Source organism: Malurus melanocephalus, unplaced genomic scaffold (genome assembly GCF_030028575.1).
Source record: "Malurus melanocephalus ecotype Western Australia unplaced genomic scaffold, MMel_1.1 scaffold_30, whole genome shotgun sequence".
NCBI classification, from domain to species: domain Eukaryota; kingdom Metazoa; phylum Chordata; class Aves; order Passeriformes; family Maluridae; genus Malurus; species Malurus melanocephalus.
The window spans coordinates 1,332,046-1,404,134 of record NW_026623262.1 but is presented as its reverse complement, the minus strand read 5'-3'; the positions used below and the strand labels follow the sequence as shown (position 1 = coordinate 1,404,134).

The window sequence follows — 72,089 nt, the reverse complement described above, 5'->3', positions numbered from 1 at the left end:
CAGTCACTCCAAGGACCTTAAAACAAACACCTTCCACCAGACCAGGTTGGTCAGGGCCCCACCCAACCTGGCGTTGAGCACTGCCAGGGATGTGGAGATACAGCTTCTCTGGGCAGCCTGTTCCAGTGCCTCACCACTCTCAGTGGTGAGAGAATTCTCAGAGAATTTTGTCCTAAAGTCTAATCCAAATCTCTCCTCTTTTAGTTTAAAGCCATTCCTCCTTGGCCTATCACTTACCTGCCTCTGTAAAAAGTCACTCTACATCTGGTTTTGTAAATCTGCTTTAGGTACTGGAAGGACACGATAAGGTGTTCTTGTTTATGTTTTTAAATGCATTATTTTTTTGCATTATATTCTGATTACACTAACRCTCTTCTGAAGCTCCCTAAACATTAAATAATTTCAGAGAAATAARCAGAAATGGCAGTTAAAAAAACCCCACATTATCTTCCTTTTGTACAATTCTTCAGTCAGTGAAACAAAACTAATTCTAGAATTTAGAATTTCTTGTAGTAATGGTTGAAAACAGGCAAGTTGTCTTATTGTTAACTGAAAAATGGAAAAACAGTGAAATGCTCTGAGTGACTAGCAAAGACAGAGACTTCACAGCAAAACCAGAAACAGCTTTGAATCCCAAGGGGGCTGTACTTTCTTCCATTAAACRTCTTAGACCTTTTTCTGCCAAATAATCATAGCAGGAAAAAAAAGTAGGAGACAAGGTGTATGTACTGCTATGGAAACACTCAACATTTTTGTAATGTTGGAATGTTTTGTGAAGTACAACATTTGTGAAATCTTGTTGGAGGTTTCATTTGTTTATGACATGATCTGTTTCCCTCAACTACTCAGGGCACAAAAAAGTGTAGCGAGTCAAAACTCTGATTGAACATAAATATTTGTTAATCTTATTTCTCTCCCTAGAACTGAGCATTAGTTTTTACTAATTTATTTCTCTTGTGTGTGAGCGCTTTCCCTCTCCCATGTAGGTTTTCTCCAGCCYCTCTGGGAGCCCTGTGGTCTCCTGCCAGTAGAAGTCATGAGGGAAATGGCACCTCTTGCTGAGRGCCTGAGCTGTAGCCTGATGAAGTCAATAGGAATCTCAGTTACATCTCCTCCTTTGCAGAATGCTTGCTCAAGGGTAAAGCACAACTCAAAGCAACGAAATAAAGCTTTAACAGGTATAAGCAAGGCACAGTCCTAGGCGAGTCCTTCACTAAAGGAGGAAATTTCACTCCAAGGAGAATCCTCCTATACTATAATTTTTTCTGTATCAGGGAAAAAGCCAAACCTGTTCGTGATTCCTAAAAATTTGAATTCATACACTGGTAAAAATACAATGAATTTGGAACGAGCTATCTGAAATGATTTTCAAGCCCACTCGGCAAGCAGAGTGTGCTTTTTTCCCCAAGGCATTTTATTGAAGGAAACATTCACTGGCCTTTTATCCTTTAAAGTCTGGTATTTACAAGTGAAGCTGCTGGCTGTCTAATTGCAGCTCACAAAAACATCACACAGTCTCATCTAGCTCTCTTGGTTGTTGTTATATTTAGTTTTCTGTGGGTTAATTTACATACACCTGAACTGAATGCTAACTCAGGTTAGAGGAAAAAAAGAAATGAAAAGACTGAAAAGAACCTCTCATATGATTTGCATGCTTTTTTTCCTTTTTTTTTTCTAAATAAAAAGGAAAATGAATCAGTTCCCTGTGGAAATAAAAGGATACCCACCCCTACACTACAGAGTCAAAAAATTAGAGCCAGTGCCAGTGACATCTGAAACAAGTGATAACTTTCCTTCAGAATGACACTTTACACTTTGAGTGGGAGCAACTCCAAGAGGCACTAAAACTATCCTACACATGTTAAAGGGCTGTTATTCAGGATAGATGCATTTTGCAGACCTGCACGATGTTCTGATCTRTGTGAGAGCATCACTCCGCTGACTCTCCCCACAAGCTTTCACTGGTTTCTGCATTGAATTTTAGTAGCACCACAAGCTGGTTTCTGTTTGGCTTTAGTCAGTAGTGTTGTGGGTTAAGGTTTCTCCTTTTGTTTCCTTTCTTGGGGATTTTTTATTTCCCATTTTGTTGCTGGGATACACTGATTGCCAGATCATCCTTTTGATGGCTGGGAGATTGGTGAAGACAAAAGAACCTATGCCCCACCCAAACGGTCTCCCTGGGCACTTATCCTGCCTGGGCACTTATCCTGCCTGGCAGTTTCGGGTTTTTTTTCTCTCTTTGGAGAGAGGGAAGTTCTCGGGGGAGTTTTTGGGCTCGGGGAGGGTGTGTGTGTGTGGGGCAGGAGGTATCTTCACTTCCTGCCCTGCTCGGCTCGGGGCAGGATGGTGGACCTGCTGCTGCAGAACCCAGCATCTCCAGTTGTCGGTTCCTGTTTGCTGCACTGTGATCTTCTGCCTTCCCGTGCCTTGCCGGGGACCCCTGGGATTCCAGCTGCAGTGGTTGAGTTCTACTGCATCCCATCTACAGCTGTGGGATTCTGCTCATCTTTTTGCCCATCTGGCCGTTCTGAGGTTTCTTGCTATCCAGAGGAGCACCGAGATTGGTATTTCCCCTGTGAGTTTGTAGAGTAACTCCTCTCCATCCATCTCTGCCGTTCTGTGCCCACCATTGGCCACTGGGAGATCTGAACCAGCCGGGACCCGCCCCACAGCGCCCCCTGCAGCCCCCGGGGAATCATCGCACCCGCCCTGCCCGGCCGGGAGCCAACAGCGCCCCTGCCGGCTGGGACTGGAACTGCACCAACGGGGAGGGTGTGTCTGTGTGAGGCTGTCATTGGGTTTGTGGCTGGGTTGGTTGTTGCTGTTGCTATCGTTGTTACTTGTTTCACCTTGTTACACATATTAGTAAAAACTGTTATTCCCTTTTACCCATATTCTTGCCTGAAAGCCCGTGATTTTCAAAGCTGTAATAATTCAGAGGGAAGGTGGGGGGGTCATATCCACCACTCCAATGGGGGTCCCTGCCTTCMTTGGCAAGCACCTGTCTCTCAAACCAAGACAAGTAGGAAACCCAAACTTGGGTTATCCAGGGCTGAGAACCAACGTTGTAAAAGAAAACTCACYGCTGGTAACAAATGTATAAAAAGCAAGAAACTCTCTGCAGTGGGTAAATGCACGGATCAGTTTACCCCTTCACTGGCAGTAGGGAATTACTTTTATTCACCAAGGACACATTTTCAGCTCCATAAATGAAGAAAAGCCTTCTGGACTTGAATCTTTCTCTGTATAGATGGAAGAAGTTTGCTATCACTGATTAAAACCTTTCTCCATCCTTATAGTTCTTCTCGATGTGGGGAAATACACATGGTGGGAGAAGAGGGAGATATCATGGCATGGAAGGGAAGGAATTATTATATGTGGTGGTATGCACAGGGAGTATGAACCCTATGGTGTTATGCTGTGGGCCAAATACTTCACCCCATAAGAACATGTATGTGGGTGGCAAAACTGGTGGGAAAGAGAATTTCAATTTTAAGTCCCCCATAGCAATCAAAAGACTGATGAACAGAAATAGTATGTGGAAATCAAGAACCTGGCTTTTGCTCAGTTTTGCAATAAAAGATTTTATAGTGGAATCAACCAAGATGTAGATCAGAAGTAAGATTCTAACTGAATGCTTTTTGCTTTCCCGTATTCAAATGCTGCTCATGAGTATTAATAACCTTTTGAAAGGAGTTGATTTTCACTGGGTGTCTCTTTCACAATAGACAGTTTCATTCATAGCATCAATACATGTCAGTGATACATGAGGAACGCATGTTAGAAAAAGTGTTTTACGAAGCACAATATGTGCTAGCTTGTCCTTTCTGAATGTACATTATCAGTTTGGTTCCTGGATGTCTGTGATATTTTTAGATTTCCCAATTATGCATTAACAATCTAGAAAAGACCTGTGTCCTTTTGTCTTTCAGGTGCTGATTTTCCCTTGGTAATCTTCATCCCGTCATTATTTACTCACTTGCATTGTTTTAACAGTGAATTCTGAATTATTTGCTAACTGAAATTAGGTAATGTATGGTTATAAAGTACATTAAATTGGGAGATTATATGTATTACATGAAGAATTATTGTATCAACTCTCTTTCTTGTAATTTCATCTTTGACTATTATTGTTACCGTAATTAATACTTTAAAAGATTCTAGTTTCTTTGCACTTACTACTGCCATGGGACAGCATTTAAAAGCAAGCTTTTAATCATTCTTTCCAACACAGTTGTGATGCATTGATGCCTTCCTGTGATAGCTATGAAAGTTACTGTTCAGCATTTTGCCAGTRTTCTATTTCACAATTCTTCAGCATCTACTTATCCTTGTTTTATTGGCCTTCAATTCTTTCCCCAGTAACATACCTCCTAATTCTTTCATCCGAAGTTCTTGACCCACCAGCTACTTTAAACTTTTTTTTATAAAGACTAACCCTGAACTCTTAGGATGGTCTCTAGTGCCAYATGTTGTTCAAGACCTTTTCTCTGACAGTACTTGAAATGGAAGTACAAATGCTAAGTAGGTAGACTCTTCCTGAAGTRCTTCCCTGAGATAATAGTTGCCTTATAGAAAACTATTTCATAAGTGCAGTTTGAAAYGATTTGGTAAACATTTTCAGGAAATGCAGAAGGCCTAGTGCAGCTTTATTGCATAGGAGCTCGGTCTGTTGTCTGTAATAGGAGTTTCGATTTATGGGCAAAAATGCTCTTAATGACACATATGATTTCAGCATACACATTTGCTTTTGATTAAACTCTGTAACACATTGGTACACCCATGTAGAACTGACATTTGTCTTTATGAATCTCTGTAAAATGACACTTTGAGTCATGCATAAGGAATTTACAAGAAGAACATGACAAAACAATGTCCTTTTTGTGAATAGAGCCCATATTGTAAGCTTTTATTGCTTTACCAGTAATACATAATTAAATATGTCTACAAAGTCTGGCTTTGATCCTGGGGCTTTCTTCCCTGGGTTTAAGTTAGATACAGTTCCTGTATCCATGATACGACTACATAGTAGGTAAGGTTTATGCCCAGCCTGTACTTTTAAAATCAACTCTCTTGTGAATTCATTGTTCTCTAAACATAATCCCAAAGAACAGTTTAAAGCTACAGTGACATTAAGATTTCAAGTCAAAAGGTCTAAAAAGGGCTTAAGAGTGGAACATGATCACAGATGGACAGCACAGACAGGACACAGCAGTTCCCAGCTGCTAAAAGACACTGTGTCCCAGGGAGCGTGTTCCTGCACAGCCAGCCTGAGATCCCTGCTCAGAACCACCCAGCCAGATTTGCTCCAAGGGCTCCTCCATTTACACCATAGCTAAAACTCATCCCCAGGATAGCTGTGGAAAAGCTAACTGGAGTAAAACAGTTTGGAATTCTGTAGAAATAGAGTGGAGGATTTATTAAAAAWTAATTTTGAATCTTCATCCTTTGCATATCACTGCTTTGCCATATACTTTTTAGACAAAAAAAATATTAATAGCTGATACTTAYGTTTGTTTTAGCTTGTACTGATCAATCTTCACTGAAAAATTATACAGGGCAAATGAGAACAATTTTGGTAGAAGGCAACTAACTGTATTTTTCCACGGTGAAATATAGTTTGATATTCAGAGCTATTCAGCATCTGGAATTTCCTTCATAAAACTTCTCAAGGAAATAAATATCTACTTATTTGGTTGACAAAATTTAGTCTCCAGTGCCTCAATTATATTTTGCTTCATAATATTTACTTTCTAAAGCTAACTGATTATTGCTATGTGTTTCAGACTTCTTGAGCAATTAATATCATTCAGAAAATATTGAGGTATCTGCATATGAAACCTGATCCTCACACATACACTGACTGCAGGTATTTTTCAATATTTGGTCCCAATTCACTGTTTTGCAAATATTTATAGTAGGACAGGCAAGAGGGCAAAGAGAAGAAAGGATTCAAATGCTGCCAAGGAGAATTTGTCCAAATACTAAAGYATCCAAAAAATCCCATCCTATACTTTCAAGGCTGCACTGTCTCATTTCTGTCCTTAGAGACAGCCAGACTGTGCATGGCAAGGTGGGGAATAGGAAAGGTGATGGCAGCAAAACTGAATAAGAAGACATTTGCATGTCACAATTAAGACATCTGCAGCAAATTGAGACATTTCTGTAGTGTTGTAGAGTTGTTTTTCTCAATTGGTCGGTTGGATGGGAAGAATCAGAGGCTGGGAAATTCAGAAGTACCATCAGAGGCAAATTGATGAGTGTTCAAAATCTGCTTTGTCTTCCGGGGAGAGYGTGATAGCTCTTAAGTAGGATCTCAGACTCCTGAGAGCAGAAGCCTTCTCACAGAAAACCATTGCCAGCATAGCCTCTTTACTGCAGAAATTCAAGAGTTTTGATGATGTTTGTAAAACTTCCATTTGTTTTTATGTTCAGGGTTCAATGTTCAGCTTATATTCCATGTTTGGGGCTGTTTTCTAATTTCCTCTGGGGAGACAACCAGTGGCACCAGCCCTATTTGTCTATGGCAAAATCCAGAGCCTAAAATGTTGCTGAAGGCTAAGCCTGATGCCAGAAGAGGAAACACAAACAAACAAGTGAAAATTAATTCATTACTCAGGAATTCATGACTCAAGAATTTTCTGTTTCAGGGAAACAGCTGAATTTGGGCAATTACAGCCATCAAACTCTCTGCATATGAATTTCAATATTCATTTTGGGTAGTGCAAATAGTACTTTGTAGAGCTAATGTTTTCCACATCTCCTAGATCTCACTGTCCGTTGTCCCTGATACGCAGACTTACTCTGTGCATGCGCAATCATCCTGTATCTGTCTTTGACCAATATTTGAAAATTTTAACATCAGAAATTAGGCTCTCATATTAATGAAAAATATGTTGTTCTCCCCAAAGTAGAAAATAAACCCCAATCTTAAAGCCTTCTGTGAGACAAACAACTTTAGACTAGCAGAGCTGTCCTTAAGTTAGGGATGTGCTCTTTTCCAATTTGGCTGCACCAGTATGTTTTTAGAGATGCTTTGAATAAACTTTCCCCTTTCATAGCAATTGCTTGTAGCCATAACTGTGAATCACAGATCGAGGCCATGGGACTGAGACCTGGGACACTTCAATTTCCAAGCTCCCGGTCTCTGTACTAATAACATGGGACAGGAATGAAGAGGGCATAGGAATGCCTATGGAGGACTTTTTATTTGAGAAGAAATGATTGAATGTGATGCCAAGAAGATTGCCTTAAAAAATCAGAAATCTTCATGGTTTCTCCAAAATGGTGTCCTGGTAACACATTCAGCCCAAAATGCTCAGTTTTTGCCCTTTACTGTTTTCTTTGCCTTCTATATCAGATCTTCCAGATACAGTCAGAGTAACACACTATTGCACATAGTGCTCCCTCCTGACTGCATTTCTATGCTTATTCTGTTTTCAAATTCTTTTTATTTTTGCTTTATTTTATTGGATTTGCAGCGCTTTTAACTTTTTWAAATCCTCACAATAGGTATTTCTTGTTTATCGTTCTTTCACTTGATGAACAAAATCACTTGTATTGCTGGTATAATAGAGAAATATCAACTTAAAATCTTTTGATGTTATAAGAACAGTAAAAGCCATGTGACCATTCTGTTTTTAATAAATCCCCTTTACASAGTTTCTTAATCATTTAGGAAGCCGCACTTGGGGTTTTTCCCTCTAATTCCCCAAGCAAGTAGATTGCATGTTGCAATACCACCTTTTCTTTTCAGTGTGCAGCTTTCTTTTCCAGTATTTTACTTCAGTTTTATTTGGCCCAGATTAMAAAAATATTCTGATTTTAGCTTCTTTCTTTTAATAATAACAGTTCCTACTGTGTTGATAAACTGCTCAGCTCCTATGAAAACTGCAACAATCTTCAGATCAGGCATTTCTTTTGCTATGTGAGTATTTTCTGGAGTCAAAGGGGTGCTGAGCTATTTACACCCCTCCTTCATTTCATCTGGGGAATTATCAGTTTCTCTCATCACATTTTCCCCTTGGAGTGTAGGCACCATTGACACAAGTATTTTTTCTTTACCTTTTCCTGCATCAAATCTATGACAGGACTTTCTTCATTTCATGGAGTTTGTAGTTTCTCATAACTGTTACTTCTCAGGAAAAGGAGGAAGGATGCTTAAAGTTGACAATGAATTTAGGGCTGACTTCTGATGTCTTTATATGTAGATCATTTATTACTATTATTTTTAATTGAAGATACATTTCCTCTTCTTAACATCTTACTAACATAGGRTGGCTATGGAAAAAAAATGTAATAAACTAAAATTTGCCTGGGAACAAAAAGAGTAATAGACTATTCAACTGAGAGATGTATTATGTAGTGAAAAGTACAAGATTTAATACTAGTAGTMTAGAAGAGGCTGCACATAAAGTTGTCTCCTTCCTTATAGAAATATGAGGCTACAAGAAGCGTGTATGACATCTTAACAGTAGCAATTCAATCACATGTACAAAGCATGAAGGATAAAATCACTTCCAGAAAGACCATGGTTTTCCCAGAGGACAGAGGACAATTTTGTTGCACTAATAGCTGGTGCTTAAAATTAAGAACAGTTCAAAAATATGGATAAAAAGCTGAATTAGTTATTTCATTATGAATATTTGTTTTGTAAAGATTGCAAACATACCTGTGATTTAATTTAGRTAACTCACACTGAAACTAACAGCTAAGCCTTGATCTGGTATTTTGTGATAGAAAGAGAAAAAAGAACTTTTCAGCTTAATTTGAGTGTGGGTATTTCAAAGCAGGTATTTGCAAACTCAGAAAAAAGACCTTTTCATTAATCCATCATTTTGAAAACAGTCACACTAGCCCACAACCACATACAAATACAAAAATCCTAATGGGACTATTTTCTTACTAAGCCTGTAATAGTTTACATTCACCTAATGGCCTGGGGTTATAAGCAAACTACTCAATTAGAGAATTTAGGCTGGTTGCCCACATATTTTAGAGCAAATTATCCCTTCTGAAATGCAGAGCCCCCTATATAAAACRCCTAAACAGTATTTCCTGTTAAAAGACCAAAAATACTATTCCCTAAATTCCCACCTTGAGTCCACTAAGTATTTCTTTTTACRCTAGTGTAGCCATTTTATGGAGAAATACTTGTTTTTGCCTCACATACCTCAATCTACACCCTTTTGTTGCAATGTTTTTAAGCTATTATCAGCTAAAAAAATGCTAATACAACTTTTTTGTTTYTGTTTTTGTTTTCTTCTCAGAGCAGGATTTTAAAGAGTAGTTTCCCACCCTCCTTATTGGGGATGCTGGAATACAGAGGTCTTCTGAAGGCCTAGCATTTTGAAGCTTTCAGTGTAACAGATCCTCCTCTTCTAAGGGCATTTTGAATTTGATTTTTCTTTTAGCAATTATTTCTTCTACTTAGTTTTTAATTTAAAAGAGAGGTTGATGCTTTCAGCCTATAAACACCCATTAAAAGTTCCTCACCCTATTATGCTGACCTGCTGCTCTTAATTGTATGCAGCTGGGTGCATCATTGAATTCTCATTTCAAAGACAAATACTTAAAAAATACAATTAATTAGATATCAGCTCCTCATACCATACCTATTTCTGACATGTAGAAAAATGGTTTTCCCCAAGTGCTGGGAATTTAAGTCTCCCTTGTAGTGTTTAACCACAGCAGGGCAAGTACAGCTCAGGCCCAAAGTGGGTGACTAGTGTCATGGGTCTGATGGGACCAGTCTGTTTTTGAGGCTGTGGATGAAGGGGTTCCAGCCTCTGTTAATCCAGTGTGTTCTCATAGTTATGCAAAACAGCTTTCTGGAGGATGCAATATGAGCTGAAGGAACTGCTGGTTAGTGGATGTGTAAGTAGATGAGACACAGACCCTTTTGGAAATGAAAATATTTTATATACGTGCCATGAGTGCTGTCACAATTATGACCAGCAGTGAAGTGCCCTTTCTCTTGTTTGAGATCCAGGGTGAAGAATGAAGGTTGCATCTCTTTAGGATCTTTCTGAAACTTAAAAAGGATTGTTCCATGATTCCACTCCAGATGGAAGCCTTGTCCTCTATCACAGAGATTGTTGATGTCCTTGCATGAAATTCTTCTAAGTCAAGGAGCTCTCTTCAGCTCATCTGATGACAAAATTTRGCCCAAAATGTGAAAATGTGTGTCATGTGATGTAAGTTAATAAMTAAAAACCTTTCAAAAAAGCAGTGAGATAATGAGGGAAGTTCTGAATGTCCAAAKGTGACTTTAGAGCAGAGGAGTCTTCCACTTTTGACACATTTAACATTTTTCAGTTCAAAGTGCCTCCATTTAATGCTTCAAGTTGCCTACCCTYAAAAGTCAGAATCTGGAATTTCTTCACTATGGCACACAACACAAGCTGTTGCTATGGAAGGTGTGGGAATTACAAAATTAGATGGACAGGACAATCTCCCAGACCAATGCACAGTTCAGATAATGCAGCAGCAGAGATGAATAGAAAACATGTGCCATCTTTCAACTCTGCTTGTCCCCAAACAGTCTGTAGGGTAAGAGTTGAAAGAACAGATTAAAATTGTCAAATAATAAGGTGTGTGTCATGGAATTACCAGGCTTCAGTCCTGCATTAGGTGTGGATCTCTACCACTGTGTAGAACCCTAACAAGTTCTGGGGAAGTATGCAGATAAAATATCCCACTAAAACTAATGAAAGATTAGGGTATCATTTCATGGAACACTCAAAGAATAGAGAAAGTATAATTTCTAAATTGAGGAAAGAATGTGTTAGAGAACAAAAGATGATGCCAAGTGTGACAAAAACAGCTAAGGACAGTGTGAAAAAGTAATGTGCTATTACAGATAGACCAAAATTATTATGTAACCCCAATATTATAGATATACACAAATTAACTAATTAATTAATTAATGCACATACTTTTTATGTTAAAACAGTGTCTTCAGGAGGGTTTTAAAATCTGTTGGCTGCACATGGTTATTCCATGAGCAGGCTTCTTTCCTTCTCTTAGGGAAATCAACAACTGCTATACCGGTAGGGAAGCACATATCAAGAAAATTCTTATTATCACCAGAAAAACAAAAGGTAACTATACTTAATTTTCTCTAAYAGGCTCATAAGGCAGGATTTCTTTTATTAGATAGAATTTTCTTACTAGAATATGATAAATTATTTACAAAGTTAAGAATAATATCAAAGGAWTAAGTATTTCAGGACTCAGGATCAGACCAGAAATTCTGGAGCAAATTGGGTAAAAACAAAATGCCCAATCTATCYGTGTGATTGAATTTGATTAAGTTTTACTGGATTTTTACTACAATTTCCAATTTGAGGGGCCCTACTAAAGCTAAAATTGAACTTCATATACAAAGCYTATGTGGTTATGTTTGTTATTAGCATTGTCTTCCCCGGAGATATCTGGATTTTGTTTAACTGAAAAATAAACAAGTTAAATGCTGAATTGCCTGGGTAAGACAGTTATATGATGTGGTCTTTTCCTTTCATTATAAAGATTGTGAGTTTTGGGATTCATGTTTAGGAGTTTGTGGTTACTTTACTTTAAATCTAATACCATGGACATATAACGTTTTTGTTCAATGTTCTGCTTTTTTCATATAAAGTTCTGTGTCCTGGCCAATTTATGGCCAGACTTATCCAATAAACAAGTTTGTAGGAATGCATTTATAGATTGTTAGAAATATGTGTGGTGCCTGCACTTTTCTTAGCAATAATGTAATGATTTATTCTCACTCTTAATTTTAAGCTATATTGTAACAAAAGGGGAAAATAATTTACATACCTCAGAAGTTATTTTCCTAAAAACTAGAAAAAAAAAGGAAGATGCATAGTCAAGATTAAAAAAATACATAGCAACAATGAATGGACTCCTCTGCTCTTGACATTTAAAACCCTTTGATTTTCAAAGATTAGACAACTAGCACTTGCTAAAAATCAGATCTCTTGCAGTATCTCACCTGAAGCCTTTCTGAAAGTTTTCTTGGTAAATCAAAGAGTAAGCAAACAAATCAAATACAAAAGCCTATTATTTGTCAATRCACATATCCAAGAGGTATAATTTAGTACATTATAAAAAGGAGAGGGATAACTGTGCTGTGGAAGCTCCCAGGAATCCTAGGATCTAATTTGCTAGCCATAGGTCATTGAAGCATAAAACGGAGACAGCATCAAACTGTTTATATCTTATATACAGGGAAAGTAACAAAAAGCATCCATCAAGAAGACATCAATAAGACAATAATATTTAATTAGCAATGTGCCAAATACTGTTATTTTTCACAGGTCTTCTCAGTGCACTATGGTGTTAGAACTTCTGCRAAAATGAAGGGACGTTGTGATGTTTTGAAGAACAAGTTGCTAAGAYAGGCAGCTAACAATGAGAGCAACTAAGTTTTCATTGTACTTTGGGTTAATAGGTTTGACATTGGCACCTATCTACCTTAAAGTGAAGATAATTAAATAAATGTGTAAAATTACTATTCTTCATAAAGAATTTAAGTCACTGACAAACATAAAATGTTTTACAGTATTTTCTTCTGATTTACTGGCATGAAAGAACTGATCTAGCATTGATAAATGTATATCATTACCAAAGAAATGTATTTCACCATAAAACAAAAGTCCTAGACTTCACAATATGCTATTTGTATTTTCTAGTAACTTCCTTTATTCTCAACAGGAGTCAATTTGATGCACTGCTTCTGCTGGAAAAGGAGCCTTTTCTAATTCAGATTTACTTTGCCTGAACCCCTTACGTTTTACTTCAAGTTTTTCTCTTTTCCCACATCTAATCTGCATTTTACCTTTCACTCATTAGATTTTTATCATTGGCTTTGCTTTTCACTGGTTGATTATGGGCCTATTGGTTGACTATGGGTCAGTTTACAACTGGAATGTGGAGAGTACCCCAAGAATGTGCAATAAAACCCAAACAGATTGCTTTGAAATGCCAGTTCCCAAGTGTGTTTTTAAAATTCAAGACATATTAATTTTATCTAAGTATCTCTATGTAGCCAAAGAGGGCGTGGAATGATTTGAAATACTATCATTTGAAGTTATTGGAGCGATTACAGTACAAGTTCTGCTTTTTGTCCAAGCTCTACATGCATTTAATGAAATAAATTTATTTTGAGAAAGGGAGTATTTTTGACGTCCTTCTAATATAATTCATTCAAGCTCTGTTTCAGGCATTTATTAGTATGACATACCAAGAGAAAATCATCTTGCCCGGAAGCTTTGCACGTGACTGATTAGTAATTTCAGATCTTAAATTTTCTAAACTTGAAGTGGTAATAGTTGTAGTAAAGAACACTCAGTAGCTGCAATATGTTCAAAAATTCAGAACACTTTCAAATTTCACATTATTTGAAAGGTTATTTGAAAATCCCATGTGAAAGAACTAGCAGAGTTGTACCATTAAACATGAACACAAAGCAACTGTTCATTGTCCTTCAGCTTGCAAGATATGTATTTGCTGTCAAGGGGAGCYCTAATATTTGTCATCATTAACTGAATGAAATCACAGATACTTTTGCATGTGGATTTTATTATAAGAATTGGTTTATAAGCCRGCTATTTAACATGATTATATGAATTACGAACTGTGATTTTATTTCTTTTATAATCTCTGTAGAGCTTGCCATTACTTTTACATGTCTGTGTCTGGCATTATACACCTTTGAAATTGTGCCAGAAATATTTATTGTCCTATTGCTGGCATTCTGTGACTCTTGGTTCYGTTTGGTTTCCAACCAGAACAAGGCTTATTAGCAGATCCAGTTCTTCATACTTTACTGAAAATAATTTTATATGTAAATTTAATACTTCATTAAAGTGAGCTCTTGTAACTATCAGGAGTATGTATGAAATGCATTTAATGTTCTATCTACCATTTGAGCAGTTATCAAAAGCAAAATATATGTACTAATTAGAACTTTCCTTCTCATTGCCTGTCTCCTCCAGCTTGACTAATAAGAAAGCATTAAAATGCAGTCAGGTTGAGCAGAAATGGGACACTCGTCCTGCATTTGCCTGTGCTCTGCACACACATGCAATGCTCTGTAAGGAAGGCTTGCTGCAGAAACAACAGCACATTCTCATTCATCCCTTGAATCACATTTACTTGGTTCCAAATTCCATTATCGTTAATCCGGTAAAAATCCTCTTAAGATCAACAGAAGTTTCATTCAAATTTCTTCATAATTTGGCCCTCGTTTTGTTGGGGTAGTTTCAACTTTGCCCAGTAGGCACAACAATGTTAAAATGGCTTTTGGAAAGTATTTTCTATTTTATTTAGCTTCAAGGAAATAGATGTTAATAAAATTTAAGGATGTACTTATGTATTTATTAAATAGGAGGAATCCTGTTGGATCAGAACTCTAATTTGTTTAAAGAGCAAACTGCTCCAGGAAGCAAAAATTAGGTATTAGTACAGCTCAAATACTTTTAGTGAGAATAATCATGCTTTCATTTGGAGACTAGGGAAAATTGATTTAGTATGTTTTTTATTACAGAACATTGAGTTATTGTTTATATAGTAATTTTTATAACCATAAACATATATTACTCATTATAACCATTAAAGGGTCTGAAGCTTGAAGTCATGCTGATCTTAGAAGGGGATGTACTTATATGGACATAACTGCTTATAAAATTTTATACGTGATTTGAAGTATGACATCTCAAACGGAGGCAAAACCATCTTTCTGCTTCTCATGTGACAATTTCACACTAGGCTTCTTCTGTTTGTTCATGAGATCTTAATGACAACACAATCATTCCAGCATTTTCTAAGAAATCACTTTCCTGATTTGTTGCATCACAGAGAAACAGAAGCTGACACTTCAAATACTACAGTTGGATCAGAACATCAAAAGAAGCCTATACTATTGCATATGAAAACTTAAAACTATGATATCTTTCTCAGTGCTCTTTTTGCAGAACACATTTTAAAGCATATCTTGTCAAAATGCGTCACTTGAAATTACTCCACCTTGGGAGTCTCACCTCTTTTGTATGCTCTGAAATTATTTGAATGTTAAAAATTAAATACAATCTATTTTGTTCATCCAATCTCAAGCTTTCTTGGGGCTACCAATTTATATCTGCCTTCAAGGCTCAACTCTCTCTAGCTCAGCAGTTCCTTCTACTAGGGCTCTAGCTGTCCTTTGTAACACAAACAAATTTCGTTTGCTCTTTTCACAGTCCCAGTGTTAACTGGAACCTGCAACAAAACAAGAGAAGAAAATAGTCTGGAGTCATCTCAATCAGTCATATCAGTTAAGAAATAAGCACAGGATTTGATGTCAYTTTTACTGCAGATATGCCCACACAAAAATTATTAATTACATATGTCTTTTCTTGCATTGGTAAAAAATAATTTATTCTTATATTAATTTACCAAATGTATTATAAAAATACAAATATAAAATATGAATAAACATAATTATATTTTTTACAAAGCTGAATTACACAGAACATTAAAAAATGTGTTAGTTACTAGGTGTGCATCRTTTATGATATACCAGCAAGCACTCATTCTGTTCAAGATGCAGAGCAAACAGATTCCAGGCCTCGAGACACATGGTCSATTGTTAACCAAATTAAATTTTGGTGTCCACTTACACCACTGGCTGTGCTACCTTCAGCTGAGCATGGCATGTCAGGACCCTGCAGCCACCCAAACCTGACACCACCTTTATTCCACCAGTGGTGGCAGAGTAGCTTTGTAGAGGGAGAGCAGAGGGAGGAGAGCCTGGCTTGTGTCCCTAACAGCTTGGAATTGCTTTAATCACTGAGGTGCCCACACGGCATGAGGAAGTGGCTGGGAGTGAAGCTGTGCTCTCGAGAAGTCCTCTGAGGTGTACAGCAATGAGCACAGAATGGCCAAGGCAGACCATGTAACTGGGGCACCCCAATTTCAGCCTGAGCAATGCAATGTACAGCAGCACCTAATCCCCAGTAACTGGGATGTGAAAAAATGGTGAGATGGCACACAGCATAGTCATAGAGGTATGGGTAGTGAAGTTAATGATCTTTAGGCTATATACATACCTTCTTTTGCTGCAATCACATCTCCATTTGCAATGTAAAAAGCAGTTTTTAGATGCTTTTTTTTGATTTTTTTTTGATTTTTTGCATTTAGATGCTTCAGCATCTAAAATTCCCCAGCACTTACATGGCCTCACCAGTCAGAGAAGTCCAAAGGGGTCTGTTTTAAATAAAAAAAAACCCAAGTAAACACAATTTGGCAATCTCAAGTAAACACAATTTGGCAACTATACAAAAATAGTATTTTCCAAATGATATACAGACACATACACTTATTTAGAGAAATAAATAGTACTTCTAGGCTACATATGTTGCTAAAGTACAGGAATGYTACAAATCTTACCATGGAAAAACTCTTCTCAACAGCAGTCTTAGGGTGTGAGACCAAAAMATTTTAGAAGAAGCTTATTTTTTGATTTTTAAAATAAGTTGAATGTTCAGGGTTCTGCACAGAAAGGGATTGAAAGTGCTWAATGCTGCCTATGATGCTGGGGAAAATTCTGAAGACATAGTCTGCTGCTAGAGTGGTTATGCAAAGTCAGGTGAAACACTAATCCCACTGATAATGATGGATTTTGAAGGGAATCTATTTAAGAGTTTTAAATACTCTGTAGGGGGCAGTTTTGAACCAGATTAATAAAATTTTAAGCTGTCTGATTCAAAGTTATGTTTTTATACTCAGTTTTATTATCCTCAGCAGCAACATGGGCATAATTTCTTTTTTTTAGGTAGATTTTGGTTCTTAAGCAAACAGGGAGCTACATGCTATTGTATAACATCACCCAGCTGAGGGGCTTATCTGCATGTAAAGTTCAGTAATGGCAGCTAACAATACTTTTTAAAATCTACCAGTTAGATAGAGTCATAACTGAAAACAATGATTAGAACTTCATGGTGGAGGCCTGCGTAAAAACCAGCTCTGCAAAAGGCCAAAGAACACAAGTARAGTTTGGGATATCCTTCACAGTTCTGGTTCAGCCCTGAATCAGGGCTCAATTTTGTTGTGACTTGGAAGTATTTATGACAATTTTGGGGGGGGGGAGGGCTGGAAAGAAAGCAAAAAAAGCAGCAGCTTCTTGGAGATGCTAGTATTGCCTGCAGCATTTTTTGAAATGCCTTTAGACATGGTATCATCATTATTTGCATTTATTTTAAGTGGACATGATTGTAGACCACAGAAAAAGATGTCAGCACACTTAAATGTGTTAGCTTAAAGATGAAGATTTAAATCAGCCTCTCTCCAGCAACACTCCACTTTGAATTGTCAAAGTCAGAAGTGGACTATAGCTGTATTTGATCTGAAATAAAAGAGAGCTATCCTCTCAGCAGAGTGATGGTTATTGTCACAAGGATTTAAGTAGAAGTGGCTCAGGAATGCAAACTGAAGAGTGGGAGAGGCTCGGTCACAGTCTTTTTTCCACTTGGAAAGGAAGAAACAGTCTAGGCCTCAATGAGAAAAATTAAGCTGTTGATGTAGGTGACCTCTGTAATCAATAGCAGAATGCTTCCAGTACAACCCGGGGCTCTCCATTGACGCCATTATTTTCATTTGAATGAAATTTCTYGTAGCGGATTCTAAACCATGATTCACAGCTAAASTTGTTACTTAGCCGATACTGTGACTAGCTGATCAAGTAGAGCAATGAGAGAGATTCACAATGATAGAGATTCACAATGAACACTGGCAGGAATTGAAAGGATCAACTCACCAATGTCCAAAGTAAGAATGAATGCTTGGCAGACGATCAGACTCGGCTCCTTAAAGCTTGAAGCTGATTCTGTTGCCTGAACAGGTGGTGGGATATCTTTTTTGTCCTCTCTTCGCCTAAAAGCTTTGACTATTCTGTTTGAGTTTGAATTACTTTTTAAATGGATGYACAGGGCTGGGCTGGGCTGGGCTGAAGTTAATTTTCTTCACCAGCAGCCCATACGCTTCTGTGTTTTGTATTCTGTGACTAAAACAGCATTGATGGCACAGAAATGTTTTGGCTCTTTCCGAACAGGACTTGCACAGTGTTGAGGCTTTACCTTTCTCATACTCTGCTCCCTTAGACAGTAGGCTGGGGGTAAGCAAGAATTTTGGAAGGGGAAACAGCCAGGTTAGCAGACCCAAACTGGCCAAAGGGATATTCCATGCCATGTAATGYCATCTTCAACAATAAAACTAGAATTGCAGAATAAGATGGTGAGGGGTTTTGTCTTCCAGGATCGGCAATTGCTTTAAGACTTGCTGGGCATTAGTCTGCTTACAGGAGGTGGTTAATTATTTTCCTTGCATCGCTTCTTTTTTTCTTTCATTCACTTATTAAACTTTCCTATAACCCAACCCATGAGTTCTCTGACTTTTCCTCATATCTCCCCATCTTCCTGAGGGGGAAGGAGCASGAGGTTGTGTGGGTGTTTACCTGCTGACCAGGGTCAACCTACCACAACTGGAAAAAACCCAACAAATATRGGCTGTATTATGATGCACTGTTGCATACGAGTTCAACAATGCAGGGTCAGCTGAAGGTGTGCAGCTTTTGCGTRGGAATTTCTACTACAAGGCACTCTGAAGCACTTTCTTCCACATCTAGTGCACATGCACATGCACCCAGTTGTGTCACTGTAGTGGCAAAACTTCCAAACAGGGCATGTCAAAAAGATGCAAACAGAACAAGTATTTATCCTCTGTTCCTCTGTCCTCTCAGCATGGACAAAGGATGGGTGCCAACGACGTAAGAAAACTTACGAAAWTAGAGCACGAAGGCAGAGGACATTGTTATTACAGTAACGTGATTTAATACGGAGTTCTTCTGTCCAAAGATATCTAACACTTGCCGACTGGAAAGAAGGGGACAGTGCGAGCAGCCCCCGCTGTGACCCTGAGGGGACTCCAGCGCCCGCCAGAACTCACATCCAGCACGGCGGCTCTTTGTCAGCACCGGCTGACCACCAGTGTCAGGCGGCCTGCAAACCAGCACATGACAGTTTGACCCCCACGCTCCTCGGCTTTTGCGTTAAAACACCTTTGTTTTCTGYAAAGAGGGACCAGCGAGAGCCGCAGGACGACGGGCTCGGTGCCCCCGGCCCCGCCGGCGCTCACCGCCTGCCCACACCCACTGAAGACTGGGCAGAGCCGCCCGGGACACCGCGACACCGCCGAGGCRCGGCGGGAGCGGCGCATGGGCAGGGCCGGGTCCGGCCGGTAAGATACGGTGCAGTAAGGAGCGGTACGGTTGAGCCGGGCACGGAGCACRGCACARTCCCACACACCCCAATGCCCCCACAGGCACCGCCCGGCCCAGAGCGCGGAACAGCAACGCCCCGCTCCTGCGCGCCCCGGGCAGCGAGGCGCTGATTGGCTGCCGGCCCGCGCGGGGCCTGGTGGGAGCAGCGCTCGGGCGCCGCGCTCCTCCTGAGGCGGCGGCGGCGTTGGCGGCGGGCGGGAGGGATGCGGGGCCCGGCCCGCGGCAGGTACGTGATGGCGGGGGATGCGCATACCGGCCGGACCCGGCCCCGGCCCCGGCCCCGAGCGGCTGCGCGCTGGGAGAGGGGCGCGGGGTGGCGGGAGAGGGGCGCCCGGCACTCCCCATATCCGCACTCAGGCACCGGCCCCGCGTCCCCGGGGCACGAAGCGCAGCAGGGCGGTACGTGCCCCTTCCCCCTCCTTCCTCGCCGCGGGCAGCRGGCTGATGGCGGGTCGGGGTGCAGCCTCGGAGGAGGAAGCCCCCGGCTGTGGGGAAGGGCGGTGGGTGTCCCCCCCGGAAGCGGGAGTGYGGCGGCGCCGTGCGGCTGTCCCGGCGGGCGGGCCGAGGAGCCGGGGGCTGCCGCTGACCTTTGCCAACGCCCTCCCTGCCCGCCCGGCCCCGGCCGCTGGCGGCCCCTCGCACAGCCTTCAGGAGGTTGRGTTTCAAAAAAGAGGGCCTGACCTACCTACTTCTCGCTCCATCGCCGTGCAGTCCGTATGGCAGCTAATTTGCCTTTTTGATTAAGGCTGTGCAAGCCTCTCAGGCGTAGGACTTCTGTAGGATGCTTCCAGACAGAAACGGCTGAAAATGAAGTTTAAATGGAAAGAAGTAAAGTGTCTTGATGTAACTGAGGCGTCCTAGGACAGGCCAGCAGTAGGTGGTGGGTGATGCTCCTAGTTTGGTTTTGCTTGTTTCCTTGTCCACGGCATTCAGCTGGAGAAAGTTTTTATGGTCCCAGTGGAAGTTTCTGAGGTCRGTAAATTGGGAGAGAACTGTAAGCAGAACTGGAGATTCAATTTGAAAGGTAGAACTTGTGTTCTTTGTAATGGTAAATATCTAAAAATATTTACATAAAGTGAAGTCACTAAGTTTGTAAAAAAGAATTATTTAAAAAGCCTTGCCCATTCCTTTAGGGGAAAGGACTGTGTCTGTATGCAAGGCCTTGATTAGAAGTTTCTAACTTCCTCTTTTTTTTCTTTTTATACGTCTACTCCTGATATTATTCAGTCATGAATTTCAGCATGTCAGTTTTTAAAATTTACTTGGGAAATTGAGTTCTTGGAGAACTTTTAATCTTTAAAACGTTAACAAGCCTGAAGAAATTTGAAACTSACTTGATAAGAGTGTAATGAGATCATGAAGCTATTTTCTCCTCCTGGGTGGATGGGCGTGGATGATTTCATGGATTCATGCCTCTTTCAAAAGAGAAGCCTTTTCTRTTCTGGTCTCTTACTCTGGCATATCTCCTTTTTAATAAATAACTTATATGTTTTGGGAGTAAAGGAGCTGTTATCAATATTATTTTGGGAGAATGAGCTAACAAAATTGGTAGTAGTGTTTTCTTAAGGTTCTCTATTCAGTGTCTTTAATGCTTCTGTTGCCTGCTCTAAGACACGTTGCAGCTATCTTACTTGTGTATTGAGTTAGTGATAATGTGTGTGGAAATGAGTCCAGTTGCAGTGCTGCTTAGTCAGTGGAATGCACAGCTCTAYACTAGAGTGCATTCTTCAGAAGGGAAAAGTGCTGTGCAAGAATTTATTGGTTAGAGCATGAGAAGAAGCAACTTGTGGAAGATCTCTTGCCATGAATAGTAGGATATTAATAGTAGGTATGTGGAGTAGCAGGTAAGGAGGAGGGAGGAGAGTTTGAAGCAGTTGAAGACAGTTTGTGTTGTCATGTCAGAAAGAAGAGAGGGGAAGAAGGAAAACATCTGAGGCAGTCCTTAGTAATCAAAGAAAATTCTCTATCTCCTCACTGAGGATTCAGTGACTAAACTGTAAATGTGAATCTGGGGCCCTAATCCCTTAATACCTCTTCGCTGAAGGGTTTTGGTAGTATTACTGACTTGCAGAGCAGCATTTGTAAAGCTTGTCATTATCATAGCTCTGTAAAATCACATGTATAGGACACTTGTCAAACCTGTTTCTCTTCCAAGCATTTGCCACATATTAAAAACACGGTGAATGTTTTATTGATATAGGTCAGTGTCACCAGTAGCTCATAGATAACCTACTCCCAAAAGATCCTCTAACACTTCTAGTGCAGAGGTTCTCAAACTATGGCTTGAAGGAAAATATCAAACGCAAAGGCCATTTGCGTGAGCATCTGTGTATCTCTCTGCATCCACAACTGAGAGCTACCATTGCTCCTAAACAGCAATGGCAGTGCTAAGGAAGCAAGCTAGATTTGGGAGTCTTGTGCTAGCTTTACAGACTTCTCAGTTGGCTATGTGAYGTAGTATCTTTTTTTGCAAAATAATTTGAAAGCTATCTATTTCTGTAGAAATATCTGTGAAGAAAGTGTCTGCTCAGACCTGCTGCAATACCCATGATGCAAAAATTCACCTGTATCTGCAAGGTTACTGTTGTGTAAGATTCTTGGTGTTAGACTCTATGTTTGAAAAAAAAAAAAAAAAAAAGAAAGATTGCTGTTTTACTGAGGTGAGTTGCTGCAGTAGTGATTATTTTGAAGATTTGTTCGAGTCCGAGAGGAAATAATGCTTTTTCTGTATCTCACCCCTTTGTGCTCCTAATTTGGCAGCAGCAGAGCTAATTTGCCCATCTGTTCTAGCTTCATTTTTGTGGYATTTCTGGCATGGATTTCCTTATCTTTAAGGAAAAGGATTGGTTTCTGGAATCCTAAGGCCTGTAGTTCTGAAGTCCTGGACTTTCCTAAAAGGTGGTGAGGTTACCATACCACAGTAGTGTTTGTGATAGTGAGCACTGCATATCTTATGCATATTAATTTGTTCTAACAGCCTCAAACAATTTGAAAACAAATTTGGATTGGCCAAAACTGGAAAGATGTATTCAAAGGTATCTTAATGAACAAGATAATGATCGCTTAGCACTGATCTAGCTAGACATAAATATTTTTTTTTTTAGTAAGTATTACTGTTTCATTTCAGAATGAAAAAGGTTTGAGCCCTAGTTGGGGCTGARCATTGGTTTACTGTCAGGGTTGTTTTGAACTGATTACTTTTTWGTTCAGTAGATAAAAAACTTGTAAATTAAATGACTGGAGAGAAATTTTGCTGTCCTARGGTTCAGAGTCAATTGATTCCATTTTCTTCTGATAGAAAGTTGCTACAACTTTGGTTTAGGAACTTAGATCCAGATCATCAAATTAGTGTTGTTCATGGGTTCCAGGTTTGTGTAGGGTGAGATGAGCTGCTTTTGCCCCTTTGGAACTGTTTTGGTGTAATTTGTTGTGACTGGATTGTTCATTGTGGGTTGTGCAGGGGAGACCTGCCAATGTCGTGCTTCTTGTATAGCAAAGTAAGTCTTTGATTATTTGAACTTAAAACTGATCATGCAAAAGAACAGTAGTGCTATGCAGCACATTCTTGTTGATGAGAGCATACAAAGGAAGTAGATTTACTTGAGAAATTTTCTCATGAACAGAAGGATATTAATGCTGAATGCCTACAGTGGCAACTGAAAAGGAACACTGAATTATGCTTATGAGCAGCAGAGGAAATAACTGGAAATCAGTATCTTAAATAATGCTGCCCAACAGTAAGTTTTAAARATAGTTTTTCTGCTGGAGTGTTTTGGTGGCTCTTTTTGGAGTTATTTTGTGCCTGTGTTTTTGAGGATTCCCCTGCTGGTTAAGTATTTTCAAAATAAAAAMAACTATGGTCACATCTGAGCTGATCAGCTGACTAACAAGATGGCCTATGAATCAGAAAACTGGATTTAAAAATGACACATAGGTAAATAATTAGACAATGGCTTTATGCAATGTTTTGATTTCTTAAGATACTGCAATGAATTTATGAATCTTYGATTATGTTGTTTGATTGCTCCTAAGTGCTTAATGCTTTATTTCTAGCAGTGAATTCTTGTAGAAGATTGATAGCTCTGCCAACATTTGTCCACAATAGAAGATGGGTGGATTAATTTCAAGATGGAGGGTAAGTAAAATTGTGTAATGATGTAATAATATTTAGATTTAGAAGATGGGAGTACCTAGGGCATATTGGCTATTAGTGCTGGCTTAACGTTAGTGCTAAACATTTCACAAGTATGTCACTTAAAAGTCCARTAGTGAGATATCATGACCAAAAGTATTCTTTGCTAAATCACTAAGCTGTGGTTTAGCTGAGTAAGGTGTGAAACTGTGTTGTTGTCCTGTATTTCCTTTGCAGTACCAGTCTGGCACTGGCTTTGTTAACTTAGAAAATACAGTTTTAATTCTTTCTGTAAATCTAAATACTTARGTGGTGCTTCATTGAGATAGAAACTGCAGCATCTATGTCTTGGAAGGTTGGTGACTTAGRTGAAAATGGATACATGCAGAATACATTTCTGTCTTTTAGCAAATGGTTTGGTAGCTACTTACTCCTATACAAATCTGTCTTCCTATCTGCTTTTATTGGTTTGTATGTTATTGAGTGGTGTACTGGGTTTGAGGAAGAAGAGGCATAAGGTTTTTGATGACACTCCTGGCAGGTGTGAGTTGAGTCTAGGTTTGCCTTTGCTTATTAATTGACTTGAGAGTCTTCCATACAAACACCTTTAAAGGTGAAAGTTTAGGTAGAATGYCAGTTTTGTATAACAGAAACTCAGGGTGATGCAGTTTAAGCTATGGTTTTTGAATTTATGGTGTGAAGGGTGGGGAAAGATTGTGGCTTGATAATTCTCAGAAATTAGGAAAGATTCCTAGAAGGTGGATTTCCAGTTGCTCCTATGGGGAATTTTACTGAAGATGACAACACTTACTTGCAGTTGCTTATGATTTATTTATACCATGTGTCCTTGTATGGAATGAATAGTAATAAAAAGCTGGAGTACTCAGGTTAGGGCTTCCTGTATRTATCCTCTGTGTTTTGCCTATTTCCTCCACCATCAATTCTGTTCTTCTTTTACTTTCCACGCACACATTCATTATCACTGTACGTGCATTATAGGTTTTCATCTTTTGTGATGTAGGAGAGGAACCAGTTAATAGTCATGCCAACTATAAAACAGTGATTCATTACAGTCCCGTCTATTTGTCACTATACAAGCAGGAAAACTTCTTACCTTTATGTAAAATAGATAATTTATTAATCTATTAYGAATATGTCTTTTTGTTGGGAAACTGTTAATGTACAGTAATCATCAATACAGACTTTTGAAAAGTGAGATTAATATCTTTATTCTTTCCCTTTTAAGCAGGCAAAGCCTTCCACTGTAGAAGTATTAGAAAAAATAGATAAGGTATGTGTTTGCTTTTTGGTGTTTTGATTTTTTGTTTTTTTAGAAATATGCCTCCTCTTCTCTGGCCATGTATTTCTTTCACATTAGGTAAAATACTGCTATGAAATTTTAAACTATTTTGGTAATTATTCCAATAGTGGAGATTCTGCATTTCAGARGAATTGTTATCTTTTTTCCCCTTACTGTTTAGTCATTTAAAAAATACCAATACTGTAAAATAGATAGTGAGAAACTACAGGGCAAGTATTTATTTAGAGTGCCTGAAATCGGAATGAATATGAAGCTCCTTTGATTACACAATTCAGTTATAACTAATGGTTRAAGTCCCACGTAATGGAAAATGTCACTAATGCAAAGTTCCTTTCATCAGGTTGATTAGTAAAGCTTCAATGTATGGTTTTATGTGTAAAAGTTGTAGTAGTAGTAGTAAGAAAGGCCAGGGGCAGAATAATTGGATAGATGATTCAGTAATCAACTGATTTTTCACAGTATTTGTGACAGATGTCTGTGCTATGTGGGGAATTACCTGTTTTGAAATATGCTGTTAATATTTTTGTTTTCCTTTTAATGAAAGTGTGAGTACTCCTGTTGTCACTTGAAATACAGTCAAAATGGTTAACATAGCAGAGCATTGCTCGACTGCTTATTAATATGCCAGAGGCATCATACAGATGTTCASGATTTCACTCTCAACATGAAAAAAGTACTGAAAGGAAAACATGTGAAATGATGGTGRGGTTTCAGCAATTCCCCACGCAGAAAAGTGTTAGAAGCATTTAAAATTCTACAGGTGCCTGATGAAAGTTTTAGAATGCAGAGTATGGTTGRTAGTGATTTATGTGATTGTGAAGAGTGCCATTCATAAGATACTGGTGTTTTTCACTTGTCCCAAATATACTAATGCATTACGAATGTGAAAAAGTGCTGATTTCTAACTTTTTTTACCAATTTCTAATAAGGTGCAAGTGGTCCATATGATAACCCTAACAGTGTGGTGTATTTATGCTATGAAAGTTATTCTTTGGGCAAATATTGTCATTTATCAAAAAGCTGCTTGACTTCTCTAATCAAGTATCAAATTGGTAGGGCTRGTTTTTGCAAACATTTAAAGTCAGATTAATAAAACCACCTACTGATTTCACTAATAAAGCTGAACCCTGTTTATTTGCAGGAAATACAGTCATTAGAAGAATTTAGAGAAAAAAATCAGAGACTACAGAAACTATGGGTTGGAAGGCTTCTTCTCTACTCCTCACTTCTTTACCTTATTACTTGCTTAATTGTGTATTTGTGGTGTCTTCCTGATGAATGGACAGCAAGGCTGACAATGACACTTCCATTTTTTGCATTTCCATTGATGTAAGTAAATATGCCTTTTTTATTTTGTAACTGCTGTCTCTTTGATAAAAGGAGATGGAAAATACATCTCAGCAGGGGTTTGGGTTTGCTTTGACAGTCCTTGAGATGTCATAACTTGCAGAATTTTTTCTTCTAAAATAAATCCAAGTAGTTAGGCGAATACTTTCTTTCAGGGAAATGTCTCTCATGGGTCTGGGTTTAGTATAGAACCAATTCTTATCATCAAAAGATGATAGCATCTAAAGTTACTTGGCTTATCAAAATTATGTTAGGGCTAGAGAGCTATATCTGGGCGGCTGCTGCAGTATAAGCACAAGAGAACTGTTTTGGGTTTTRTTTTTACTGCAATTTGAAAAGTAAAATTACTATATGAAATCTATTTAAGGTATGTCACCTATATGCAAAATGTAGCATATAAAACCTGGAAAAAAATACAATGAATGGAGAAACTTTCATGTGTTAGATGACTATTAACACAAAATTTRCTTGAAAGGTCATCACCCTAAGTATGTTGAAGATTAATTTTACATACTTATCTGATTTCTGGAAAGTCATTGACTGTTTTCTTCCACAAGAAAATATGCAGACTTCATTAATGGAGAAAGTATGGCCTACATTTTTGTTCCACCGAGCTGATTGGCTGCTTATTGTGACGAGTGGCTTTTGTTTTCTAAGAAAGCGGCTTTTCCAGAAGYAAAATAATGGGCTCCCATCTCACTAAACACCTGCTTTGCTGCCTCCTCTTCCTCCAGACCATCAGGGAGAATAAAGCAGCCTACTGAGCATCTTTCCTACCGAYGGGGAGCGCAGTGCATTTACCAATTCACTGAAATGAACATCATAAGTACTTCCATATTTGGACAGCACCCTTGTATAAAAGCATGGCTTGTAGGTGCCCTAACTTTAAACTTGAAAGGCAAAGTCAAAAGTAAATATTTAAGACTTTGCAAGTCTTATTTAACCCTCTTTAACCCAGTTATTTAGGACTTGAGCGTGGGTCAGCATAACWTAACATGTGGAAAACGCCCAATTTGAAGACTCTTTTTGTATGTCATGTTGTGTTATGCATAATATATKAATACATTGTGTTGTGGATTCTAGTGGAGAAGGTACATAGGCTGCAGTATCTTGATTGGAAAGGATTAACATAGAAATTAGAGATGAAATTAATCTTTGGCAGTAATATGAATTAATTTTTTTTTAAGGACAAACATTTCAAAGTCTTTATTGTTAGTGTGCAACGACTGCTCATGCTGATAGGAAAGGCTTGTAAATGAGGAAGTAGTACCAGCCTCCTTTTGCATATGTGTGTTAGAATTAGTGTAGAAATGAAAGGTTTTATTGTTGAAGATGATGGCTTCTAGTGCTGTGGTTTGAATTTACATGTTGGATTTTTATTCTCTAGTTTGTCTTCCAGTTCTGCTTATTTTCCTCAAGATAGCTCCCTGTAAAATTCTGATTTAGATATCAGCTTACTGTGACTTAGAATCAGRCCATTGTTCTGTTATGACTTGCAACTGTTGATCAGATTTTTTTTTTCCTTAAGCTATTCCCCTTCAGCTTTTTCTTGGCAGATATGAGTGGCAAGCAGCTGCCAGCTTGTCTTTGTTCTCGGTCAAGAGGTGACTCCATGCTGAATGCCTGGTGCCACCCAGTAATAGCTCTAGAGAYTTTTCAGCCCTAACCAAACTGGAGTATGTCTGCCTCTTCCAGCCTGCAGTCAGTCACCAACTTATTTCTGCCTTAGGTCAGTCCCTCAGGGTCTCAGCAAGTTGCTACTGTTGGTAGAGTAAGTTAAGTTTTAGGAATATAACTTCACTAATTTTAAATGTATGCTGAAATACCTGAAAAGTTGAAAAGATATGTTAGCATGTTAGAAGGGTGCTCTTCTTGAACTGATTTTTATTTGAATTAGTTTTAATTTGTGTGTTCTGATTTTCAGAGAAATAAGTTTTCTTGTAAAATTGGTTTGAAATGATCTGCTATTTAACTTTCATCTTTAATTTCTTAAAGAGRAAATGCTTTTTTATTTCATAATGTCCTACCATATTTAGAATAGAGCTTTAGGTAGAAGACTATTAAGTGTACATTAAAAAAAAAAAGCTTTTGCCTGTGTAACAAGGTAGTTAAGGCARTTAAAACCCTGTAAATACTTACTTCTTCTGGTACTTCATGAAGACACATTTTGTGTTATGTAAGCAGATAAATCCATCTGTATTCTTAGATTAATTATTATAGCACACCKTTGGACATGGAATAGTTAAATTTCTTTGTTTCTCTTGTCTGTGGTATGTTGCTCTCAGATTCCAATTGCCTCAGCTAACTGGCTGAACTTGGGTTGTGTTGTTGATACTTGAAGGCATTTTGAACTGGGCAACCATTATATAAATACAGAAGATGTTCTTATGAATTAAATCAAAACTCTGYTTGAAATCTTAGAGCCTTTTGCCTTCTTTCTTATGCATGCTGTTAGTYAGATAACCTTTCTAGCCTTTAAGATTGATTTTTTCTTAAATGACACATTGCTAATTTCAGCTCTATTATTTAATTAACMTTAGGAACGTTTTGGATAAGGTGCTTGGAATAGCTTGAGGTATGAGGTTTGCCACTTGCTTATACTGAATTACTTACCAGGAAAAGTGTCAGCTTAATACTTACAAGCAATTCTACGCTKTAAAACAAATCATCTGCTTTTGATGATTGCAGAGACCTTTCAAATGTAAAATGGTCATAGGTCAGTTTAGTTTTATCTTGATACAAACTGCTCCAGCTAAGTCAGCTGAAACCCTACAGAAACTGAGTAGACTTAGAGCTCTCTAAAATCACCAGGACTCAGGTCAGTTAATTCTCCTTGGGGGAGTGTTTATACAATCGCTGTATCTCATGGATTTCGTTGATATTGAATTCTTCCCACAAATCTCCTGGGCCTTAATTTTGGGCCTTAACTGGTAAGTTTCTTTTTTTGGAAAAAATGCATTATAAATCTATCAAATAAGAAGTGATGACTAAGTAATTTTCAGCTGAACATTTTTTAGCAAATGATGATGTTACTTCTGCTGCCTTAGTATTTCTGCCTTTAGTAACAGTTAATTTTAATGGAAAAGAGGATTTTATTTAGAGCAATATTGATGTCTTGTTAACAAGATGCTAATTAAATTTTTAGTTTTTTTATATAAATAGTGTTTGAAGGTTTCTGTCCTTTGTATTTGCAAAATAAAATCTCACGTGGTAAGTGTTCTGTTTGCTAAATGACTTCAGAAATGATTACTGTAGTATATTTTAATTAATGTAATTCTTTTTYTTCTTAAGAATCTGGTGTATAAGAACACTGCTCATTTTTTTCTTTTCCAAACGGACAGAAAGGAATAGTAAGTATTTTTTTCCTTGTGTGTKTTTTTGTTTGTTTGTTTGAGTCTTTTTAAAATACGGAGCTRGTTGAGAATGATGCTTGCTCTGATAATGTAAATGTTTTTKATCATTTGGCTTCCAGGAGGACAAGATTAGCCTTTTAGTTGATACTGAAATGGGCAGTATTAGCTGAACTTTTTTCTACCATGTAGTTCATGAATGAACAGGAAGGAAATGCTTAATCTTTCACTTCCCTTATAAAACGTTGTTAACCTTTTCCTCTCTTTGTGTGTGTCAAAAGTGTAATGTTATAAAATAYGATGTGGAAGTGGGACTGAGAGGAAAGGAAATATGAACAGTAGCATGAATTCCCTTGATACTTGCCTCTCACAAGTATTCCAGCACTCTTAATCTGTTATCCTTATACAAAAGGGAAGAGATTTATAGCAGATGTGTCTAATTTATTTGTCAAGATAGCTTTTCTCTCCCAAGTTTTTCAAAGCATACTSTATGTTTTCCTGAGTGAGAAAGGTATAAGCAAGTTTTTTTCTGCTTTTTTGAGAGCAAAGGCAAATTGCAAGTCATGTAACAAAACCAGAAAATAATGGAGGTGTCCAAATACATATAAAAAGTTGTTAAATTTTGCATTAGAATGAATCTGCATGCTATTTAAAAACAGCATCTGTGGCTCTTGTCTGCAGTAGTTAGAATTCATCTGAGACATTCCTTGAAAKCTGTCCAGCTTGTAACAATATCTCATGGTGATGTGAGCAATAATACAGGAAAACCTCAATGTTGCACTGTGTTTTATGACTTGCAGAACAGCATGATGTATTTAATTTGTGACAGCTTGCAAGTTAAACATCATTTTTAGAATTTTTCTTAAACTTAATGTTTGCATTTTATATGCAAGCACAGAACATACATTTTTATGTAGAAATAAAATTCTCCATCTATTGTGTGGTGCTCTGTGGTTCATTTCTAAGGTGAAAATCTATTTGCATTTCATGGCTGAATAAGAAAAAAACCCCTATGTTTTTCTAGTTTGCTTAAATGTCTTTATTGCTGTTTTGAGCATGCAGGCAAGTCTAGTGCTTTTGTTGAACCTGTGTTTAAAGAGTTTAATAGATGATAGGACATAACAAAAGGCATTATTTCTGTGTGGTTCCAGAGACTGGATAAAAATGAAGTGTTTTACATCAAAGATAAAGGTCCTGTATTTGAAAAAGAAAAATCAAATATGTGGTACAAGAGTTGAAGCAGTAAAGCAGGAGAAAGAGTAGCTGAGARAGCAAACTGGTGACTGAGTTGCTCAAAGCTAAGTTTTTATTCTGGCATAAGTTAGTATAACACACTGAGTCACTGGAGATGGTTATTTACAACAATAAAGCTCTGTGCTGGATAACAAGATACACCAGGTTTGGGAAGGATGCTTTGAATGAAGAAAAATTTTAGCTAGAGTCTAGGAATGGTGATGCWGAGAGATTATGGAATTTCAGTTTTTAGGACTGGTCAGACAAAACTGTTAAGGAAGATTTAGGTTGATCTGTCCCAAAGCATAGAGAAAATAAACGAGGTRTATTGCAGGTATTGACTTCTCTAGTATGAATTATTTTTTTTTCTGTAGGTTTAATTAAGATGAGATATATTGGTTTCTTGAGAGTACTTTGCCGTAATTGCCATTTGGCCAYGTTTGAAGGGGCAGGTGTTTCATGAGCTGTTTCTTGTTGAATACAGGAGGTAAAGTGATCAGAAAGAAACACCCACACTYTAAACTGATTGCATTGTTTTGTGGAAGGCTATGTCTGAAGATGCTCTAGGCATTTCTGTACCAAAAGCACATTTCGTTTTCTTGACTAGCCTTGAACAGTTGGCTGTGTTCTGCTGTTTGTTTGGCATCATGGTATTGTGGTACATTTCAAGCTGTTAATCTGTGTGGGGCAACATGTGAAACTCTGTTCGAATATAAATGTAGAATTTGGTGAATGGRGGTACCTTATTCAATTGAAGATGCACTCCTTCTGGAATGGTCCATCTTCTGTGGTTCAGCCCACTACTAAATATGGTCTTTTTCCATTTCCTATTTATCTTAACAAATATGGATTGTTGTAGTTACCCTTTWATTGCATAAATACTAACCTTTCAAATATATGCATGGCAGTTTTAGTATTTTGCACATTTAATAAGGGGGTTTATTTGATCCAAATAGATTTCTGCAGTCTGGAAAAGTTCAAGTAATTATTTGTTCCCTTMATTTCAAGGAACAGTTTTCCTGAAGTAACTTTGAATGGTATGGCATATGTATTTATAAAGAAAGAAAGATACCAAAAAAAAGTGTGTTTGGTTTGACAGGTTTTGGTTTTGTATCTTGTAGTCCTTCTTTCAAAGCTTTTTCTTTATTTGAAATCTGAAAAATGGGTAAAAATAGGTGTATTTTTACAGTAAGTAGGCTGTCAGTGCGCAGTAAAGCTGAGAAAAGGGAAAAAGTACAGTTTATTGTTAAAATCTTGCTGTGAAGGAGGTAGTAGAAAGCTAATTCGTTGAGGGACAGTATCTTCTGTGTTAGGATGGTTTATTACAGTTAGTTTTYCATGAATGTCAAGCTCCAAACACTGACTTTCAGGAAAATCCCACATGCATTTGGCCTTTCTTCTTTCTCTTTCTCTTAGAGGTGTTAGGTGCTGTGCCTACTTATTGTAAGTCTCTTAACATTTAGAGCTGGTAGCTGTTCTTACAAAACTGGGGGGTTCGCTGTAGTCTGACAGTATGGAAAGAGGGAAATAGATTGAGCTTTGAAGTGCGGGATTGACCTGGCATTTGAAACTAGCGTGTGTTAAGAGGTTTATGTGAAGTACCGAAGCCAGTAAATCTGGTACTCAGATACATTAATGCTTAGACCTCCAGCTTTTTTCTATATTTTGACTCAATGAGATTAAATRTATTTGGTCCATTATTGTACCAGTTTTAATGTAGGTCAGAGCAGGGCACGGGCTAGAATTGGTTTGCTTAATGAGGAAATGGTACATAAAATTTTTTAATAGTTATAACTGTAAAATGATAACAGTGGGCTATAATTTATAAGTGGTTTCAGCATTTTAAATGATTTATTTTCACATAAAAACTAGTTATTTTATATGAGGTTTACTGATGTTTRGGGTTGGTAGTGGTCAGTGTCATTTTTCCTGATCTCACAGGGCAAAGTCAGTGTTTAGAATGTGCTGAAATTATCTTTTATTTATATTTGAAAACTAATGTATAATGTCCTTCTTTTAGATGATGCGCTGGAAGATTTAAAATCTCAAAAGAAAAAAATAGTAAGTAAAACTTCAAGAAAAGATGGTTGTTATGGTCCATTAAAACTGGTGTATGCATCAACTTGATCAACATTTAATCTCAGTAAGACAAATTTAGGATGCAAAAGGTTCCAGGTCTGGGATAACTTGTTCTCTTTGCAAAGTTTGCAACACTGAAAGCTGTTCCCTCTGTTTAATGACTCCATAAGGAAGCTTGCTGTTTTCTTAGATTGTTGGCTTCACCTGCCTTGTAAGACAAAACTTAAAAACCACCACCACCACCAAAACACAAACACTCTCCGCCCCCTGACCCTCCCCCACCAAAGCAACTCTTTCTCCCTCCAAAAACTCAAAAAATTGTATCTTGAGACTTTGTTATTGTTGAGTTTACCGAAGTGTTCACCTTATACCTGCTGGATTTTGCTATGGCAGCTAAATTAATAGAAAACCCAMAACAAAGGTACCAAAAATGAGTTGGGTAGAAGTCTGGTATTACATCATGATCTGTGGTTTTTTGCTGTTGAAATGTAGATGTAAAAAAGATAACCTGTAAGCTAATTATGTCATTGTCCTTTGGTAGAGAGGATTTGCTATTATTTAAATGGATGTGTCCTTTGGTTGTAGTGGTGATACAAAGGGGTTCGAGAGGCTTACATTTTCTGGGAAAGAAAGAAATTAGCAAGACAACWGTTGTTAAGTTTATTTTATGAAAATTGCTTAACTGGAGTTAGTTAATGTTTCCAATTAACATAGTCATTTGGTAGCCTTAAAGAAAAAGTTCTTGAAACAGAAGAAGCACAGTGGAGAACRAAAGAGTTTTAGGAACCTTAAGTGTAAAGTCTTCATTTCCGTTTTAGTTTTCTGTAATCATGAAAATCCTTATTATAGAGGAGCTGGTAATGCTGAATTTTTGTGTGTGAGAAGCACTTAGGACAAAAGGCATTGAATGAAAGATGAGATAGGAAGATCCTAAACGTTTATTTTGCATATACAAAAAATACAAAGCATCAAAATGTCATACTACAGTGAAACAACTGCATGAATACTCCATAACCAATGAAATTATAGTGTAACTATGGAGAATTTAAATTTGAAAATAGAAATTGCCWTTAGTATGTATTCAAGTCAAGCTTTAATCATTAAAGAGAAACTTCTAAACTGAGTTCTGGAAATTCCAATAACATAAAACTCAGCTGTTTTTCACAGTCTGTGATTATCASTTTGTGTTGTGGGTGCCTGGTTCCTAGCAAGGAACCACAGAGGACTTAGTGCAGCCTCTTGAACCAGTGTGATGCTGGTAGTTTTTTACTCAGAAGATGGACTTGGGAGGTTCATCTAATTTAAGATACTCAATTAAGCATTAGACTTAGATAATTATACATGAAATGGAACATGTCAAAATGAGCTGGAAGAGGATGCAGGTAACAAGACAGAATGTTTTAGATCAAAACACTGATAAAATTGCATTCAATACAATTTTGTTTTGATAATACTCAAATTTGATTTTGTTTTGGATTAGTTTCCTTAGGGGAGTGTCTTTGGCTATGAGTAACCTACTTTTTAATAAAACAAAACAAAAATCAAGTGAAATAATGGGGAGGGAGATGATGTTTTTCCTTGTTGAATTCTGATTTGCTGCTGAGTTTGCAAATAGGATATTACTAAGATATTCACAGTGTGATCCTCGAAGTATCTAGGATGAGTTAACTATGTGTTGTTTCCCGTTTATTTGTAATGCAAATTGTTCTCTAGGCACTGAGCCTTCCACAACAGCTGTGCCTTTTCACTTTGTTGCAGCTCAGCTGCTTAATTGCTGGAGAAATCTTACATTGAAGACAATTGTCCTTTTGAAAAATGTTACTGTACTTGTGTTTTACTGTCATGTGGCCACCTTTTCCCTACAGACGTTACTTATGTGGTGAAGGGGCATAAGGCTTACAGGGCTTACCTGTAAATGGTGTAAGCTCCTCATCTGCTGCATATAGTGCCCTGCTGGGTTTGCAGTGACTGCTCAACAGAAAATTTCTGTTCTGCTTAGGTGACGGAGTCATCTGGATACTCGCATGGGTAAAATACTTGACAGACACAAATACAGATACTTAATCTGGAAATTGTCTGTCCTGTACTTTGACTCAAAGTTTGTGTAATACTTCTCACAGAATTGACGATGCTATTTTTTTCCTAGTGAATATTTTAAAGCTTGTTGAGTATGAATTGAGGATGGGGATAAAGTTAATTAGCTGTAATTAAGGCGCTACTTCGAGATACCACTTTGTTTCCCTCCTTGATCGTAAGATATACCCTGGTTGTGTTTGTGGCTGTTGAGCTGTAATTTTGGCCTCAGTGTTTCTCAGTTAATGAGGATGTCAGCCCTTAAGCCTGAGCATGGGTAGATGAGCAAGTTCACAGAGTTAAGCATATTAAAGCAAGGGTGGAGGACATGTATTAAGCTGATACAACTGGGAATTAGTGGAGAGTTTACCTGGAACAGTAATCTTAAAGGTGAGATAATTCYTAGCCTGAGGACTAAGTTTTGAAGCTAGTATTGTAATTACCTTGCTAATTTTAGAATTAAACTTTGCTGCAGCTTGCTCAGCTACTCTGAATAGTAGGCTAAGTGTAACATTAGACTTTGACAGACTTCCTAGCCATTTCAGGTAAGGGTTTAGAAAGTTGCATCTGTTAATCTAGCAAAAAAATCCCAACTAGTCTGATTTCAAGGCTGTCTTGGAGTTATGTTAGTGATGGTGAAAAAATGCAGCATATGAATTCTGTTACTTTAAAATAATTACTCCTTAATCAACTTTATGCCTTCAGCCTTGTAGGTGTAGACAACCATTGATATTTTGTTAACTTTTCAGTATGTGATAGAAACACTGTTGGGAGTTGGCTGTTCTATAAGCCCAGTTTTGTCTAACTGGTATATGCTAATGTACTGCAAATGTGCAATTGGAGGCTCAAAAAACAGTTTAAAATCATATTTACTGATGAGGGATCAGTTGAATTATTTTTTCATGCAGTGTTCATACAAAGCAGTTACTTTAGTGGTTTTAATATTGGCATGGATCTGTTCATAGTATACTTGGTTACTATCACTTAAATAATTTATTTCTGATTTTAATGAAATTTTTACTYTGTATACTGGTGTATCTTACATGGTAGACTGAAATGAGTCTCATGGCTTTGTGTGAACATAAAGACTTCTTCGTAGTTGGGTTTGACATACCAAGTAATTCTCATTTTATKAACTCATGTAGTAGTATGTTAAATAATGAGTGGTTTGCACCATGCCAGTACTTGAGTCTTTGGTTGCTAAATTCCATTTATAAGAAGCTTAAAATACATTACTCTTAYTACTTTTCAATTTAGGCAACTGATGTCATTCCCACAGGAATTCTCTTTGGTTGCCTGTTGGGAAGGAGTTCATCCATACAATTAATTGTTCATAGGAAGTGAATGTGGTACCATGCTTTTTATTAAGATCTGATTAATTCCATGAAGAAACCATGCTTAGGCTGGTATGAACTTTCTTAGAGAGTTCACTTGTTATTCTGGTTGTTCAGCATTATCATTTTATTGATAAGGATAGACTATGAGTTAGCCCTTGTCAGAAAGTAGAAAATGTTTTTTGTAGTAAGGGTTTTGGATCTCAGAGAAGAACATATTACTGAAAAAGACCAAGAGGTGTTGAGCGATTTGCTGTGTTAGTGAGCCAGTTCTCAGCACTAGGTTAACATTTCCAAGATTATGCTTCAGGATGGTGAATGTTCCAGAAGTCAGTGTGTTGGTTTGTGTTCATAAATGACCCTCCAGTGTTGGCACACAAGGCAGTTTCTTCTTCTATGCAAACATAGAAGTASTATTTAAATTTTACACAGGCTCTTACTTTCTTCTAGTAGTTACATTAATTTGCTCACAGCAAGTAAACKTGAACCTTTTTGGCTATTTATTTGGTATTGTTGGTTACATTTCAATTTACTTTAGAAAAGTATACTCTAAGAYGGTATGAGAAATGTGAATATGCTTGTAGAAATTCTGCCAATTTCTGTATATTTCCAAGAAATTTGTAAAGAGTCAGTTGTGATACTGAATTCTTGTTCAGATTCAGCTTTACTAAAATTTTAAASCTCTCTATGAATTTCAAAATATGAAGAGTAACTCATTGAATCATCCAGTAATTATCAAATGTGAAGAATAACTTTGCCATCTGAATCTTGTGTGGTAAGTTTCAAATCTTGTGGTGTAATTATGTTTCAAAATAATGTTACTGTTTTTGCAAAACTTATGTATCCACAAATAGCTACCGTACTGTCTAATACTGCTGTGGTGAGAAGTGCTTTAGATAAAGRAAGTGTCAAGTGATGGTGGAGCATTCTGTTTTTTCTCTCCCTAAAGGACACTTTGTCCCGCAGGAGGCTATTTCTCATTTTTCTTTTTCACTATACAGACAATTGAAGGCATTTTATGTTCATTGATATGAAGTGAATTGGGTTTTTGGGGGCCAGACATTAACACTGATTGTTAAGGTTCTTTGCAGCTTCACCTCACTAGCTTTACCCTTTATATAAAAATGTGTCTTATAGTTTTTTACTTTTATAAGCAATAAATACTTTATTTTTCCTATTAGACCATTAATTCTGCTCTGACTGCACTGTGTGGCATTTGTTTTACAAAATTAGGGGGTTAACTCCAAAGTGATGCTGAAATACAAGTTTAGGAAATTGATTTTCACTTCCTTTTTCACTCCCTTTTATTTCAACAGTCCTTAATTAACAGCCTGGATAGTATTTCTTGCCTCAAACTTCAAGGAGGCTGTGGAGGAGCGAGTGTTAGATGAATACACAGTAGTAACCATTAAATGGAGTGAATTTTTATTTAGCTTCTGAGGTCTATTTGTGATCCTGAGATCTGTCTAACTGTAAAACTCGTGCACAGTCTGTATATGCAGAATGGCTGAAACTTTAGTTTCTCACTAGCTAAATAATGGCATAAAATTCATGTTAACCTGCACCATTTGTTATTTTAGCAGTGATAAATGAGTTTGAGAGAATTTAATTTTTTGACCACTGACCTTTTCAGTTTTGCAGTTTATGCCAACAGCAAACTTCAGAACAAACAAAGCCCCCACTTATAGCTGAACATGGCCATTAGTCAGCACATCTAGAAGGAAAGGTCTGCCTAAGATACTGTAAAATGTATTATRATTTCTATACATATTAGGTATTTGTCATAACGTCAGCTATCTCAGTTTTTAAGTTAAGCTGCTTCTGATGTTGTCCGTTAACCACTAAAAAGATACTTTACTAGTGATTACTTTTTTAATTAAGCCCATGTATTAGCTATAAAGCCACTTGAGTACATTGTAAATAAAACGCTGTAATAATGAAATGCTTTAATTACACTCCCTAAAGTATGCATAGTTCTCAGTAAATTTTTTTATTTAAATTCTTAACGTGTTCCTTTTTCTGAAAAGCAGTTTGAATTGCTGTAAAGATGTAGATCCAGCCTTTAAAGTCATTTGAGCAAATTCCATGGCTGTTCTCTAGTTAGTGAGTTTTCACAGCATTTGCAGCAAGCTAATTGCTTCTGCTAATAAATAATCTAAAATCGATGCTGACAGCAGTTAATTGGCACAGGGACTTTATTCTGTAAAGCACTTGGCTAACGACCTTCCTTAAATTAATAGCATTAAGTGCTATGAGGAAATAAATCTAAGGAATTGCCTGTCATTTGCTTGTCATGTCTAATAACTTCCAATAATGATGGCTGATAGATTTTTGCACATTCCATTATTGAAGTTGGTGCTTGTAATTATTCTCCTCATTATATGTAAACAATTAGCAATATTTGGTGTTTCCTTGCAATAAAGCTGTTAAGTTCAAGTAGTCCATTAGGGTTAAGGAACTATTTTTGAAAGCAAAATTTATTTTCCATTGAATCTGCAAGTCTGCAGATGTCTGAAAATGCTACTGGTTCACTGGATGGTCTTCACCTTAACATTGATAAGATGCTTGTAAATGGAAGGCTGTGGTGGGGGTAAATACTTGCAAAAATTGTCTATTGATGTGTGGAACCTTTCTGTTTCCAGCTCGAGGAAGTAATGGAAAAGGAAACGTACAAGAATGCTAAACTAATCCTTGAAAGGTTTGATCCAGAATCAAGTGCAAAGGTGAGTCTTGTTATTGATACTGATGTAATATGAAAGGTAYGATGGAGCTGAGCATTCAGATAATGTTATTTAATTGGCAGGAGACTGAACTACCATCTGCTGGAACATCTGCAACCCCAAGACCTGGACAAGGTAATAGCCCTGTAAAATGGGTGCTCTTTAGCATAGGTACTCATCTTTCACAGCAATTTCCACTCTAGAAGTCTATCTATGATAAAATTTGTAGATCAATTGACTTTTATTTAGGGTTAATAGACTGTTCATTAGGCTATGCCCATTACTGTTCAGTATTTTTCAGAGAAGGGATCTATTACTAAAGCCTGATGTTCTAGACAGCAGGATATTTAATGCTGCTTGATGTTAAAGCCGAGAGAAAATTAACTTATTGTGGCATACTTGCAATTTTTCTAGAATATTAAGGTATTTTCAAATCTTCTGTAATACTGACTAACTTAGATTTTCAATAGTTCCTGTTTCTGACTAGTTAGACTTTTCCTAATGCAGTGCTTAAACTAGTTCTGTTTGGTGACCAGAGAGGAAAAAAAAGCTGATGCAGCATATGCTGCATTGTGTTGATTGTGGCTTGACTGTCAGTAGAAGGGCGGGAGAGAGAGGTTCTGAGATAGAATTATTTCTGAGAGCCAGTCACTGTAGGCTGTGGTCTMCATTAATAAGTGTGGGATGATATGTGTAGATTTGTCAAACAGTTGTTGCTGAGCAGTTTGCCCACACTGTCTGTGCACAGAACGTTTTATTTAGCACTTGCTTTAAACTGGTGTCATGGGCTTGGTGGAAGGAATCTTTTAGTACGGTTTCATTTGCAAAGAATGTAAGTGCTGCACTGATGTTGTCATTATATGAACCAATATCCTCTAAGTGAGCAAACAACTGAGAAAATATACAATTCGGTTTCAAACATTCACATTTTTGGGGTGCATTGATAYATTCTTGCTTGATCCTGAGTAAAAGTGCAGTTTAGCCTTGGAAAGGCTTTTGGAAAATAAATTTTTTAAGTTGTCATGGCTTACAGTTGTATTTTATGATCTTAAAGGTATTTTCCAACTTAAGTGATTCTATGTGTCAATGTAATTTTGTTCATATACAGCACAAATTTATTTTCTATTTTCCAATCTGTTCTCTAACACATTGAATTTGGAATTGCTGCAGCATCTTGTCCCTGTGTGTTTAGTCAGACCATTGTATTTTGGAGGTACATTATAGTTCAAGAGGGACAGGCTTGGCTTTGGCTTATGAAATTACAGACACTTAATTTCTAAATAACTTGGTATATGCTGTAGTTATTTCAATTTTTAGCTATCAAAAAACCTACTGGCTTATTGCTGTTCACACTAAATATCTGCCCAAAATGAATATTAGCTCCTGTTCTGTGCAGTATATAGCTTACTGTAACTAGATGACACCTTTGTGTGGTTGTCGTGTAATTTGCTTCATGCAGTTTGTGGTGGAATTGGAGTGGTTTGGAATAATAAAATATCTGTTAGCAAATTAACATTAAAGCTTCCTTGGTCTTCTCTTTGCTTGCTTTGGACACAAGCAACAGAACTTTCTTAAGCTCTCTAATTGAGTCTTTTTGAAAAGTGGGTRAATAATGACCAATATATAATCAGGTTGGACAGTGTTGTATATGAGACAGCTGATGAAAGGTTAGTTAGTTTGWATGCCTTTGACTTACTGGTTGAAGTGAAAGCTTACACATCATACTAATTGGTACAAAGGTTTAATCAGTATTGCATAATTGTTAGTTCTCAGAAAACCATCTGGTAGTGCCTCAATTGTCCYGTATATTTAGTTCTTTTTGCAGTTTCTGTGATTTTGAAATGTACTGCTTAAATAAGTAATGGTAATTTTAACAGATGATTTAGCTCAATCTTTTGTTTGGCATGAAAAGCCACCAGGAAATCCAGAAGGAAAGGAATTTGAAAATTTAAGGGCTATTTTATCTCTTCAGAAATGTTTTGAGGGGTACAGTTAATGAATATGTACTTATTCAGTACTTTGGCCATAGAGAAGAATAGGGTAAATATATATTCACAGTGAAATATTTATCCATTGTAAATATCCTGTTGTTGTTACCTACTATTTTCATTATGCTAATTCGATTGTTAGCAGGGGTGTCTTGTAAATGAGATCACTTTGTGACCTGAATTGAAAGTAATGCAATAATASATGGTTGCAGGCTGTGGGATGGATATGGGCATGGGGAGGAAGAAAGAAAATGCTTGGTTGCTCTTTGACATTAAGGCAGCAAGTTATATAAAATATTGACCTGTGGTGAAAATAATGTATTCTTCTCTACACTTCAAAAATCAAGTTTTGAAGTGAGGGAAAAATAAAATAGTTATGCTTATAAACATTGTAGATGCCACTGCCTCAGCACTGCAGTATTGTAATATTCTTTTAAGAGCTCACACTGAATCATCCGTTGAGTAGATACCTCTTAAGTAATGTGCCTGCTTGTATGTCTGAATTGTCCAGTGCTGGTAACTGCAGAATTTAAACTGTAGTGTGTTTGGAGAATAAAAGATCTATTTTTAAACTATTTATCTGTCTTCATGCATTTGACTTTTGGATACACAAATATTACTACTGAAGAAACTCGTTAAAAAAAATCACAAAATTTCATTAAAACTGYGTCAGCAAAAGCTGTATATTGTGTTAGTGTTGAGATCAGTGGACATGTTTCTTAGCTGAGTAGTGCAACTTGGAATTATAGAGGTCTGGAACTTTGCAAGAGGCTCATTTTTAACACATTGCATCTCAAGGCAATTTGAGAAGTATATAGATCATACTCAGTTACTGCAGAAGAATATTAGGGCTGTTATTGTGGAAGTGCACAGCAGATGTAAAACGAATTAGGGGAGTTCATGAATAAAGGGTCCATATGTGATACTAAAATGAGAATACAGGGCTGTATTCTCCATGTCCATGACAATGTGCTTATGGATCCTGGGGATGATATCAGGAATGTAAGCATCTGAAATTCAGGTTAGTGTTGTCACTGAATAACATCTACAGCCACTGTGAAATGAAATACTGCGACGGATGGGCTGTTGGTCTTGCCAAGTAGAGCGTTTCTCACTTTCTCATAATGCAAGTTCTKGTGACTTCTCTTACTTGGGGAGCAGCAGTGTTGGCAAGTTCTCTAAAGTATGAATCATAGAAAAGAGTGAAAGCCAAGTGAACTTTTAAGTGAAGGGGATAAAAAAGGCATTGGGGAAAACCTAAGGTTTTATGGCAACTAGCAATGAGTTTCTTAACTCTGTAATAAGGCTAAAACTACTGAAGCACATCTCTCTAATACTGTACTGTAAAGCACTGGATCAGCATCTTTATAGGAGCAAAAATATGGAGAAAGAGTCATTAAAGTAGCACTATCTTTTAAATTGAAAGTCRTTTAAAGAAGGCTTGCCAAAAATGACCCTTCAGAAAGAACAGGCAAAAGGGGCAGAGTTCTTGCAGGCAGCATGGAAATTGCWTAGAAATAGTGTATTATGGGCTCAGAATAAATGTGACTATAGCCATGACCTATTGAAACAGACTCAGAGCTCTTAAGCAATTAAAATTAAAATGCATAAATCACATGATCTAGAAAGATAGCCTTCAAAATGTAAAAGTAACATCCATATGTAGAAATTAGTCATCATCTTCGACATTTTTCTATGTAAAATAATAATAAATAGGGTTTTGTAATGAAAAAATAATRGATTAAAATGTCTTTATAGATGTTTAAAATTATCTTGTAAGAAGTGGAATAGGCTTTATATTTATCAGTCATTTTTTGTACATATGTGGACCTGAGAAGTTTTGAGAAATTGCATATCTTTTAGCTTAATTTTTGAAAGGAACACCACTGGAAACTATAACACAAACTTGACTATAATGATTAAATAAATCATGGGTTGTAATCAGTATTTTGTATTTGGAGATGGGTCATGCCTGTTGGTTAGATGGCATAGAGATGATGCAGTTATCCCAGTGTAGTAAAACTTGGAAGGTTACAGCTAACGTCTTTCACAAAAAGCTCTTGAAGACATGTTAATGGTGATGTTCATCAGAAATGAATTCTTATTTAAGATAAAACTCTCAACACAGGAGCAGTTTGAAAACCAGAAGCAAGTTACCAAGGAAATATTAATGGAATTTCTGCAACTWCCTCACCAACTAATCCTGTTTTCCAGATTCTGAGCAGCTTAAATAGTGAGGGGGCAAATATGCTTGTTAAAATCAAGTTAAAATAAGTAACCTTCAGACTCATCGGGTGATGTAATTTGGGTGATGATGAAGTTGTGTGAGGCAATGCAGCCGTGCATAGGAAGGTGTGGCAGGGGATAACTAGTAAGTTGTTTTGCTTTGTAGGAAACTGAACTAGATGGCTTTTTAGTAAGACTTTGTAATTTTTTTAACTTGTGGTTTTTCAAGTGGTGATACCAAAGAATTTCTAGCTATTTCTTCTGTTATGTATTAATCCTATTTATGTGTACAGATAAGTAAGCACCATAACCTTTGTATGTTGCAATTTTCATGGCACTAGATGTTGGCTGTTTTGCCACAGAACTGTTAYGTTGGACCTAATGCCTCAGTGATAGCAACTTCTTAGCTAGTGCAAGCTGACATAGCATACTCACCTCCTTCACCCAAAGCAAGAGCTTAGCATGGTAGTATTATACTTTCGGTGGCAGGGGTCATTCCTTCAGACTCAGCACACCCATTTTTCAGTGGCTGGTTGCCAGTGGACCTGTAAACTGCCTGCTAAGCATTTAAACTCTTCCAGCCTGCCACAAAGTCAGCAGATAAAGTATCTCTAATCTTGAGACTYGTGGAAATGATTTTGAAGTCCAAATYTGGTGTTAAATTCCATTCGTTGAGAAGGTAGAAGTGCCARCTTGTTCAAAGTGACATCAGTGCTGTACACTAACTCTGTAGGGTGCTATACCCTTAGGTGTGGGTGTATTGGGGTGTTTCTTTTAGAGACTAAGCTGCTACTTGTTAACTAWGTAAATATCTGCTGACCTGAAACGATGGTTACATTTCAGTTGGACTTGTTGCAATAGTGTATGAATGTCGGGTTTGCATTACTGTTAAAACATTCAAACCACAATGTATTGCACTGGTAATATTTGCCTTCCGGTAAAAACAACTGAGGAAATGTTAAGTTTCTCAGGATAGTAATTTAATAGTAACTGGTAGTGATGTGAAAAGAGGTAAAAGTAGGGGTGTGTTCCAGCAAAGCCCATTCTTACTTTGTGACAACCCATGCACAGGTTTGATGGTAGGGTTGCTAAACAATTGAATGAAATTATATCAACTGAATGAAGTATTCTTTTCTCCTGTTTTTAGAATTGTTTCATTTTCCCCAATCTGTTTTTTTTTTTTTTAATAACTCTGGGTACTTAGCCTGGGCATTTTAGATACTGATTGAATAGTTTTGGTCCCATGGAAAGCTAAATACTTGGAAGCATTTTTAAGTCATGGACTAAAAAGTGGTCAGTTCTGTGCATGGTGGTTTGAGTTTAGCTGTTCATATGTTCAACACTCTGCYCTAGCAGGTACTTTATGATTCTGATCTCTAATTTCATTCTAGARGAATCTTGCCCTAAGTATTTAATAGTTAGGATAATTGCTATTGAAATATAGTGTTCTATGTGGTACTTACTTCTATGATGTGCTTAGGCAGCTGATGATGTTTAGTTTTAGACCTTCCTGGTTTTGTTTGATTCTGTAATTTGCTGACTGGTATAACAATGTTAATGTACTTTGACTAATATTTTGCTTATAAGGCTAGATATTAAATTCAGTATGTCAATGTTCTTGTCAGAGATTCGTCAGAGGACTGCAGCTCAAAGAAATGCTTCTACACCCTCATCTGCGACACCTAAACAAGGTTCTCCAAAGTCCCCAGTTCCAGCATCTCCTGCTCTGCAGAGAGAGACACCAGCTCCGAGTGGGCTCCTGGAAAGAACTGCTGTGCCATCCTTGCAATCAAACGTTTTACCAAGGCGCCCTGGATCCCCTGCTACTTCAGTGCCTGGAATGGGTAAACACAGCACTTAATGTTATTTACAGTTTATATTGTTTTCTCTGGTTGCCAATAAAATARGCCATTTTCAGACAGTATGGAAATGGCATTTCATTTGGAAATAGCAGRGCAGTTATCTGATTAAGCAGGAGTTCCATATTCAATTAGCCATAACTCTTTACAGCTGGCACCTTTTGATGCTGAAACCTATTGCCTGAGCTCATTTAACTGTTACGGCTTCTTTGTTTAAATGGCAATAAAACTTTGCAGTATTCTGTAGTCAACAATATAGCATACCTTTTTATGTTCTTAGTTTAGAAGAGCTCTATGCTTGTATAAATCAGGTACAGAGGAGAACACTTTCAGAATACATTCATGTTTCTCACTAAATCCTGTGCATATTTTTTTTAACATGCATCTTGACATTTATTTAAATTTTAGTCTAGAAGGTATAGTCATGCAGCCTATACTCATAGATTAAAGTGTGGAATACCAAATATGACAGAAAAGTTGTCTGTCGTAGCTGAATACTAAAATTGCATTGTTATTTTGGTACAAGAGTTCAAAGTTTAGCAACAGGTTGAAAGCTGGTAGGAATGAGTACTCCTTAAAATTTCTCATATCCTGAAAATGTTTTTCCCCTGATTTCTTATCTGGTGTTCAGATGGGATGTACTTTTAATAAATGGAATGCGAACTAAATTGCATTGGAAGGATCACAAAATTTGAGAGTTTTGTGTAGGAAGCATCGCTCTCATTTTCCTCATGGATGGTAAAGCTGTGWATGGGTTTGTGCTAGGCCTTTCATTTTTTGTGAGATGTTTGAGAAGTTGGATCACAAGGCAAGAAAAGAGATGAAATGCTGTCTTGAAAATAGAAGGGGTATAACTTGCCAAGAATCTCATGAGCACCAGTATAATGTGGAGTAGTTCTTTGCTCTATATATAGGGATCAAGAATACTGTTTTCTGCCCTGTGTTCCTGATTTTTACTTGAAGCTGCTTAAGTCTTATGACCTGTATGTCCTTCCTTACTAACTTCCACGATAGAATTAAAAAGTAGAGCTGTACATATTATATTGACACCTGCTCTCTAAGATCTCAGGAAGCTGGATGTTAAGATGCCTTGTCCTGTTGTTTATAGGACACAAATAGTGTAGTGGAATAAACTTGTCATGGAAAGTTGTCATCTCACTTCTCTGTGGAGTCCATTAAGCCTTATTTGTTGTTAGTAATTCTTTACCTGTATTATGAAACTGTTRTTTGTTTTTATCCCTGAAATGAACTGTAAAGGCAAGTTATTAGTAAGTCTTGATTATTTTGAAGTACCAGAAATTGGCTCCTTGTACCAGGAAATTGGTCATTTGGTTGCAAACCACATTTACTGATAGCTGATTACCAAAAATTCCATAATGAGTTTAAAATTGCATGCTCCTTCTTAAGGAAGCTGACTGTATAATAAAATATCAGCTGTATAATAGCTTTAGTCTTAGGGGAAGGTTCAGGCACATTGAATAAGCTAGATGAAATTCAACCTTTACTGCATAAATAGTTTAGAGGAAGAAGGAAAATAAAGTAACTGACTTGTTTGAAAGGACAGTTGTGAAGTTGTGATTTAAAATATTTAATGTAGTTTTYGTGGCAATGCCTTACAGGCACTTTTTTCCCCACTAGTAACTGGTATTTTGACCAAACACATTACTTTGCCATAGATAACAATGGGAGCCATTGCAATTGTCAGTTAATATGGCAGCCCTCTTTTTTCTTGAATTTCCCCAAACCTTCCAGGCATATAAAATCTCAGTCACGTTGTTGTGGTCAAAAGTGYGTAAATTCAGTATCTATAAGAATAATATTGCCTCTAAGTTCATGCATGTCTTACAACAAATATGAATAACCTTTATTGTTTTATTTTACAGAAGATTAATAATTCATTTTCATTATACTATATTTTGTAGGGGAGAATCAATTTAGCGTTTTACCACAGAGCTCCCATATGTTTGAAAATTAATAACCGGCAGGTAGTTGAGAGTTTGCCAAGGTTTGCAAAAATGACCGGTCTTTCTACAATGATTGCTTTTGATGTTTATATTAATTACTGGTGTCCATAACAGCATGAGAACAAAGACGGTTGGTTTGAGTTATTAGTAGGCAGGTAATTGAAGTTGTTGTTGGAATGTGTTGTGATGTTTCATTCTAGGTAACTTCATTCAAGGTTTACCTTATTTATTGACTTATGGAAACTTCATATATTGGTGATTTGCAAGTCATAKGAAAACTTGGTCTTTTGAATAAAGGTTCAAATAAACATTTGAGTGTAAACCAGGTATTCACAAAATTATTCTAGAGCTTTAATTTTATTGCAGATTGTATCAGTGCCTTTTTTTTGATGGAAGTATTGGATCTTTGAAGTTTTTGAGAAGCTTTAGGAAATGAATTTTGCCTGATGTGTACTTTGGACAGCTTTAGCAGAATCCAGTTTATATTGCACTGAATTTGTTCTGTCTTGCTTCTGTGAGAGTTTTCCTGGTCTGGGTTCCTGCTTGAGGATAAAATACGGGGATAACTTGGAAATGCATTCACTGATTGTTATTTCCTGAATTAATTTCTCTTATTTGTGAAAACGAGGCCTGCTTAAAAAACCTTTGTGTTGAGTATGAAACTGTTTTCATACTTACTGATGGGCTGTAAATTGCAGTATTTTCTGAATTAATTTTCTTGTGCTCTTAATTAAGACAGTCCATTTATGTCAAATATTCAATACTGACAAAATGTGTCTTGATAGACTGTGCTGTTACAAGTACTGCACACTTATTGGCAAGATTAGTCTTGTTCTATGTGTGGCACTACAAGAGGACACTACTGAAAATACTTGATTCCTACAGTGTGTGGCATTTTCTGTAGAGGATGGAGGTTAGCTGTGTGTGGCATTGAGCTTGAGCCTTAGTTACTTTTTCCTTTGTTGCTTCTATCTGTGAAGATTAAAGGTAGGAGGCTTGAAATGGTAATTTGCTGGCAGTTACTTTTAATGCTATATTTAAACTTGAAGCCCGTGTTGGATCAGGTTATTGAATAGTAAGACTTGCTGTGCTGTCTTTGCCTTCTGGTCTGGAGGTGAAGATTTATGAAGAGTGGCTGAGATCTCATGATTYGTTCAGCCTGAARAGGACACTGAGGAAAGACCTTGCTGTGCTCTTCAACATCCTGATGAGGGGAAGCAGAGGGACAGACRTTAATCTCTTCACTCTGGTGACCAGTGACAGGACTAAGGGAATGGCACAAAGCTGAGTYGGGAAGGTTTAGGTTGKGTGTCAGGGAAAGGTTTTTCATCCAGAGCACTGGCATGGGCTCCCCAGGGAAGTGGTCCCAGCWCCAACCCTGGCAGAGTTTGGTGTTTGGACAGCRCTCTAAGGCACATGGAGTRATTTTTGGGGTGTCTTGTACAGGGACAGGAGTTGGGACTAGATGATCCTGATGGGTCCCCTCCAACTTGTATTCTATGATTACTCTACTTAAGGAGGTACTTAGTGCTTCTTGTGTGTTTATCAAAGTTCTGGAAGCTATGACTGTGCATGTCCYGATGCTGTGCCTGAGTTGCTGTAAAAAAAACTAAATCTGAACAATCCTGAAAAGCTTGAAGTCAACTTGAAGCTTGAAGTTCTTAACACARTATCTTTCAATTAAATGTCATTCTGAATTAGTTCAACATACTAACAAACTTTACTCTGTTAGTTGTCCTTTGTTTGGATTTTAAAAAATATCCTGTTTTGCATTTTTAGACAGTGGGTGTAATGTTTTACTGTTTTGTGTATTGAGACACTGATTTTAGTTTGTTTTAACCTTTAGCTTCCTCTTTGTTTRTTGGTCATTATGGGGGATTCTGTGAAACATACAATCTCACGAAAAACACTAGAAGCATACACAAATTGAAAAGAGAATTATAGGCTGGCTTCTCTGGTCACTAAAGGCCTTTCTTTTAAGCCATGCTATTTCTATATTTGTTTTTATTGTCTATAGTGAAAATAGCAACAAGCCAGAACTCTTCTCAGAGAAAGCACTGGTCTCTTTCTGCACCGGCAGTATTTAATTTCTGTGAATTAGATATACCTGGTTCTTGCAGGACTTCAGATTGCTTTATGCTCATGTCAGTACGAAACCTGCTAATAGTAGCTGATTYGTTTTCTGTTTAGCCTTCTTAGCTATCGTGAGCTTGTATGGGACTTTTGCATTTTTACAAGTAGTTCTGTTATTAGGTTAAACCAAGTCATATATCACAATTTGTCTTGAAGTGGCTTGAAGCTGACTATTTTGCCTCAGTTTGAGAGTTCTGAAAGACTGGTTCATTGTCCTACTCAAACACTGATTATTTTGTTTGTTTTTTGGACTTTGAATGTAATTCGTAGAGCTCTTACGGGAATAGATTTTAAGTCTTCCCCTCTCTTCCCCCAAATGCTGCCTTATCTTACATTCAGGACTGTTAGTTGAAAGTGCTGTAACGGAATACTTCCTGTGCTGAAATGTAAAATGTTTCCTCTCCATACTTAGTTATTTGAATCGCTGCATCAGAATGATTCAGACTTGAGTTTCTTATATTAGGCCTGGCTTACTCTGTCTTACATGTTAGGCCTAGCTTATTCTGTTTAATGCTGCAAGAGAAAGTAGACATAAGAACTCAAAGCTGTATAAATGGAAATTGGTAGYTTCCAGTGGTCTTATACAATGGACTGTGGAAAGAGAAGTTTTCTTTTCTTTTGTGGAAAGAGAAGTTTCTGCCTATGTTCTACTTTAACTGCAGCTGTATGTAGAATTGAAAAAGGTAGCAGTCTTACCTGTTCGTAAAGGAGTTTCATTTTGATAGTAGTTTGTTAAATACATGGGGCGAATAGTGTTTTTATAGTGGCATTCTGGCTTCTTTGACTAAGCATAARTCTGAAAGTATCCAACTTCTTGTTAAATGTGGGATTACCTAAAGGACAAACAGCTGGACAGGTTTAATGTGTAGACTGAATGCACATTGAGGGCATGCTCTTGTGGTATAGTAATTACACAGAAACCAGGGAGTGTATCTAGGGGGTGTATCTATGGTAACATCTTTGTAAAAACATAGAATGGTTTGTATTTTAAGGGACCTGAAAGATAATCTATTTGAAACCCCCATGCCATGGACAGGGACACCTCGCAGCAGACCAGGTTGCCCTGATCTTTAGTTCTTCTATTGCTGTCATTGGTTTTGCCAGATTCGTTGGTGTAAATTGGAAGTGTAAATTTGCAGAATTGCATATGGAGAAAACTTAGTTGAGTTGTTCTTCCTTAAAGAGCCTCTATTTGCTAATAATCATTGGTACTGTTGCTACATTAAGTTCTTTAGAAATTATAAATTTACTTACATGTCCAAGGTGTAAAAATGGAATGATTAAATAAAATTATAAGTTAGGGGAGAAGAAGAGGAATTTTCARCTGCTGTGGGTTGAAAAATCTTACAGCTTTCTTAGGGGACTAAGAAATATGGCCATGTATATTAAGTGGACGCAATTATTTTGTTACAATAGCACACAGAGTAAAATATATAATATAGTAGAATATACATAATATACATAATAATATACATAATATACATAATAATATAGTAGAAAATAATTTTAATACAATTCATGTCTTCTAGGTCTTCATCCTCCAGGCCCTCCTTTGGCAAGACCTGTTCTTCCTCGAGAAAGAGGAGTTGTGGATAGAGTTATTGAGTATTTGGTTGGTGATGGTCCTCAAAACAGGTAAAATGTTCTTTAAGAAATACCAAAACACTTAGGGGAAAGGAAGCTTCTTAACCTTTTTGTTCAAGCCAGACATGCCAAGGTTAATAGAATTGCTAATGAACTTGTCCAAAATTTTCATAATTGGGAAATGGCTCTTTCTCAATACTTCACTTAAAATATCTTTGCAGGGAAACTGGTAATATTTGGCAAAGCTAACCTCTGTTCTGGGTGGTATTAGCCATGTGATACAAAGAAAAATCTGTGCTCAARTGGGAAAATGACTTATATTTTGAACTTAAAAAAAATAAATTGATTACCTCAGCATTTCAGCTTTATATCCTTTATGAATGCCTTTCAGATTGCCTTCAGAACTGTCCAGACATATCAAAATGTAACATATTAACTATGGCTGCTTTTCATATTAACTGTATTCTAATGAAATAAAAACTGAACTTGGATGTTATTTTCTGACATTTATAATACTAAAAATATGTTGAACCATGAGGTTTAAAGTGTAGCTAAGAGTATTTCACTGTGGTTTAAACAATTTCAAAAAGCATTATTTAATCTACAGATTTAGGTTGCTTTAAAGGTAATARTTTCACTGTGGAAATCACCTTTTAGAAGAAAAGATCTAAGGTATTGGTCAATATGCAAGGTAAAATACATCTTCCTTCAGTGTGTTTTTACTTAAAGAAATGTAATTATGTATTGTTCATTTTTCTAGGTATGCCCTAATATGTCAGCAATGTTTTTCTCACAATGGTATGGCTTTGAAGGAGGAGTTTGAATACATAGGTAAGAGCTAATCTTTTTTAGACTCTATTACCTGGYTTATGTTTTGTAACTAACACGCATTATGCTTCATTTTGGTTGCATCCAAGTACTTAGCTGACATTGTGAAGTACCACTTCATGTGGGAACATCATTTTGGTAACTTATTACGCTGTATCTTAAGATTTGCTTCAAGACTCAGAGAAGTACTTTATTACGACCTTCAGGTCATGGATTTTATGTATAGAAAACTATTCAGTAGAAATAAGCTTTCTGCAATACATCCCTGAACATTGCTACTGGCTATGAATAGTTCTCAGAAGGGTTTTATGTTAAGAAACTCTCTGACATTAAAGTGTGTCTCTTTTACCAGAGCTTAAACTAAATTTTCCTTTGGCAAGAAGATCCTGGGGACGTATTGGAAAAAGAGTGGGAACAAGCCCTAGGGGCCTATACGTGAATTTATGGCTGACAATAACTTAAGACAGACACAGCTCTTTATTGAACACAGATGTTATGTTTTGCCTGCTTTCTACCATAATCTAAGCCTAATGCTTAAGAAACTAAGGATTCTTAGATAAATCTTCTATTTAATTTTGTTTTGTTTCSTGTTGTAAGTAAATGTACCGCGCTATAAGAATAAGCTAAATGTTTCCTATGAAATCAAAGATATATAGTCTCTATGTCATTTTAGTTCATATGAGTTCACARCTCAACTGTACCAGAAATTGCCACTTCCCCCCTTGTCTTGGTGAGGGGGGGTAGGACAAAATTAGTTAAAGTATTAAATGGTATCCAATACTTTTGCAAAACAAAACTGTGTTTTCTTAATTATGAGCCAGTGGAGCAGAATGCTCTTCAAAAAGCAGATGAGATGAAGCTTGTGGAATTCCTAACATCTTCTTACTCAGAGTGTGAGGAAAGTGGCATCTTAAGGGGAGGGAAAAAAAAATCAYCTGCCAACTTAATTCTTTTGTAGGAAAGAATAGAACAACACCATGTAGCACCATCTGGTGTACTGAACTGCATTATTTTGTTCATTGTGATGAGAACTTTCACAGTGTTGGGCAGTACTCAGTACAGTAGAGCTGAAAGCAAACAGGTTTGTAAAAAGCAAATGTCTGCTGAATTYAAAAAGGGCCTTTATARAACARCTTATGTAAATTTGGTGGGGGTACTCTGCGGTAMTGATAGTAACTTAGTTTAACCCTCTGTTTTTAGTATTTTGGACTTTCAGAAAATATTTGGGAATAAAGAAGAAATGTGAAGTTAGTTAGTGAGGCTACTTACTGTGTGTGCTTTGTGTAGCATTTAGGTGTGCCTACTGCTTCTTCCTGAATCCTGCAAGAAAAACTAGACCTCAAGCTCCGCGACTTCCAGATTTCAGTTTTGAAAAAAGGCAGTCTACAGAATTGCGATCTGAACCTCTAGAACCTAGAGAGAGAAAGCCCCAGGAGACTCAACAGACTAAAGGTTTGTACTAATCTCATGAATTCTGCTCTTTTTAAAATGTCTAATGAAATTCCCCATCATCTAGCTCTCTGCTGAGCTGAGTTTTCTTATAAGAATGACAACAGCTGAAGTATTTAAACACTGCTTAAACAGGGTTCTTGGCAAGAACCAAAGTCTGTCAGTGTTTGAGGCATTTGGAAAATGCCCTTAACATGCTTTAGCTTTTGATCAACCCCCTTGGTTAGGAAGTTGGTCTAGATGATTGTTTTTGTTTAATTCCTACTGAAATAGTATAGTTTATTCTGACTTCATAGTAAGTGCAGTTTATGTAATTTTTTTCAGTTCTTACCTCTGCCCTAACTTAGATTGTTGATAATAGTGTCTTCTTTCTGGTTCATTAGAATTTCTTCATATTAGTCTTCATCTTGTGCAAATGGTGGCATAACAATTTTTTTTACGCTGTTACTGACAAACAGATAAAAAGAAGCACTGTAAATTACAGAAATAGTTAAGGAGGGAGTATGTCACAAAGTAATTAAGTTTCACTGTGTTTGGCAGGTCATTTGGTTGAGGTGTGTTGGAATTTCTGCCTTTGTTCCGTTTGCTCTTTTCCTCAGGGCAGGAAAATCTAGTAAAACTGCCTTGTTTAAWTTCAGGTAGTTCAAAGACAAATTGTCAATTTTAATTTAAATGTGGTTCCTTTGGAGACATTTTATAGTCTGCAGATACAGTAGGCATCTGGTGTACAGCCAACAGGAAGATGYAGTGTTTTAAAAGACTCCAGAAATCATAATTTCAAACCAAAGGATYTCCAGTTAGATGTGTTGTTGAGTGCTTGATGAGACTTTACATTACTTTAAGCGGGGATCCTGGGGGAAAGCTGTTGGATATTGTGCAGCCCTGAGGCTTGGGCTAGAAACACACCAACTGTGGGAAACTGTCAAGAGTGTAAGAGAATGCTTCTGCTTGATTATTTTTATCAGGGAGTACAAAATGACATCRGGCTTTGCTTTCTGGTGTGAGAAGGCTGCACAAAACCAGTAGGGGAGTCTTATCTAAAGGTGGCTGTCTGGGTGTGGCCTCTTCAGGGTGCATTGTAGTGAAAACTTGGTTGGTTTCTTTTAAGTGTGCTCTTAACTCAATAAAAGTTCTATTACTGGCATGAAAGTAAGAATGAAATCAAATAGATGAAACTTATGTAAAGTATCTTGTTTGCCCTTAAATCACAGAATCATCTTTTTAGTGAGTGGAGGGTWGGTTAGTAGCTTCTTGGCTACTTTTGAACTTACAAAATTCTTAACAGAAAAAGACATATTTTGTTACTGGGATCTTTACAAGTGTGCTTGTTTTTATCTGTCTGACTCAAGTAAAGAGGTCCTTAAAGGATAGTCAGCTCTTGGAAGCATATGCCTCAAGGACTTCTGAATATAATCCACTACTGCAGGTTTTTAGAGAGCGGTAGGGAGAGGTGTTTGCTAATTAATCTCGTATTATTGAAACAATCTGGTATTATTATCAAACTATGTCTATAATGGGTAATGTAAATGTAAAACTTGAAGAATTAGTGTGAGATTGCCTGTTAAGCACTTCAGATGCAGGAGTGAAAATTGTGAGAACTTGCTTTTATTGGAAGCAGAATTTTATCAAACATTTCAGCAGAAAAATAGGATGGGTTTATTGCCGTAAATGTGATTTTACCTATTTACCTTTAATAATGAAAATTAYGTTCTTTTTTCTGATGTGGTTTTGTATTAATGTGCTGCTTTATTTAAAAACAGCAGGAAAAGAAACAGCTGTGAACTTGATTGCCTGGTTCTCTTCTCCTGATAGGAAATACATGGTGGAAGTTTTCAGAAGAAGCGTAAGAAATTAATGGTATACAGACTTCTAGGTTAAATAGCTGATCTTTTCTGAATATTTAATCTCCAAGATGATACAAACAATTTTATTTTGATAATTGCTAAGCAGCCAGAAATAGAGTATGCCTTAGTATTTTACATAACTAGTATCTGAGAAATGTCTTACTGATGTAGAGGAGGCCAGTGCCTGCCTATAACTTGCCACAAAGGAATCTCTTCTGAATGAGAAAATATTTTCAGTAAAACACTTTTTCCATCAGAACTGTTATATATAACCTAACTGCTTGCATGCAGTTGGGTTTTATTAGTAAGTAAACATATTCCTTGATTATAAGTTTAAGGTATGAAGCTATCATTGAGGTAGAGCTCTGGGGAAGGCTTTTGTTCACCACAGTAAAATAGCTGCTGTCCTAGCAAAATAGAGTATATCTTCACTTACAGATGTAGACAAACATTAACATCAGGTAACCAACTCCACCACAATGTTGATAACACAGGGGAGTACAATTCTTTATCTGTAATTCATTTAAACCATAGCTGTATAGCTCAAAGAAAAAGCAAAATAATCTGATACAGAAATGCTATAAATATTTTTTACCACTCAGCTACTTTCACTAATGAGTAGAGCATGAAGCTGAATCATTTTTTCAGTTGTGTGTTTACATAGTGACAAGCATGCTACATGTAACTCTTGTGGATGAGAGATTGGAAAAATGCTGATGGGGAGTGCTGTTGGCACTGAACTTTGGAATTTTTTTTTAAATCTCTGGAAATATGGAGTCATCAGCTGTCAATCTGGTGCAGAGTACTGGTACAAACACCATGTTTCCTTCTTCAGCAGATTAATTTAAGAAGTTTTAGTACCAGAGTGAAGCAATACACATCAGCTCTTTTCTTACCTTTTCCATAAATGGCTTGATTTTGATTCTCCCCRCCAATCAAAGGCTAGTTGGTTCTCTTACGTACTTTTCTTACATGTATTAATGTTTGGATCATACTGAAAGAGCCAACAGGAACCACATTTAGCCTCTTGATTAATTTTGCCTTGCCTTTGTTTAGTACTGTTGTGCTGTATTCTTCATTCAGGTTTAGCATTTAGCAGTATTTTGAAGCAATGGAAAAAAAATTGACTGCTTTAGTGTTTTGTGTTGAATGTCTGGTGCTGATTTTCAGAGGTTTTCATTGGATATCTTTGAACTTCAGACTTCACCACAGTGGTCAGCACGTCATTGACTGCTTTATATGATGTGTCTCTATTCATATGGAATTCCGTGACCATCTTACTCAAATATTTTTATGATGATTTAATACTCTGTCACTTGTAAGGATTCCTGGAATACAACGACTTTTGATATTTGAAAGGGCTTCCATTATAAAGGCAGGTGCAGAAACTTGACTTGTTGTTCAACTGAAGAGTTCTCAGTAATGATCTCTACCAGAAATAATGCCATTTCAAGTTTCTGCTCACTCTGAGTTCTACCACAAGTGGAGCTTGGCTTTGGGCAAGTGTTACAGATAAAGCAGAAACTTTTTTCTAGAAATAAAACTGATGGAAGACAAAGGACTAAGAAATAAGGTTGACTGTTCTGATCAGAATTATCTGAGTTAAGTGTTGTTTTTTTTAAAAAAATAAAGACCTCCCACCTGGATTGGAGGCATTTTCTGTTTCAGAAATCTGGCTTGCTTTTTTAACAAATATGCGTTACTTTCATGGGACAGCATGAACTCGCTATATTTTAGCGAGGCCATTGTTTCTTTTCAAATACATGAGTTTCTGCATGTTGTGCTCTTCACCAAGTTCAACTGTCTAGAACTCAGTGATTTCTGAAGCAGACATAGGTCAGCTCACCTTGATTTTAATAAGTTGTAAACAAGTTCTTTTGATTTAAAAATGTATTATGTTTCCAGTCAACCACAGTGCAGTTTTGCTGAACAACATAAGTTGCCCTTTTGTTGGGATGTAAAGGGTAGAGGGAATGCCATGGGATTATCTGACTATTTTCAAAGGCTTCAAAATAGCTTTCTGTGATAAAAAAAGCCATTAACAGATTGCTATGAGACACRTGTTTTTCGTGAAAATCTGTCTTAAAGGGGAACTGTGGTAGTGAAGAAAACTTGTCCCAAAGGTTTTGAAAGCACAAACAGCTATATTTTAGAGCAATTACACCGTTTTTGTGAATTCCCACATAAAAGACATTTTCTACTTAATAGTGATGCAGTATTGTGTTTTCACTGGTTACTCAGTGAAATCCTCCCTGCAACAAGAGGAGGAATGACTGAATGTGAGGTACATATGCTTTCTAAGTACTGAGCATTAACCGGGAGTGTTGGGGGGAAAAATGCTGTAGCCAGGAGCAGGTTTTTTTAAGGTTGCATTGTTGCAGCTCTTAAATATGCCCCAAGCATTGGGCTGTGCTTGCTCTTAAGATCATGTGGGTTAAGGTACGTTCTTTGGTTAAATCATGGTTTAAATATTATTCATCAAGGACACTTAAATTTTGTCATCTTTTTAAGTTTATAGTTGGAGGTTTCACTTGTTAGCTGCTGCTCTTACAATGACTTTTAATGCAGTATTGAAATCAGGTTGACTTTAAGCAAACTTTCCGTTAATTGCTGTGTTTAAAGTGGAATCACTATATATTTTTAATGAAGGCTGATCATGTTTATGGTTGGAGTTAACATCACTTAGTCTGATTGCCCTGACTACTCCTTTAAAGGACCTACTCTTTTTTTTAGTTTCTTGTTACTTTGTCASACTTAATTGCAAGACCAAAATTTTCTATGTTAATATACATTTCTGTATATTCTGGAGAGTTTCAAGAAATTCAGTAAGCTTAATCAAAAACAGAGTGAAGGGAAAAGTAATTTAATACCTAATAATTTTTGCTTAAATAAGCAGTGTCTTCATACCTTTTAGTAGAATAAAAATGAAAGCACCATCCTGTTCCTTTGAATGTAGTTAGAATATGCATTTCATGAGGTTTTCTCCTTTTCATTGAAGAGTTCTGCTGGTGGCTGTGATTGTCCCTGGGGTGTACATCAAAGATGTTGTAGATGCTTGTCATCCTTCTGATCAGATGGAGCAARTAGTCTCTTTACCTGTCAGACTAAGAAGGACTCACTTCTGCAGAATGCTAAGCATTATTCAGTGGAGGACTGCAGGACTGAAACTCTGTAAATAGGTGATGGTTGGGCTGTACTACAAATAAGTTGAGGGGGCATGGAGCTGCCTCTTCCTTGCATTCCATACCTTCTTGACTCTAGCCTGAAGAGTAGCAATAAAGGAGTGTAACTCAAACGTGGCGGGATTGGAGCATGARAATGCACAAACTTATTCATAGAATTTGAGGCTGAAGAAAAAATGCAGAGATAGAAATGCAGAGGCAGAAAGAAAACTGACAGTTGGGAGATAAAGATTGAACACAGACAGAGATGGGATCAAGATAAAAATTGAAGAGCAGGAAGAGAGAGTGGGATGGCCTGGAAAGTATCTGGGAACATTAACTTGCTTGGGCAGAAATAGGGGAGTTGAAAAGTTTTGGAACAAGAAGCCAGGGCAGGTGTTAAGCAGCCTGTTGTTGAGAAAGCAGGGAAGGAAGCTGAATCAGGGAATGAGTCAGCTGCAAACTTGCTAAAATGAAAGATCAAATCTGATAAAAAAATGGAGAAGCTGGGGGCTGCTCTGAGAAGTCTGAAATGAAACCTGTAGCTAGCTAGGGGGAGCTTTGTGTGGGAAGAGGGGTCTTAAATTCTTGGTGACACATGGCATTTGTACAAGGTCTGCTGGGCAAGGGTGTGCAGCAGCTCCTCTAGTCAGTCATGGGCCAAGAAGTCAGAGCAATGGTTCTAAAACTTTCAGCTCTGCTTGAATTCCATGTAACCTGAAGCAGTCTGATTACTTTCAGATACCCAACGTGTTTCAGTCGAACAGGAACACATGGCCYTTGACTGACACCATTCAGGGGCTGGTATTGGGACCAGTAATGCTTGGTATCTTTGTCAGGAGCATGGACAGAGGGATTGAGTGCACCTTCAGCTGGTTTGCTGATGACACGGAGCTGTGTGTTGCAGGGGACACTGGAGGGAAGGGATTCCATCCAGAGGGGCCTTAAGAGGCTTGAGAGGTGGGAATGTGAACCTTATAAGTTTAGCAAGGCCAAGTCCAAGGTCCTGCATTTGATCAGGGAATTCCAAGCCCAAGTAYAGGCAGAGCAGAGAGTGAATTGAGAGCAGCCATGAGGAGAGGGATGTGGGGATATTGGTTGGCAGAATTTCAACATGATCTGGCAATGTGTGCAGGCAGCCCAGAAAGCCAACCATGTCCTGGGTTGAATCAAGAGCATTGAGGCCAGCAGGGCAAGGGAGATGATTCTCCCCACCCCTACTTTGCTCTTGTGAGACCCCACCTGGAGAACTGTGTCGAGCTTTGGGTCCTGACGTGGTTTCAGCTGTGATAGAGTTGATTTTTTTCTTAGTAGCTGGTACTCTACTTTGTTTTGAATTTAATACAAGAATGACATTGATAACACATGAATGCTTCAGTTATTGCTAAGTAGTGCTTATTTTAAGTCAAGGACTTCTTAGTATCTCATGCTTTGCCAGCCTGAGGTGCTCAAGGAGCTGGGGGTGCATGCTAGGATAGGTCAAAGGGATATTCCATCCCATAGGTTGTCAAGGACTGTGTATAAACTGGGGGAGTTGGATGTGAGGGACTGAACACTGCTGGGGGATAGGCTGGGCCTTGGTCAGCAGATGGGGAGCCATTGTGTTTGGCATCATTTGTGTTCAGTTTTTTTCCTTTCTCTTCCCCCTTCCCCCCTGCTTAGACACAGGTATTTTTGTTGTACTTGTTAGTATTTTAATTTGTTGAAATATTAAGCTGTTCAAATTTTAACTCAGGGGTTTAATATTTTTGTGATTCACCTCCCCGTCCCACCAGGATGGCAGGAGGGTGGACAGGGGGTAAGCAAGTGTCTGATCTGCAACCCACTTGCAGGCTGGGTTAAACTAGAACAGTCCCCTGACATGAGAAGGACATTCTTCTTTTGGAGCAAGTCTGGAGGAGGGCCACAAACATGTTGAGAGGGCTGGAGCACCTGTCCTGTGATGACAAGCTGGGGCTGTACTGCCTRGAGAAGAGAAGGCTTTGGGGAGACCACAGAACAGCCTTCCAGGATCTAAAGGGGCCTCARGTTTTAACTGTGACTGTCTTAGAAAAGTCAAATAGTTTTTACGAGTTGAGAATGTCATGCAGTTACTAGTCAAAACTTGTATGTGATTACAGCATGTTTCATTTGGTTTTCAACCGTATTAGCTTCCTCTTAATTKCTGGAAATAGCTATTTTGTCCTTTTTCTTTTCACAGAATCTGAAGAAGATGTGGCCCAGATTGTTGAGACAAATGAGACAGACGATAAAGCACCAAATTCTGAGCATCTAAATGATAAGATAGCTGAAGAAGTTGAAAAAGAAGAAGCAGAAAATGTTTCAACAACTGAAGAGACTATTTCAGAGTCTACTTCAGCTGAACAAAGTGAAGAATCTTTAATAAAAGCAGAATAAAGTACTTCAAGTGCCTTCTGTAGCTAGTTTTTAGCTTTGTTCATGCCTGTTGTTACTATTCAGGTGAGCTTTTTTTTTAATGGTACAACTTAAAAATCTTGCTTGGGCTTAAACTGCCTCAACTGCCAGAGTGTGTCAAAGCTACATGTAAAAGTGGGTATTGTAAATTAAGCATGTGTCTTCAAGTTAACACATAGGATGTGTATTTGGTTGAAGTCTAACAGCTGTAGCCCTTGTTTAGTTTGTGTATTTAAAACTTCAAAGTACAAGCTTTGCTAAGGCTGACTTACAATTTGACATCTCTTTAGCTGTCACATAAGAGGAGCATTTACTGATGGCAACTGACCTAGTAAGTTTAGCATAGTGAACTTAAGGTAACTTTTTAATGCTGCCCTGTTAAAATTGAGAACATGTTTAATACACAGATGTTTACAAGCTAAAGTGTCATTGGACATTTGACTTAAACATATGGAAGTGTCATTGCAGTRGTGTTAATATTATTCATTGTCTAACTTTTGACAGATTTCAGTTAAATGGCACTTGGATAAATGGCATCTCCTTTGGTGTTTGCATTGCAGATGAACCAGAGGCACCTACATGCAAAACTGTTTTGTGTTTACATAAAATATAGAGAGTCTCTGCACTTGATTGTACTTGAATACAAAGCACTATTTATACCTGTACAATAATAACAAGATATAAGTGAATTTTGTGCCTTTGTGTATTTTGTAAAAGGAAAATAAAGACATCTAGCAGCAATACTTGCTTTGTGATTCCTAAAACTGAAGAGAATTTATGTTCTGCTGTGTGCAGCTATTCCAGAGTTACATCATGCAAGTTCAGAAGGAATGTGCCCCTTAAAAGGAGCATGTCTATATGTAGCTAAGGTGGCTTTGATAGGAGTAGATCCCTGATGAAAGGGGAAGTGCATGTGCATTTGCCAAAAGGCTTTTCTAACTGTACCTAAAGCTTGTTGATACTACTTAATGTTACAATTGCAATGAATATTTGCTGCTGGATTASTGAAAATGTAATTTTTTTTCATTGCATTGCTTCTTAAGCTAAGGACACTTGTTACACATTTCGTGTTAAATATAACAGCTGSGATCTTGGATTACAAGTTTTCTGGTGTCTGGGAAGTATCAAAGTCAATAATTTTTTTTTTTTTTTTAGAAATAAATGCTGACCATATGTAACTTGGTTGATTTAGTAATACTTCTGATAAAAGTTTTGGTTTTTTCTGTGTTGTGTTCCTCACTTCAGGGAGAGGGGAAATTTCAAAACCATTTTTATTCTGTTGTCTTGGTTGCAAAGGGAAATAGTTTTTACACTATAAAGCAAACAAAACCCCTAAATCTTAGTAGCTTAAGAGTCATCTACAAGAAAAGCGTGTTTCTAAATGTGGCTGACCTTAATAGCCATGTCTATATATGCAAGACATAGTTATTACATGAACAGCAAAGATTAATTTTCTTTTTCAAATACTTGCTTTGTTTTCTGTTTCTTTGGGGATAGTTTAGAAGCTCGGCCTTGCATCAATCAGAATCAGGTTTGGTCTGTATGTAGATTAAGGAGGAATTATTTTTCTAAATCACAGTTCATATTTCAATTAGTCTTAATAGACAATATAGGCATGTGATTATGTGAGTACTCGTGTTTGTCTATTCTTACCTAAAAAATTAGCAAATAAGCTTTTTGTGTGTGACTATATTAATTGGGAATACAAAGAAAACAATCCCTTTTCCAAACATGTTTTAGAGAAAAGTACAGGGTACAAAGTGATAGGGGAATTAAAAAAAATTAGTATTAATTTTTTAATACTTTTAGAGAATGTATTTTAGATAATGGAGCTTAAAATGGAAATCATTTTGCCTAAAAGGTGGCAAAACTTACTTATTATTTTGTAAGTTGTTAATCTATACACTGCATTTTGTACCTCACTGATTTATCTGCTTTAAGGCTTGTTTCTTTGGATAGAAAAAAATCACAGACCATTTGAGTAATTCAGCACAGTAAACTGTTGGATGTACTTGCATTATAAGTGCTAAAAACAAGTAAAATTTGTCATCCTGATCCCTTATATTGGATATGAAGGCATGAATTACTGTCACTTCAGTACTTAGGATTCCTTATAAAAATATGTATCTGAAGTGTCTGGTCTTTTGTAGAGTGATTTTAGGGTCTTTCCATGATAAGCAGGGGCTGAGCTGTAGTGCATGTAATATCTATAGAATTGACTGAGAAAACTTCTGACATTGGACCTRTATATTAAAAATGTTTTCATTAGCCTGGGACATTTGTATTATCTTTTGCCAAGGAAACTGATGCTTCTTAGGATTTTGGGAATATGAACTTTTTTTTTAAAAAGGAGACAGTATTTGGAATGGAGTGGGGTGTTATTTCTCCCAAGATTCTTAAATATGACATGAACAACTTTCCATAGAAATGATTGGTGCTTTTTGTTTAATATATCACTGAAGGATCAAGTAGAGACAGTCAACCTGATGTGAAAACAAATACTTTTTAGAATGTGAATACGTGCTTGTGACCTAAAAATACCTATAGCTTTTGAGCACAGGAACATTGTCTGTTTTAAGTGCATGACACAATTTTCCTGAAAGACTTTCATACTTAAAAGAAGCGTCCAAGCAGTCATTTCCATTAACTGCTTCAGAATGCTTGAAGATTAAGCATGTCTTAGAATTTTGGTAGAGAAAAATCTCTTTCAAACTTTTTGATTTTTTTGGGTTTTAAAGCAGCCCTAGTAAATCAGGTTACAGAGTTAATTCATCTCTGGGTGAATTCAGGCCCATGTTGATACATATGATGGTTATAGACTGAGCTTTTCTCAGTTTACAGTAAGCATTCACATGTTACTCCTGCCAAGTGTGGGTGCCCTAGTCCTGATATCAATATGAGAAGAGGATTCTGTTTCTGCAGCAGTTGCTCTTTCTTGGCTTCTGTGTACTGTGTGGCAAAAGTAAAAGACACCTGTCCAACAGGAATTGAATCCAAATCCAAAAATACCTGTAAATTAACAGCAGTAGCCACACTTGGTCATGTCTTTGTAACACCAAAAAGATCCTGGAAGCAGAAGTTTGTAGATAAAAGAAGTTCAGCAATTATCAGTCAAATTTAATCCAGTTGCAGTTTGACTCTTCAAGATGAGGAAATGGAAGAAAGTAGAGGGAAAAGAATAAAGAAATACTGTGGTTCCATGTTTTGTTGTCTTCTGACTTCTTGGCATGTACATGAATCTCAATTTTTTCAAAAGTTTACTGAGATTTCTCGCAGGACCAGGCTTCTAAGATGTCATAGGAGCCCCCTTTCTTTATGTGGCTGGGATGAAAAGCAAATTTGAGTGGGGCAGTAAAGTAATACTTAGCAAGCTTATTGGTGCTGTGTTTTTATTGACTCTGGAATACTATAAATAACTGCAGAGATCTCTCTTTATCAAACATGGTTTGTGAATTTGGGAGGAATTATCTGGGCTGTGTAAAAACTCTTGCCACAAAAGACAAATGTGCATTCTAGTTCAAAAGAAATTGAAATGAGGCGGTCAAATTTAAATTTAACTTATAAGTCAGCAGAACAGGGTTGAAAAAGGCAATGGTATTTCAAATTCTAATACTTGTTCTAAAGGAGAACACGATTGCCGTTGGACATTTTGGAAGAATTAAAATATTTAGTGAAATCTTGGTTTGATGATTTCTCAAGGAATCTATTTAGCCTCCATGCASGAAAAAGAAGCTCCCAAGGAATGGCAAAGATAATGCAGGAGCTGATGGTTTAGCAATGGCCTAGAGATTATCAAAAGCAGGTAACTAGGCATGTGCATGGTTACGTTGAAATCAAAAGATTGAACCCCATGTGGTGGATGAGTAGAATTGATAGAAGGACTTAAAAGAATGAGAGTGAAGCATTGCAGGGAGGGAAGGGGTAATGTTTTTTAGTTTTAGAACAAACTTTTAAGAGATATAGCTCTTTAAGCTCATCTTTTTTTTTTTCAGAAAATGCAGTAAAGTTTGGCTGTTATCACATAACAGTATRTAACTCAGATAAATATCATGTTCTTATGTCAGAAATAATAAGGATGCAATTGACAAATCATATTGGAGAAGTTTGCTTGCTTTTTAGAATTAATTCCAGAATAAACGTATGACAATCACTTGGTGGAAAAAAACTCACTAAATATTATGAAACRTTTATAACCATTTTAAAATTCAAAGGCTAGGAGGAACACTTCTTTGTTGGTATGTGGTTCTGAACTTAGCAGTGTTTGTGCACTTGTGGATTTGTGGTGCTGGAGGAGTGAGTAGTCTGGATAAAGCTTTCATTATTCAGTAGCTAGGTCTGCTGTTAAAAACATAAAAGGTCTTCATCTTCGTAAAGTCTAAACACATTCAGTACAAGAGTACTGGATGTAAARAAGGTTTTAAATAAGCTGCTTCTCTTCATTTATTCTGTTTCTAGAGTGAGGTTTTGTTAGGTCTTCTACAATGAGGAAGGCTGTTCATGGGTTAAGGACTCTCCTGTTGGCCAGTATTGAGCAATAACTAGCAATAACTAGGCAATAACCTTGACAATTCATTTTGTATCTTTGGCAAATAATCATTTGATCAGTTTACTGAGTGTTCTCAAGCAAAATCTTTAGGCCTTCTTACAGACTGTTTCTTGGTTTGGTTTGTTTTTTTTTCCCCAATATCTCTTGAGAGATATCTCTTTCCTGTCCAATCACATGATTAACAATTAGTGCTTCAGATCTCAGTATCCCACGTTTCAATTCCCTGCTAGAATTGGTAAATGCAGACCTGTGCAGATTTCTGGTGTAGTGAGCCTCTGAAGGAGACTGTACAGAAAACATATCCCTAATTTAAAAAAAGGCTGCAKATCCATCAAGGCATAAACATTACAAGGAAGGTTTTCCAGGAATGAAGACTGAAACTTTGAAAGTTCCTAATATTTTGGACAAAGAGGCTTGCAGGAGGCTTTAGATTTAAAATGAATTTGGAGACTGAGAGGGCAATGAAAGACTGTTCCATGATGAGTAGATTGTGTTTGATGGCATGTGCCTTCTYGTTATCTTAAGAATGTATTTAATGGCAGAATATGGGCGGCAGAGATTTTTGGCAGTTGTCAGRAAGTGTTGATTCACTGACAGGAAAATGTGTGTGAAATGATTACTGGTCTGTGGCAGTGCTCCTCTCTTCYGTGGTGTGGTCTTTAGGTGGAATTCCTACATCTCAGGTTTGGGGAAGGTGATGAAGGTGATGAATTACAGCTGATGGGGCTGACGTGTAGGGCTGTTGGGTCCAGGTTCTGGTGTATAGTAATGCATCAAAGTTTCTGTCCAAGAACAAACTGTAAATTTCTATCAGAAATGTGTCCTAGTTGAAATTTTCAGGTTATCTGAAATTCAGTGCATGCTTTGGATTCTGGGTGTTTGAAGGAAAAAGATGGCATCCTGAATAGGTAGGAATTTCTTAGCACTAGGTTTTTACTAGACATTTATTTACACAAAAATAATATAAACTCCAGTGGTGTTTAACAATAGGAAGCACTCCCCTCCAGCATTTAAAAAAATAATGAGTTGAGTTGTCCCTTCAGATTGCGAGTCTCAAGGAATTTGACTTCACCATTGCTTTTGATTTGTGGACCTCTCTGGGGTCTTGTCAGGTCACATTCAATCTTTTCTCTGAAAGAATAACGATTCTGTGATTCTGTGAAGAGTAAGACCTAGAGAGGTATATGATAGGCAGGATAGTGAGAAGAGCTTTAAAATGAAATGTATTGATTATACAATAATTTGTTCCCAAACCATAGGGTTTTGAGATTAAAGCAACCACTTCAAAGATTCTCGATAGATTATTTAACTTTGCAACAGTGAAAAATCTAAAGCACCATATCATAAAATAAATTTCAAGGCTGCATAAAATCAATTTGATAATAACTTAAATTTTTGGTTAGAAGGGGGTGTTCTGACCAAATCTTGTAATACTGGTTATTTCTCACAGAAGTCACTGTAGAAATAAACGTATTTCTGGTCTGCCACTGTATGTACATAGCATTGTACTGCTAGGATTTTCAGTAAACAATTACTAATGTTTTTCARGAGGGCTTCATAAGCCTTTGCCACTGTGATTCCACTGCGAACTGATTCCACTGATTCCACTGTGAAATCCTTTTGCTGTGTGACAAAAATAATTTGCAAAAGGGAAATTGCAACTGCCAGAGAGGAATACATGCAACAAAATCCTGAGATAATCAGATATAGGAGAAAACAAGGGGTGCAGATACTGGAGAGCTGACAGTTTTGGGTGTTCAATTTGTAAATTCAAAGTCATCTCTAAATTTGTAACTTATATTGAAATAATAATTCTTTCTTTCTTTCTCTCTCTATTTTGCTGCCTCAATGAAAATAGAGCAGCTGGATTTGTAGAAAACTCAAGCAACAAAGACCTTCCAGCTCTTCTCAAGTGGTCTGCTCTCTAATTCCTTGCATCACTTCAAGGAGTTCTACTCAATTGATGAAACCTAATTTTGACTTGTTCAGCCCTCAAAAACACTTTACAAAACCACCAAGAAATTTAATTTTAAGAAAACTATTTTGAATGATGTTTTAAAGGAAATGTGAAAGTTGTAATTTCTTTAGGAATGTTTGTACTTGTATTTTTTTTATATTGAGCTTTTATTTAAACAGGAGATCCTGTATATTTATAGATATTATTGTTGTAATAGCCTTGTTGCACTAGTAAAGGGTATGTGTGTTTCTGTACTATAAATAGTGTCTTTAATCAGAGGTATCATTTTAATCCTAGCTGTGGCCTTGACTAGTATATCACCTGCAGTTGAAATTCCATTAAAATCAATGGAAAAACATTAATTAGTGTGAATCCTTAGGCTCTAATAGACCTTGTGAAATGTCTGTSTTATATTTTCTGCTTGTAATTGAGAAAATATTTGAACTTGTGCTCCCCTTTTGAAATTTACTATTTTACCAAATGAAGCAAATTTTAAAGCATATGAAATTAAATGACATAGTTTATTTGAATATATTTTGTCTTTGCTGTGTATGTAACTTCTGAAGAAAAAAAACTRATTAAGAAAAAGCTATTTATTTACCTGAGCTTAGTTTATGATTTAAGGTGATAATTCTGTTTTAATAGTTCCTTTTGTGCTGGCTGTACTCAATCAACTTGAATTTTGTAGTCATTTGGGTTTTTTTAAGGACCCCATATGTTACCAAACAAGGATGAGGGTGCSTCTGCTTCTTTAGTGCAGTCCCTGCCCCCAAGTTGGACTGGCATATGTAGGACAAGAAAGTTGTTCAAGGTTGAGTAGTTTCTGATAAGACCCATTTATCTGTGCTCCAGCCAATTGTGAGAACTCCTGGCTCATGGCATGAGCAGCCAGCTCTCCACCCTCAAAGGTCAGGCTGGCACAGGACTGCAAAATTTGGTGTGTGTTGAATTAGAGGCAGGGAAAACCTCCCTCAGGATTGCAAATAGGTGGCAGCTTCAGAGGGAATTGTGAAGTTGTGAAAATGGTGTCTTTGGCCCATGATTCCATAGATATTTCAGGGTGGGTATTACAGGTTTTATTGTATCTAAGTGGTGATTTATGTCCTTATTCATTCATTATTGTCCACAAGGCACTGCCCTGTGTCACAGGCCTGTATTACCTAATTTTTTCAGACTGTTTCATTTTCATTAGCACAGCTGCTTTAGCTTGTGATCAGTGTACTTCACCTCATTGATAATCTGAGCGGGTATTAGATGCACAGAAGTAACACGTAACCCTGTCAGTCTGGCTTGATTGACCCCTCAGCTTCCAAAACATGGCTTCTTTTTTTTTCTTTTTTTTTTTTAAATCCAAGTTGGCCTGCATCCATTTTCGCACACATTCTGGGCAGTTTAAAGGTTGGTCGGATTCAAATATTGCTCTTTCAAATTTGATAATGTATGAGTACAGAACTGTGACCTTTGATACATAGTAATACATCAACATGACATGAGCAGTAAGTGCAGCAATTACCTTTACTACACTTCAGATTGTGTTTTAGTTCTCATCTTGCAAGCAATTATTTCAGGAGAAAAGGGATGCCTTTAAGTTAAATATTTTTTGCAAATAGCGTAAGTGCAGAAATTAATCYCTGGGGACTTTCTGATTTACAGGTAAATGTTTTCAAATGAATCTTGGCTTTTAAATTAACATTGTTTTAGTGGTAGAAAGGAGTCTGGTGCCATTGGCTGTTACAATACTTTCTTCTGAGAAAGTTTATTTAACCATTTTTGTTGTGTTCTAATGGACTCTAAGTTTCATRTTCTAATTTATGGCTAAAGCCTGATCCTGCAGGCAGTTGACATGTCACTGTGTATGTTGCTCCCATGATAATACTCATGAGTTGCTTATRTGCATGGTAATGATGCAAGTTTGAATGCTTCTAAGTGCCTTTTGGAACATGAGAACATCTCAGATGTGCATCACATGCTGATTTAGGAGGCTGTTTTTGGGTGYCCCAGCAATTCATCTTCTTCCAGAGCAGATCAAGATACATTTGGTTTATTTTCAGATGTTCTTTCTCWCTTCTTGTTATTAATTATTTGGATAATGATAGTGCACCACCACTACCTGATAGCGCTATAAAAACACTAATCAATACAACTTGCCAAAGAGCATAAGGCCTTGAGAGGACTGATAGCAGTTGTGGTTTCTGTTCTATGGCCTAAGAATCAGAATAAAATTACTGTGTCATTCTGAGCAAGCAATTGAGTAACCATTGAATAGTGACTTTCTGTCAGTGTTGTCTGTCACAAGGCAGTTAAACCCGAAGGGATAATGTCAAATAGAATTTCATGTTCTTCTAAAATACCTGCCTCCTCAGCAGCCAAGCACTGAGCAGTGTGCTGGAGTTAGGCACTGAACTTCAAAATCAGGGGGTGGGAAAATGCTTATTTTGTTCTGTATTGAGGTGAGATCAACACCTTTTGGAATGGCTTTCTTTAGCTGTCAAAAATCTAAGCCCCTAGTCCCAGTACTATTTGGCCATTCTGGGGCACAGGAGGAAGCCGACCCCAGTGGCTGATGTTGAATAGGGACTGAATGGAGCCAGTCTCTTCCAAACCTACCTTGAGCAGGGGGCTGCTTTGGCTAGGMTGGCTTTATCTTTTAATTCCTGCCTGTGGACGTTGCTCATTTGCTGTACATATGCACTTGTTGTAGATTGATAAAACTAAAAACATTTCTAATGCAATGGAAGGGTGTCTCTAACAGATTTGCTCACTACTTCCTARCAAGAGAAAATTCTTACTGTGGTGTTGTTTGTCCTCAGGGAGGAAAATCAAAACAGATGTATTAGATCACCGTATAAATTGCTCCTAAGCAAGCTCTTGACCATGCAAATTGTTTTGCAAAGCCACAAGGAAAGTGCTATCTGGGGACAAGGTGCAAACATGTTTCTGTGTTGTTTTTTTGTTGCTTTTGGCCTGTGCTATGTAAGGGCACTTGGGCCCTTAACTCCTTTAAAATACGCAAAAAATGTTGAGTTGTTGTGTTTTTTTACTGTCATTAAATTTTAAATRTTAATAGCCAGTAATAACTTCAAAAAAAAACCCCAAAAAACTCAACCTACTTTTCTGCATTGTTTTCCATTCAAAAATGTAAATATTGTACATATGGAATTTTTGAGATGATGCTGCTGACTGAGCAGGTGATGGTGGTTATGACAGCTCAGCAGGGAAGTTCATTTTTCAGCTGGGGCTCTGTAAGTTCCTTAGGCTGAAAGGCTGCCCGGATGCAGGTAGGTGACTCTGGGTGCAGAAGTGCATTTGGCTGTACAAGTAACAAGAGGATAACAAGGGCAACTGCTCCTTGCATGTCAGTATTTCCTGATTGTTATTTGCTTATGCTGAATTTATTATTTCTCATAACAACTTAGGCCTCTTTAGTTCTCTGTATTGTATATTATTAACCATTTTTTAAAAAGGAGCTGACAACACTGGTATTCCCCAACAGYAGGATCCTTTTTATAGTATCTATAAAATATTTCCTTTCTCTCATATTTCAGAGAAGGGAGTGAAGGTAATATTTTTTCCACGATTCCTACTATAGCAGTATGACTAGAAGTATTTATTTTTCAGAAATGCTAGGATTTTTGTTTGTTTCAGCTATTTGCCTGCGTCTGTGTGATTTTGGGGCTTTTTAAAAAATGGTGAATGACAGCCTGGTTGGAGAATGTATTTTMTTTTTAAGGCTTGTCTTTAAAGAAAAGACTTAGCAGTTTGCAGTGGTGAGACCATTCTGGATGAAATTTGTTGGATTTTTGAACAAATGGTAGGGCAGCTGAAATTAAGGACACTCAATGGAAAGTTCTTGAGTAAGACTGTGCACAGTGTCTTGTGAAAGCTCCTGATATGTCATAATAAGGGGTTACATTAGTCCAGTCATGAAGTCTGATCTCTTTGATTTTAAAATCTCAGATTGGGAGATTAATCTCAGATTCTGAGTAAGTGTAACGATTCTGAGAGCTGGAATGTTGTTTGCCATTGTGAACAGTAGTGAAGGAGTCTCAGGATGTATAATGTAATAGATGCAATTTTGTTTGATTTTTTTTTCCTAGGCCAATTTAATTTTGATTTATTTGCCTCATTAACCCAAGGATTCAGAAAATTGAATGCTACCTGGGTGAAATATTATTAACACTAGTGAAATATCTTCAAAATCACTTTGTGCTTATAAATTAGTCTTTTGAAAGCATTTTAAAGGCATAATCACGATATAGTGAAAATGTGCATGCAGCATCATTTAAAAATTGCAAAATGCTTRTTTGGTTTCAGAAATAAGACTTGGTCACCTGACTTAATTATATACTGATCTATTATTTATGCTTTGAAAATAAAGCTGATAAAAAGCATAAGTGTTCTTGATATTATATTTTGTCATATCTAGCTAAAAAGATTGAAATCCAGAGAAACAATTTTCTGAAGAAATGAAATAGTATGCCCTCCTGAACCCCTGGGGAAAATAGCCTCTCTGTTTGCTCAGAATACGAAGCAGTAAAACAGTATAAGTAAAATAGACAGCTCATGTCACATTCCTATTTGTACAGCCTGGAATGATGTTTTAAAAACATTTTCTAGTTATTTTTGATAAATAAATGGCACAAATAACATCTGCAAACCTACCCTGCTGATGTAAGATTTTTCAGATCAGATTTGTTTGTCAGTGAAAGTTCAGAAAATTGSTTTGCAAATCTGAAGTTGTATAACTCCCAAAAATATGCATACCAAATGTACAAGAACATATCTTGTTCTCCTTTTACCTTCCCTCAAAGAAACTAATGCTCATTCTCCATTATCTTTGCTTCTTGATAAAACTAGCAAATGAAGAAGCTCAGTTGCTAAACACATTTGTGAAGTGTTATATAGCGGAAGGTTCATATTTATAGTGGAGAATCCAGCTACTTGTTTGGAATACTGTATTCTGGTTAAAGCTCTGAGATTTCCCCTTGAGCCAGTACTGCTGCACTGAAAACTTGGTTTAGTGACTCTAAGATCCTTCCACAGGTGCTGCACCTCTGATGTGTCAAGGACAGATTTGTGCTGCCTGCCTGTTGCYTTCTTCAGGTTCTGCCAAAGGCTGGCACTCCGAGGGTGAAGGGAAGTTCCTCCAAATCTTGTGGCTTTCAGAAATGCACTCTTCAGTTCCAGGATACTGTTACCATTCTAATTTCCATCACTGGCAGAATAGCTGR

General features: G+C 37.2%; 1 protein-coding gene across 5 annotated transcripts; it reads left to right on the top strand.

Moving 5' to 3' along the window:
* The first annotated feature begins 19,458 nt into the window (after positions 1-19,458).
* LNPK (lunapark, ER junction formation factor) lies at positions 19,459-67,381 on the top strand. 5 transcript variants are annotated; one of them, XR_008965192.1, is made up of 14 exons: positions 19,459-19,541; positions 23,369-23,450; positions 24,694-24,738; positions 25,910-26,097; positions 29,407-29,465; positions 32,719-32,759; positions 38,827-38,907; positions 38,988-39,039; positions 44,744-44,962; positions 50,604-50,709; positions 51,419-51,489; positions 52,774-52,938; positions 60,141-60,400; positions 66,765-67,381. XR_008965192.1 is itself a non-coding variant. In XM_057363696.1 (13 exons), exons 2-13 carry the CDS (start codon positions 23,424-23,426, stop codon positions 60,335-60,337), a joined length of 1,248 nt encoding a protein of 415 aa, XP_057219679.1. In that variant the 5' UTR covers positions 19,459-19,541; positions 23,369-23,423; the 3' UTR covers positions 60,338-63,060. The 5 variants fall into 5 exon arrangements, 3 of the variants coding, with proteins under 3 accessions (XP_057219679.1, XP_057219677.1, XP_057219678.1); XR_008965191.1 differs by having other exon boundaries at positions 66,760-67,381; XM_057363696.1 differs by lacking the exon at positions 66,765-67,381 and having other exon boundaries at positions 24,697-24,738; positions 60,141-63,060.
* The last annotated feature ends 4,708 nt before the right edge of the window (positions 67,382-72,089 follow it).

What these genes read in the sequence shown, in the direction of transcription:
- LNPK (XM_057363694.1), top strand. Translation starts at nt 23,424, where the DNA reads ATGGGTGGATTAATTTCAAGATGGAGG. An exon ending in CAAACGGACAGAAAGGAATA is followed by an intron (nt 29,466 to 32,718) that starts GTAAGTATTTTT and finishes TCCTTCTTTTAG; the next exon opens with ATGATGCGCTGGAAGATTTA. An exon ending in AACCCCAAGACCTGGACAAG is followed by an intron (nt 39,040 to 44,743) that starts GTAATAGCCCTG and finishes TGTTCTTGTCAG; the next exon opens with AGATTCGTCAGAGGACTGCA.